The 72089-nt window shown below is 33.5% G+C and overlaps 6 protein-coding genes across 7 annotated transcripts; 4 read left to right on the forward strand and 2 right to left on the reverse strand.

Moving 5' to 3' along the window:
- Positions 1–3580: 3580 nt before the first annotated feature.
- LOC145953201 (protein FAR1-RELATED SEQUENCE 5-like) lies at positions 3581–6904 on the reverse strand. Its single transcript, XM_083067008.1, has one exon. It carries the CDS (start codon positions 5773–5775, stop codon positions 4240–4242), a length of 1536 nt encoding a protein of 511 aa, XP_082923134.1. The 5' UTR covers positions 5776–6904; the 3' UTR covers positions 3581–4239.
- A 13846-nt stretch (positions 6905–20750) lies between these two features.
- On the forward strand, positions 20751–23988 carry LOC109791044 (F-box protein At2g05970). The gene is made up of 2 exons (XM_020350294.3): positions 20751–20873; positions 22394–23988. Exon 2 carries the CDS (start codon positions 22395–22397, stop codon positions 23805–23807), a length of 1413 nt encoding a protein of 470 aa, XP_020205883.1. The 5' UTR covers positions 20751–20873; position 22394; the 3' UTR covers positions 23808–23988.
- Positions 23989–25696: 1708 nt separating this feature from the next.
- Positions 25697–30449, forward strand: LOC145953229 (uncharacterized). Its single transcript, XM_083067100.1, has 2 exons — positions 25697–27921; positions 28022–30449. Exon 2 carries the CDS (start codon positions 28096–28098, stop codon positions 28990–28992), a length of 897 nt encoding a protein of 298 aa, XP_082923226.1. The 5' UTR covers positions 25697–27921; positions 28022–28095; the 3' UTR covers positions 28993–30449.
- Positions 29889–31070, forward strand: LOC145953355 (uncharacterized). Its single transcript, XM_083067296.1, has one exon. It carries the CDS (start codon positions 29889–29891, stop codon positions 31068–31070), a length of 1182 nt encoding a protein of 393 aa, XP_082923422.1.
- Positions 31071–45441: 14371 nt separating this feature from the next.
- LOC145953356 (serine/threonine-protein phosphatase 7 long form homolog) lies at positions 45442–47527 on the reverse strand. The gene is made up of 4 exons (XM_083067297.1): positions 46704–47527; positions 46534–46612; positions 46038–46439; positions 45442–45930 (listed from the first exon to the last, which is right to left on the reverse strand). The coding sequence occupies exons 1-4, from the start codon at positions 47525–47527 to the stop codon at positions 45442–45444; spliced, it is 1794 nt and encodes a 597-aa protein (XP_082923423.1).
- Positions 47528–54700: 7173 nt separating this feature from the next.
- On the forward strand, positions 54701–58989 carry LOC109791045 (uncharacterized). 2 transcript variants are annotated; one of them, XM_029269782.2, is made up of 6 exons: positions 54701–55229; positions 56027–56238; positions 56973–57219; positions 57337–57422; positions 57503–57594; positions 58193–58989. In XM_029269782.2, the coding sequence occupies exons 1-6, from the start codon at positions 54990–54992 to the stop codon at positions 58426–58428; spliced, it is 1113 nt and encodes a 370-aa protein (XP_029125615.1). In that variant the 5' UTR covers positions 54701–54989; the 3' UTR covers positions 58429–58989. The 2 variants fall into 2 exon arrangements, with proteins under 2 accessions (XP_029125615.1, XP_020205885.1); XM_020350296.3 differs by having other exon boundaries at positions 54704–55229; positions 56928–57219; positions 58193–58988.
- Positions 58990–72089: the final 13100 nt, after the last annotated feature.

Below are 72089 nucleotides of genomic sequence, written 5' to 3' on the forward strand. Positions count from 1 at the left end.
AACTAAAATAATATAACATCATACTAATACAATCAAAATTAAAATTTCTACCTCTCATACAGGTACAATAACACACTTCAGTTAGTAATTCATAAACAGTTAATGTATCTTGTTTTAACAATCAGTAATAAGTTTCCAGGATTTTTTAGACCTTACATTATTATCTGTAATTTAATTTAATATTTAACATCATCTGTTAAACATATTATCAATTGGTATTTGAATACTATATGTTATATATTATATAATTTATATTAAAAATTTGTTGTATGCAATTTCAACGAAAAAGTTGATAAAAATAAAAAAATGGCTTATTTATGAAACGTAAAACGAGAGATAATGGAACGTAAAACGAGACAATCAGTACTCATGACTGTCATGACTCATCAACCGATTTGCCCCTTCACTTGCTTTCCATACATACACCTATGCATAATGCATTTAACAATACAAAAGCCCAACGCAGCATCCAACGATAATAATTACAACTACTGTAAATTCAAGTTTTTATTTATTTCATTTAACAAAACTCCAAATTCAAAATATCAAAAAATCAACCTTTTCATATTCTTCCTATTGCGTATCCGTAAACCCTAAAATCCATTCAACACAATCAGCCAACATCAGTCACTTTAATTTTCTCCAATTCCGACGAGGCAGAAACTGGGCAATACACACAGAAAGTGCCATCATTTCATCATTCTCTCAACCCTAAACAAATACAACACAACAACCCAGTTTCATCTTCTCCGAAGAATCATCTTCTCTGAAGAATCATCTTCTTGCCACAGTCATCTGAAAAACTTCGAAATCCTTGGTTAGTTAACTTCATCATCTTCATTATCGTTGTTTAGGCAAAAAATTATTTCTTTTAGGGCTTAATGTTTATGATACTTGACTTAATATAAAAACCAAAACTTTACCTGTTAAATTCGTCCATTACAGTGTTCTTCGTCTGTATTCTGTAATACAAAATAAAAAAGCACTGTTCTTCATTGCATGTATCCTTAATAATCATTTCATACATTGCATATATTATTTTTGTCAAAGGCTATTTTTATGTCTACGGTTTAGGGTTTATATTCGATTGTGGAATTGAACCCTTCAATTTACTTGTCTTTCTTCCTGTTGAAGACATATAATGGACATTTTTAACGACGCTGATCAGGAAAACCCACCAACACACTTCCGATCTGACGTCTACCCAAATAAGGTTAACTTATTTTATGTTAAATAAATTTAAATAACAAAATTCCATGGTATTTATAACTTATGTTCTTCCATATTTTTGTTTTGTTTTTCTTTAGGGTCGTATCTATTTAAATGCAAAATTTTACAAGTACTGGATTTGTAAAATTGAACCAGGTGAGTGTCTGATTACAGACCCACAAGGAAACTCCTTCAAGGTTTACCTCAAAAATTTATGTAAAACTGTTGGTATCTTTAACAAAGGGGTAAATGACATGATAGATTTTTATGGTATAAAAAACAAACATATTGCTGAGTTTTGGTACAAGGGGTCAAATGAATTTAACTTGCGTATCTTTACTGCTGCTGAAGAGGAAATATCCTATCCTAAAATTAAAAACGAAAGAGGCCAGACTTCTAAAAGGTACATATAATTGCAAACTATATTTCATTAACTTTAATTTATTCATTATTTTTTTATTTATTTATTAATCTGCACTTTTAATTTTCTCAGCAAGGTTAATGTCCCATTTCTCCACCCTAAGAATGAGATTATAGATTTAACAGAGGCTGATTCACCACCACCCGAAGAACAACTTTTACAACTACCTTTTCCAACAGATCATATGCCAAGACATCCTGTTCCTTGGTTTCACACTATAACAAAATCTGCGGCGACTGGAAGACAACCTTTGGTATGGAATTACATCATTGTTTTTAAATAAACAAAATATTTTATTTCTAAAATGAATATACATAATGATGTTAATAATTCACTTTCATTGTTATTTCCAGTATTTTCCGGTCAAATACGTTGATGTTTGGGGCATAGACAAATACAATTTTTGTGTCTTAATCAACCAAGATGGACAGATGGTTGCAGCTAACATTAAAAAAACATCAACACAGCGAAACAAAAGGGAGTTTTATGTTGGGAAGGAATGGGGGCAGCTTATTAAAGGCCAACGATACAATACAGGCATACGACTTAAGATTCAAACCAAGTTGATTTTTTTTAGAGTATTATTTTTTAATTTATATGATAATTGGTTGCTGATGTTTTTTAAAATATGTTTAGGCTTTTATATATGTTTAGGCTTTTATATCATCGTCATTTGAATGACACGTTGAGGTAGGTATTTTCATCATACGAATATAACAGGGTGCTACATTTGGACATTCCATGCTTTGCTTGCATAATTTTAAGGGATAAATACAATGATGTGCTTCACATTATTTTTCAATCTAGATTATGTAAATTATACTTACGAACCAGTGGTTTTCTCCCTTACTATTGGATTCTTTGTTTCAGTTTATAAGCAAATTGGACATCCTTCAGACTTTGTTGAATTAACATTCCTTATTGGTGTCTCTAAAGATTAATTTATGGTTCAACTTCAATAATTTTAGTAATTTAAAAAAAAAATTGTAAGAAATGTCATAAGGTGAGGGATAATTGTTGAGAGTGTATTTGGTAGTCGGGATATATAATAGGATATGATTTGAGAGTAAGATATGATAAGAGCATCATAAATTATAATGTTATTCAATGCTGGTGCAAACCATGTTAACAAATAAAATAACAATATTATATTATATGTTTTGTATTTAATATAAACTAACAACATATGATATAAATTATGTTTAAATAATAATTTGTATTTGATTAAAATTATATATAACTTTTTACAAAGTAATTTATAACTTTTTATTTAAAGAAATTTCAAAAAAAATTATTTTTAACTATATTATATAAAAAAATATTTATTTACGTACTTATTTTTCCAAGTGGTTAAGGTTTGAATTTCAAAAAAAAATTATTTGTTTAAATAATTTTTTTAACTATATAAAACAAAAATTAAATGTATATCAACGGCTGCATAAATTAAATAAACATTTGTACTCCACCAGACATCGGACGCAGGGAGTGCAGTGTTTCGAAACACAAGGGATGCAACTTGTAGTATACTAGTATGCATATGACTCAAAATATTTTAACTTATTAACAAATTATTAATATTAAATTATTTATTTATAATACATGGTACATTAAGATGAAATTTAAAATATATACAGAAAATTTAAACACATAACAAATTTCATAAACATAAATTATTAAAAACAATCAATTAAAAAAAAATAAAACAACTAATTACAATAAAATAAAATATATACATATATATACGACGTTTCCGGTAACCTATGGGAACGTTAAACAAAAGAAACAAAAACCCATGTCACCCTTCATTTTCTTTGCATAGATACACGTAAGCATTTAAAATTCCAACTACCAAATGCACGCACGATCGAAAGTTAATAATTTTGGTTTTAGAATATCATTTTTTCTTCCTCTTCCATCTGCGAAAATCGTAATATCCATTGAAGCGATTCACCCAATAATTTTAGCAATAAACCCCAATTTTGGGATTATACTTTCCACGTGCAAACAACATACGACAACACCAACCTCAATCGCAACCCAATTTTTAAAAATATTAAAAATATTTTGGTTTCAAATTAAAATATTTGTATTTTTAAATTATAGTAATATTCATCTATCATAATTTCATTACTGCATAATTTTTTCCAACTACAATTAAATACAATATAAAATAAAACTCCTCCATAAATAACAACAAAAGTCACATTCATCTAAATTTTCAATCCAAACTATGTCAATTCATGCATTTCCATTCTACTGCATCCGCCATCAATCGTTTAAAAAACCTGCAAATAAAATTTAATAACAATTATCAGCAATCGATTACTTGCAATATTACACATACACAAGTAAAATAATATAACATCATAGTAATACAATAAAAATTAACTTGCTACTTCTCATACACCTACAATAACACACTTGAGTTACTAATTCATAAACATTACCTGCATCACTGAATGCTGGAGATAACGACACTTCATAACTATATATTGATTCTGACTGTGAAACAGACATCTCAGCAACCCCATTATGAAATTCATCACATTTTTCAAACAAATCTTCAATGTATTCATCTTCCTACAATGACAACATTACACACATCACATCTAACTCTGTTTAACCAACAAATATATAATTTTAATATAAATTATATTCGTTACCTCTTCATTTTGGTAACCTACATAACTTTCTTCAAATTCAAAACTCATTCCACTTGTGTTTTGTTCCATATCATCCAAATTTTGTTGTCTTCCACATGTTCTCATGTTATGACCTATTTGTTTACACAAACTACACTTAATACTCTTTTTTGATTTCCTACCTTTGCGCCATGTACCTTCAACAACAGACCTTCCTTTACTTCTAGCAATGGCAGGATTTCTTATAACTACACTTAATTCATCACCCAATGCATTGCCTTCTTCGGATTCATCACATTTTTTAGCTCTTATTTCAACTAATTCATTTACAACTTTTTCCCTTTTATCAACATAATCATCGTATGTTTCACATGCCAAAGTACTGAGCTCTTTAAAATACTCCATTAATGACAAGTATCTAGCATCTTTCTCAGACTCCCACCTATGTCTACTAACATTGCCCTTCACTTCATCCTTTGCGACCTTTGTCCACCTTTTTAACACCAAACATTTTGGTAACTCTGATAAATTCAGATGAACCAACACTGCAAGTATATGATCACATGGAATGCCGACTGATTCCATTCTTAAGCACGAACACTTCAAATCACACGGTGTTGATTCATATGACACATGCCATTGTTTGTGACTGATTTCATATTTTCTCACTATGTATATACAACAACCAAATGTCTGCTTGCAACCAATCACCCTCATCAAAGATGAACTATGAAGCTGATCACGAAATAATTTGAATATTTCTTTCGTATAACACTTTGCCCCCGATAGCTCAAGGTTATGAAAATCTGTTTCTAGAATAGGATCACCATGAATTGATGCAAAGTCAGCTTCAACTTCCCTATAACGCATATAACTCACAAGACGATTAAATTGTTGAACAAACACTGTCAGATTAATCTTCGGATGAATATATTTTTTCAACTCAGAATGTAATCCTTCACACCGAGAAGTTGCCCTAAAACCACCAAAGAAAGCCCCTCTAATATAAGTTGTACACCACATCTTCCTCTTTTCAAATAAGTCTATAACCCAAGGATGATCATGCAACTCAAACTTGTTCAACATTTCAGACCACTTCTTTCGAAATTCACCAATTTCATACTCACCCAACATGCATTTTCTTAAATCCTTTGTAAATGCCGGCTTCTTAATGTTAGTTGTCGCATTCCTTAATAAGTGCCATGCACACAATCTATGGTGTGAATTAGGAAATACCTTTCTTATCGCATTTTTCATTGCAACATCACCATCAGTGATAATAGACATTGGTGACTTTCCTTTCATGGCTTCTACAAATTGCCCAAGTACCCAAATATATGTTTCTTCAGTTTCATTTGAAACAATAGCACTCCCAAATACTATCGTATGATTGTGATGATTAACACCAGAAAATACAACTACAGGACATAAATACTTATTTTTCCCATATGTTGCATCAAATGCTAACACATCACCAAAAACTTCATACTCCATTTGCATCATGCTATCACACCAGAACAAATGTTACAATCTGTTTTCGTCATCAACACTGTGACCAACATACATTAAAGGATCATTGCGTTTTAAACCATTCAAAAATTCCAAGGCACATTTAGAATCCAAACCTTGCAACCTTCTTTGCCTTCCAATTTGATTGTATATGTCCTTTTTACAAAAAGAAAGTCTCTCATACCCTCCAGGGTCATCTGCAAGTGACCCATAAATTTGAGGAGTACTAATGCCAACTTTTCTCATTTTATTCAACTGCATTATATCTAACTCACTCATATCTCTATGAGAAGCTAACATTCTACAATACTTATCTTCCAAAAAACAATGGTTGTGCTCATCCACAAAATATGTAATGTACCATAGTCCACATGTGCTATCAATATGCACTCTTAGTTTTGCTTCACATCCGCACCTTGTCTCCGGTTTTTGCTTTCGCTTTCGATTCTGTAGATTCAAACCACGCTTATCTCTAAATCCTTCCTTGAAACAAACAAATGTTTGTTGTAATTTTTCCCCCTTAATATTTCTCAAAATCTTGCTCTTTCTTGCGGCAAATCCATTAACTCTTGCAAACCAGTAATAAAATAAGTAAGCCATCTCAACACTTACAAATTGAACATTCTTAAGCTCATGGGGACTTAAATGCAGATCTAAATTAAAAATATCATCCAAACTATAAACTATCACCCCGTTTTCACTGTCAAAAACCTCAAATCTTCCTTCATTAACAACATTTTCCACTTCTTCACAAATTTCCTGTAAATCAATAACAAAATTCTCATCTTCCTCATTCTCATTTATATGATCTTCTCCTTCGTTTATTCCTTGAAAATTAAATACTCCTTCATTTATGCCTTCAAAATTATCTACTCCTTCATTTATGCCTTCAAAATTATCTACTCCTTCATTTATGCTTTCACAATTATCTACTGCCACCTAAAAAGTTTTAAGACCATCACAAACTTAAAAAGAATATCAACCTTCATCATCACAGTTATCACAAACATGACACAACGCAATATTAAACCACAGAACCCTAAACATGACACAAATGTCACTTACCTCTATACTTGAATTCTCAAACTCCATTCTACTCTCACGTTTAATAACAATAAATCAATCTATCAACCTCAAAGGACTTCCGCAGCAGTTAATCTCTATTAACTGTACACACCAGCAACAAATGTATCAACAAAATTGCACATACATATAAAATCAAATGCAAAATAAACAAAAAACGTTAACCTCCAAATCGGCTTCCTTTTGTACGCGACACTTTAGGTTTCAAAAATAAACAAAATTGATTGCTCACCTGTTAAACCTAACAAATCTTCGCACCGGTTGCGGACTACCACCAACCACAACGGACGGGCCGCCGGACGCCCACTTCGAAGATGCTCTCCGCCAAAGCCCGCCGCCACCAATCGTACCTGCTAATCAGAAATCATACAACCAAAACACCACAGTAACCGGATCGCAAATCAACTCATCATGGAAAACCCTAAACAACACAATGCACCATAACCCTTCATAAACCTACAAAACACGGACAAATATCAAAATTACAAGGACTACTCTGCAATTCTTAAATCTTAATCATTACGTGATAATCTCAACCGTTCAATATTTTAATATTATATCTACGGTCATCCTAAATCCTAAACATGCAGCACGGATGGACCACTTCTTAAACTTCCCCATCAGAGACTTCACCCACTTTCACACTCTTGTTCAGTCACCAATCCCAATACCCATCCAAGACTTGCACTTAGCCACCAACCCCACTTCACTTGCTGGCCACTTCTTAAGTATGGATTCCCATTTTAAAGATCACAACTTCGTCAAATGATGCCATTTTTTCTTGAATTTAAGTCATTCTAATAACTATGAAATACATTAGTCTCTCCTGGATGTATTTGTTTTATTTATTTTCGTGTATATTATGTAAAAAGAAAAAAAGAAAAAATAATAAAAATAATTGATGTTAAATATGTGTGAATAATTAAGTATGGAAGATTTTGAGTAGTTATGTAAAAGGTATGAGATGTTTTTTTTTTTTTATAATTCATAATTATAACACCTGAACCGATGTTTGAACTTAAGATTAGGGTATGAGATATTTAAAAAATAAATTTATGAAGTTGAAGAAAAAAATAAAAATTAAATAAAAAAAGTAAGTGACAAAATACATGTTTTAGAAATTAAAATGTGTGCACCAAAAAGATATATTATCTTTATTAATAACTAGTATAAAAAGAGTACTATGTGCTATTGTGTAGTTTCTAAAAAATATAAATAAAGTATTGTGTCATTGTGTAGTTAATTATAAATCTTTTTTAGTAGGTATAATAGTAAATGTAGGTTTTAAAAAATTGTGAAGAGAGAAAGAGTAGTTTGAAAAGTATAATTTGAGATATAGATAAAATTGTTCAAAAAATTAAAAATATATACAACAAATGAGGTCATCATTCTATTAATAGTATAGATATAAATTATTTGTTTTTATCATGTTATAAAAATAATATGATGTCGGTAAACTTAAATTTTAAACCTTAAATTTATACAATGAACATCAATGTTGATGTATGATTTATGGTTTATCTAAGGACAATACAGATCCTTGGGCAAGTTGAAAAGGATATTTATTAAGTTTATATGTGCCTTATACATGAGTAATTGTAACACATACTTGGAAGCATATATTATAGGTATTTTTGGCCAGTTTAAATAAAAAAATCTAAAATTACAATAAATAAATTATTTAAAAAATAATTTACTAAAATAAATAATTTTTATCACGTTGACAACTATACAAATAAAACCTTACTGGCCCAAACACTTTTTGTTGTAAAAAAAAAGAACAAAGAAAACATTGGAAGATCCAGACACTTTGTATTATTCTTTAAGTAGTACACAGTAAACGTTAAGACCCCCAAACAATTTGCGTTGAAAAGCTTACAACACAAAATGCTTGGAATCCAGACATTTTTGTGTATTTTCAAAATAACACAAAACACCTAAGGCAAAAGGTATTTTGTTTGTCCTGAAAAGCAAAATTAGGTATTTGGTTCCCATAGCTAAGTGAGAAAAAAAAAATGTCCTACAATTTTACAATGAGTGAGAAGAAAAGTATAAATGGTGGGAACAGGTGCAGTGGAAGATTTTGCTTTTTCAGGACACACAAAAAAGCTTGTCTAGGTGTGTTACTTTTAAAATACACAAAAAAAAAGTTTGAGTCCCAGCATCTCGTGTTGTAAGTTTTTCGACTCAAAAAGTAAAACAAAACCTCTAGGTGTGTGTTCGGTTTCTCATTTAAAAAACATTCAGTAAACTATTCAATAAACTTTTACACATTTCAATGCATAAAGAAATAACTCTTTGTCTCATTTGATCAAAAGTAAGTTAGGTTAAACCTAGTTTTTTCACAAGCACAACTTAAAACATCTTCAATGAAAATAATTCATTTGAGTTGTTTCATGCATTGAAAAATGAAAAAAATGATTCCTAGTGTGCCATGTCAGCATTAAGCAACTCAAACAGAAATTTACTCAAATAATAAGAAACTTTAAGAAATTCAACTTTTAAAATCTTTTTCTAATCATTTTTATTTTTCTATTTATTTTTTATTTTATTTATTTATTTTTATTTTTTATTTTTTATTTCTTTAACCCAACGTCTCTTTTTCTTTTGAGAGTGCTTTTTCCTTTTTCTTCACGCTTCTTTTTCTTCAACTCCTCCTTCGACGCGCCGCCGCATTCTCCGTTCCTCCATGACTGCCTAAACCCTTCTACCGCCGCTGCCTCCGCCGCGCGCACCAGGTCCAGGCCGAGGCTCGTATAGCTCAGGAAGCAGTTCGCGTCGTAGCAAGCCAGGTCCCGCGACAAAACGTCCACTACCGTCGACGACGGTCGGCTTCAACCCGTTTCGCTCTGATTAGGTCCCGCGGTAGAGCATCCAACTGCACGCCTCCAATGTCCAACCCCGCGCCTCCGCCATCTAACTACCGCCTCACCACCGCGCCTCCTTTCGTTCACAAAGGTAAGGAACGGTTGCTTCACTAAGCAACCCTCTCTCTTCTGCAAGAAACTCCTGCTGCCACGTCACATTCTTCCAATGATAAGAAACTGAGATTGGAGTTGCTTGATGGGCCAACCAACTCCCATTGGAGTTGGTCTTAGGTTTTTCAATGTTTTCTTTGAATTTTCATTTACAACAAAAAGCGACTAGAGCCAGTGACGTTTTATTTGTATGGTTTCCAATGTTGCAAAAATCATTCATTTTTGTAGATTATTTTTTAAATAATTTGTTTTTCTAATTTTAATTTATTTTATTCAGACCAGCAAAAAAGACTATTTTATATCATAGTTCAGTAGTTTAAGATTCTCATGTTTTCAATTTTAACGCGTCATTCGAGCCCATGAGCAATGGTTCTCAACTTTTCGACAACTTCATTGTATAGGGAGAGAAAAAAAGTGTTAATTTTTTGTTTGAACAGTGCCAATTATGGAGAAATAAATATTTAATGCAAGATACAGGACAAGATCAGTCATCACTTGTGAGTTGTTTGGAGTGACCCGACCTAGTGTTAGAAGAATATTGAATTCGGAGGATAAGAGGCAAAATGTAATAAAATTAAAGTCAGGGAGAATCAAACTTGAAACCTCTTAATTAGTTGTAATAAGTTTATTAAACTACTTTATCGTTTGAATTTAGCCATTGATATTTCAAAAAAGGGAAGAATCCATTTATTTTTAGGGTAAATTTTAATAGACTTATTTTACTTAATAATTTATATTTTACATCAAATTTTATTTATGTATTAAAATTTTTAATTCAATGGTTATATATATGTTTTAACTAGTGATCTATGTCCAAATTTTAAAACATTAAATATCATACTATTATTATCTTTTCACATTTACTCCTCATGCAAATTTTAAAACATTAGATATCGTACTATTATTATCTTTTCACATTTATTCCTCATGCAGTATGTGAAATAATTTTCATTTTGTTCTTATCAAATTTTTTCCTCTTCACAGACACTAATCCAAAATGAATTAGATATGATAAAGATTAAAATAAAAAAGGTTATGATGATTAAGCAAAATAATAAAGATCATAATATTTTTTATAATAATAATAATAATAAATATATTTTTAAAAAAATTGTTGGAACAAAAATAGAAAGACACAATAACAAGAACTAATAAGATACTTTTTTTTTTACAGAAGAAGTAATAAGATAGTTAAGCTTCACCATTTTAATTAAGGATTAAATAATAAATGGGTCAAATAAAGTAATTTATGGAAATAATTGTTATTTGATGAAAGTGACGGTTTTAAGGAATTACAAACATCTACTAATGTAAAATAAGATCCTCCCCTAGTAGAAAAGTATGATCTCTCAAAGTGTAGTCATCATAAAAGATATAGAGTAAAATGAAGAGTAAAAGGGAGTAAAATTTCGATTTCTCTCCTTTCGAGAAGATCAAAGTGCTATAAAGTTCAAAGTTCGCTATGGAGAAAACTACACACTTTCTTTGATATGAGAATTATTGATTTCAAAGGTTCTTTTAATTTTCTATAATTGGTAGTCTTAGAAGACTAAAACTTACATGTGATATTAGAGTATGTGTTATGAAATTATATCATTCCCCATGAATGATGTTTTTCTCCAATTATGTATTAACTCTAATTATGAAATTTAGAAATTCTTTTCCATTGCATATATATATATATATATATATATATATATATATGTGTGTGTGTAAATTTATAATATATACACAATACACTTAGTATGAAATAGAATAATTAATTATTTTATTTTATATCTATCTATCTATATGCATTTATTTCTACTTATTTAAGAAAAATAAATTAAAAATAAATAAAACCTCCACTTATAGTTTTTAAGACTTTGAATAAGTGTCGACAAACTTGAAAAGATGATAAATTCTTTCTAGGTGGGTATCAAACCAAGACTCTAGAAATGGTCTTAAGTGGATGTGATGGGAAAAGCACAATCATGAGAAAAAAATCGAGGAGGAATGAAATTTCAAGACATCTTTGGTCAGCCAACATGATGGTCAGCCAACTAAAGGATCATAACTAATCAAGTTGGAAAATGGAGTTAATATCAAGTCTATTCAACAACAGAGATACGAAAGTTGTGACACCCTCTAGCCCACATTTATGATTACACAATAAATAGGAATAATTAAAATCTTTCATAAATGAAACCAAATTCTCAAATATCTTACGTATAGAATTCACATTCATAAACTCATAAACAATATCTCCAATGCGGAAATTACAAAGGAAAGAAATTGAGGTTTTCAAAACAGTTCAATGGAAACAACATTCTAAACTAGTCCTAACTACGCCCCGATGTCACATATCCTATCAGAGCATGCCCAACTGAAGCCTAAGCTTCATCACCAACATCCTCATGTTGATGACCACCTGCAACACAATAAAATACACATAGAACTAAAGTTAGCGAAAAAACACACAAAAGGGGGGTTGAATGTGTGTGTGAACAAAGAAATTTTAAAACTATTTTCACAAAGATACCCTTTTTCGTCTAATAAAAATATTATTTTAAACACTTAAAAACTGTGCAAGATTAGCTCAACAAAAGATTTTGCGTCTGAGAGTTTATCGTCTGCACAAAAAAGTGTTTCTTAAAATAATAAGTTAAGCAAATGTATTTTCTGTCTGAAGATAGTTGAAGTAAAAGATAAGTAGTGGACAAAATTTTCAGTATGATATATTAATTAAACAAAATTGCGTCTGAGAAATAGATAAAAAAGTGCAAAGATTTTTATATTGGTTCACTCGACCTGAGTTACGTCCAGTCTCCTTCAACCGAAGGGTTCCACTAATCACAACGGATTACAAGTATTATCAACTACTTCTGGTTCGTCAACTTCACTCGTTAGCGCTAGTATTCTTAAACCACTTCTGGTTCCCCAAGTATTCTTTCAACTAGTCTCTTCAAGCTTTACAACAGATAGATGTTTTGAGTGTGTGTATAACTCTCACAAAGAGGATAGGATGGTTTCTACCCTCGCTAAGGTATGCAACCTTAGTTTTATAGAGATATGTGTTTTGAGTGTGTGTATAACTCTCACAAAGAGGATAGGGTGGTTTCTACACTCGCTAAGATACGCAACTTTAGTTTTACAAAGATGTGTGTTTTGAGTGTGTGTATAACTCTCACAGAGAGGATATGATAGTCTCAACACTCGCTAAGATAAGCTATCATAGATTTACACAAATATACAAGACTATACAGGAAGAGATGTAAGTTCGCTTTTTCTTATTGCTCGTTGCTTCTCTCCTTCTTCCTTCTCTTGTTAGGTATTGATATTTATAGCCTCGTGATAAATCTACCCGTTGTTTAACTTTGAAAGTGTCCATTGGAGTGAAGCTTCCCGTTGGTGCAGATAGTAGTTCGTTTATGGCCATATAGATCTTTCATTTAATGCATTTGATCTTGCATTAAATGTTTGTTTACTGAATCTGTGTTACGTGAAGTCTTTTGTGTAGTTCGTTCACTTCTATTTCTGACTTCAATCATAACCTAGGTATTTCTATTATCTTTCTGTCATTGTAGCTGTAGAGGCGTTGACTTTTTCTAAAAAGTAGGTGTACTTTCTTTGACACACGCATGCTTTGACTTATGGATACGCGCTTGTCTATCTTTCTTCTTTCTTCTCACTAATTTGATGACTTCGTGTTCTCTTCTATAAGTATAGATGATATTTGATATCTCTTGTTGTGAATAGTGGACTTCAGATGCTTTTTTAGTATTCTCCATCTGCGTCTGGTAATGTATCTCAAATTTGAGTCTTCGTATGAGAAGTAGACTTTGACTTTTCTTTTCGTCTGGTCACTTGTGAAGATGGAAGGCTTTAATTCTGTCTGGAACGTTTCTTCATCTTGTGTTATCCATCGTCTGATACTTTGTTGACCTTCGACTGGTAGTACGCCTTGTCTTGTATTTGTTGTATTTTCGTCTGGCTTTTGATCAGGCTTAGTCTTGATGCTTGATCAATAACGAACTCGTACAGTCAACTATTGTAGTGCAAACATCCCCTACACTAGACAACAATAGTATATCAACATCTAAGGCCACGAAAATACCTCAACCCTTCCAAACCTACTCCTTTCCACCTCAAACTCATATCCAAGCTTCCCACTACAATCCTAAACCAAAACAATTCACATATTCCACACAAAAGACTTAGAGCTGAAATAAAATCCACATGCAACCAAAACCATAAAAAGTCAACATGTAAGCATCAAAACTCAAGAAATCACCAACACTTTGGGCTTTCATCAAGAACACTCAAAACTCCAATTCTCAACATACAACCTCCTTGGATTCAATCGCTACAACTATAGATTTTGGAAACTCCATCAACCATAGAATCTTAATACCTTTGACATATTAATGTCTCAACCAATTCTAAGGTCCCAATAGTTTCTAGTTGATTAGCACCATATTTCGTCTACTACTATTTTCACATGTGCTCGCAACACGAGTGATACCACCCAACCACTACTTCTTACATAAGCAAGAAGTATCCAAAATGAATAAGCAATCATGAGAATGAAGAAAGTAATCATAAATAGTACCAACTAAGCTATATCATGTTTATCAGCCATATTTTGAGAAGAGAAACACTCAATTAAGAAAAACAACAACAACACAAAGAAAACATCATCATCATCACCATCATCATCACAAAGCAAGGCATCATCAAGGTACACAACAAGCAAAACACTGTCAGAGTACACAACAGAATCATGATAAGCACATAACACACAGGTCTGGTTTGAATCAACCTGACTCTAATACCACTAAATGTGACACCCTCTACCCCACATTCATGATTACACAATAAATAGGAATAATTAAAATCTTTCATAAATGAAACCAAATTCTCAAATATCTTACGTAGAGGATTCACATTCATAAACTCATAAAAAGTATTTGCAATGCAAAAATTACAATGGAAAGAAAATTGAAGTTTTCAAAACAGTTCAATGGAAACAACATTCTAAACTAGTCCTAACTACGCCCTAATGTCACATATCCTATCAAAACATGCCCAACTGAATCTTAAGCCTCATCACCAACATCCTCATGTTGATGACCACCTGCAACACAATAAAATACACATAAAACAACAAGGGAGTGAGAAATATCTCACTCGGTTCCAGGTGTAGAAATAACAGTTAGGCAACACACACAAATCATACAAGCGCAATCATAGCTACTCATTAATCAGGTGCAAATTCAAATTTACATATAACAGTAACACATACACAATCATTCATCATGCAATGATGTCATGGACTCGACTCATAGATGCATGCATGTGGTGCTAGTCACGTGTTTCATAATCATATATCACTGGTGTGCTGCCAAAACAACACACCTAAGGTAGTCTAAGAGTACATGTAGGGAGCTACTCATACACTGTCAACTAGAAGGATGTACTACTAGGGTCTGGTCGGGATAGCGAAGCTGCGCAAGTTACATCTCGTGCTCATAAACGGGCGGAATCAAGACATCCAAACCGCACTATCCCCTAGGACTCCCCCAAGATGTTACACAAGGAGGGCCTTCCCTAATGGTGTACTCCACATCGTACCCTTCACACAGATGCATATGATGCATGTCACACATTCACAAACTCATGGACTCATTACTTTACTTGTCACAGAATTTCATGTCTTATCTCATTTCATCATGTTTCACATTCTCATAGTCATAGTGCTCACAATAGCACGCCATTCACATCATGTCTCATGTCATTTTATCTCATAATTTCATATCACAGATCATATGTTCACTTTTCACATTTTCTCGTCATATTCACATAGTCTCATACAAGGAACTTCTCATAGTCATATATAAAATAATACATAACCATACCCAGAAATTATCCAAAACATGAATACATAATCAATTTTACATATAATGCGTCAAAATTCATCCAAAGATCATACCCCTAAGTTTACTTCATAGGATTTCCCACAAGAACACACAAAGCACTTTAATTCATATCAAAACTTATCTATTTTCAAAATTAATCACATATTCATACATCACATCCAACAAGGAACACAACAAAACAATCAGAAAGCAAAACAGAAAACTTTCATAAAGTGTCTGTTCCTATAGGCATACATCAAGCAAGGGATTGGGGGTCAATCCTGCTATCTAACAATTATTCCTACACTCCCGAGCGAGATTTCTCACTAGGGATGGCAAATATACCCGTATCCGCGAGTAATACCCGAACTCGTCCCGACTTTGACGGGAAATAACCAGTTTGACCGGGTACGGATACGTGTAAAACCCGATATATTAAATCGGGTACGGGTATGGGTATGAGTATGTACTTACCCGCCCGTACCCATACCCGTCCCCGTTCCCATTTTTAATTTAATACCCACTCTTAATTTAATTATATTAAAGAATTTTAATATTTTTTTATGTGTGATTATTTATTATAATATGAGATAGAGAAATAACCTAATTATAATTATAATATAATAAAAAAATAATTTAAAAATATTTTTTTTTACAAAAAATAAAAAAAATAAAAAAATTAACGGGTACGGGTACGGGTACGGGTACGAGTATACCCGATACCCAACGGGGATAGGGATGAGGATAAAAATCACATACCTGACGGGTACGGGTACGGGGATGAGTTTGACTTGCGGGAACGAGGACGGGTATCATGAAACCCGTACCCGACCCGCCCCGTTGCCATCCCTATTTCTCACTCCCTTCTTACCTGGATAAGCAGATGACGAGGCTAGAGCAGAATCTGGTTGATCTCCTTCTCTTGGTTCTCATTGGTCTTCAGAGAGTGTTTTCAGAAGCAGTGCCAGAGTCTGCTATTTATAGATGTCAGCAGTGGTCAGAATGACCCGTTTCAGATCCGGAACGACCCTTTTTGAATCCTTTCATCATGTGTTAAATTCGCATATAGAACGACCCGTTCTTAAACCAGAACGGCCCGTTCTAGAGTTGAGTTTAACTCATAACGACCATGTTTGAAATGACCCGTTCTTAAACCACAACGATCTGTTCCCAACTAGGGTTACAATCCTTTTTGTTGTTTGGAATGCCCAGTTCCAGTTTGGGAACGGCCCATTCTGGGCTACTAAATCATCCTTATTGGGTTTTGAGCCTTCATATAATCTGTGAAAATCAGGGTGTTATAAAAGCCATCCTAAACGTTCCAATCATTGATACACTTGTTGAGAACGTATGTATATGGAATCTAAGTAAGGACGGGATATACTTAGTGAAATTTGCTTACTTCCATATTACCGAATGCATGACTAAGAATGATGAGCTTGTGGAGAAAAAAACACTAAAAGGGAAATTGATTAGTATTAATAAAAAAAAATTCAACACTTTTGAAACAGTGAATTTGTATTAAGATCTTACAAGTGCAAACAGAGGTAATAGAAAAAAACATATAGTTTTTTATATTAGTTTGTCTTAATCACCGAGATTATGTCCAGTTCTAGATCAACCTGATTAAGTTTCACTATTTTTTTTCAGAGATATAAGTATTATTTCACAAGTCACTTTTGACTCTATCTAAGTATTATTTAATTTGTCTCTTCAAGTAACTATCTAAGTATTCTTTGAATGGAAAGCCTCTCCAGATTTCAATAGCAAAGTATTTTTTACCGTTAAGCCTTTTCAGACTCTAACAACCAATTATTATTTTGCAAACAAACTTTTTTAGGCTTAGAGAATAACACAAAGTTACTCTTTAAGAACTCTTAAAAGTTCAACTTCAAACGCAAACAAAAATAAAAAAATAAAACAATGAGGAAGTTAAAAGTAGATCAAGAAAGAGAGAAATAGGAAATTGAATACCAAAACGGAAATTGAATAAAACAATGCGGTGGATCAATGTTCTTCCTCATATATTTACCTGAGAAGCTAGGATCCAAAAAATGTAGATGATCAATCAAAACCATTGTATAAGAGTAATTTGAAATAAATTATATATTTGAAGGGTAAAATCGAAAAATAAAAGAAGTTAATTGAAAAAATATTCTCTTTATTTATTGGTATAGATTATATAGATTTTGGATATTTAAATTTAAATAAAATTTAAGTAATCATAATTTTAAAAAATAATTTTAACAATAATAATATTTCTACTCATTTTACTCAATTTGGTTCTCTACCTAGAAATAAAAAGGTTTTTATTATATGTTAACTAGTATTTTAGTCTATGCAATTTACAGACATGTTTATTATATATATAATTAAAATTTAAATTATATATAAAATAAATATTATTTTGAATATGTAAATTATACTTAAAATTTGTATAAATAAATATTTTTAAACATAAACTATATTTTAGATTTATGATAAATAATTTACATTGTAGCATAATTTTATTTATTGATGATTTATTTTAAATATTAATATTTAATTCATAAATAACTATGATAAATAAAAATTAAATTAGATAACAATTAAAAAAAGTATTTAAATAAAAATCCTTAAAACACTCTCGCATATATTAAATAATTAATATTTAATATATAAAAGTTGAATATAAGATTTTCTATTGCAATAATTTAAAATATTTTAAAAAATATAATATATTTTAATATTAAAATTATATTTTCAATATGCATTTATAATAACAAGTTTAAGATAGTAAAATAGTTTATTGCAATATCACGTCACAAACTAAAAGATCAAGCATTATGGATAGTGGTTGTATGGCCTATCCTATCCTAGGGCTTGGAGGTCAATGTAGTGCTCTCAGTTGCGTATGTGTTAAAATAGTGTTTGACTAATGAAAATCATGTTTTGTGAGTGTAAATTATTTTTTGATGATCAATTTTTGGGACATAACATGAACCATGTTTATAAAAAAATAATAGGCTAAATTATATTTTTTGTCTATCTATTTATTTTTAATATTTATTTTGGTTCTATTGTTTTTAAATAATTTAATTTAGTCCTCTAGCTTTTTCAAAATGTTCAATATTATCCTTTTGTCCAAATTGACACTAATGACATTATGGAGAAAATAAAGACACTAGAAAGGGGTTGAATAATGTTAATAAAAAATTCAACACTTTTTTGAAATAGTGAAATAGTATCAAAATCTTTAGAATGCAAATGAATAGTAAAGGGTAAACAACACAAAATATTTTTATATTAATTCATCTCAACTACCAAGATTATGTTCAATTCTTGATCAACCTAATCAAATTTCACTATCTCTCACAAAGATACAAGTAATCTTTCATAAGTTACTTCTACCTCAATCTAAGTATTATTTGACTTGCCTTTTTAAGCAACTATACAAGTATTATTTGAACAACGAAACCTTTCCAAGCTTTAATAACCAAGGATTCCTTACAACAAACCACCTTCAAGCTTTAAGCAAATAACACAAGTTAAAGTTAGGAAATCACTTGTTGTTTCATCTTACTAGAATGATTTCACAAAAAGAATGAAATGGATTTTTACAAAATGGTTGTTGTCTCTTGTTTCCGAGTCTTCAAGCTTCTTTACATTGGTGCTTTATAAAGATGTTCGTTGCAAATTCTTGAGCTTTTCTCATAGGCTTGCTTCGTTTTCCTTCCTTGTAAAGCGAAATGTCTGGTGTAATAAATGTGAGCATTAAATGCATTTTATCAAATTGTCATAATAACAAAGACTAATTATCACCTTTAAAGTATAAAATGGGAAGAACTATTGTGTGTGTCAATCAAAAATGACTTTATCTGAGATTTTGTACATTTTGAGATATCTACTTGTCTTTTCTCTAACGAAAAATATATTTTTGTTCTTTTTTTAAGTTCAAGAACCAAAGAATTTTTAATTCCATCCATTCATTAAGGAATGACATAAATAATGATGATTTAATTATCAAATATCATAAATGATATATATTTAGTGCATCTATCTTAAATAGACAAAGTGGTTAATCTAAAAAGGTACATGTCATTGTAACCAAAATGTCTATTTTAGTTCGTCTTTCTTTGTGATCTGACAAATATTTCTTTAACAAAAACGTTCAAGTTTATTAACATTAATGCTTATATTTTGAGGGATCCATGCTTGCCATTTGATTTAACAAGTGTTAATAAAATTAGATTGAAGGACAACATTGAGTACTATTTGAAAATTAGATGACCAAATTGAATCATTTAAACATAATGGGCATTGAGATTTTCATAAATAGATAGACTAAATTGATTAAAAATTTATCCATTTTTTTAAGATAAATTTGAATTTCCTTTTACCTTTTTAATAACATCTTTTATTAGATAACTGTTTCATTTTGTGATCATTTTTTTTAATCCCAAGTACTTAATTTGTTATGATTCGTGATCTTGTTAATATAAGTAAAAAAAATTAAATTTATCTAGACAAAAAAATGTTAGATAAATTCTTCTTTATTTTGGTCCTACTATTTTTAAAATATTAAATTTGATCTTATTATTTTTAAAATTTTTAATTTGGTCCTTTAATTAAAAAAAATTTAATGTTAGTCATTTCTTCTAATTTCATTAATGTCGGTAGCATCAATTTAGACAAAAAGATAACATTGAATATTTTTTTAAAATTAAAAGACTAAATTGAAGGTTTTTAAAAATAGTGAGCTTAAATTGAACCATAAAAATAAATAAAAAAATTAAAAGTATAATTTAATAAAAAAATAAAATAAAAATGAAACCATAACTGTTTGCTTTTAAGTTGAGCTTGGGAAATAAATATTTTTCTCAACGGTGAAATTCACCCTCGTGTCCAAAAATACTAATGGAGAGAAGCTTTGAGAAGGCACTTGCGTGTGAGGATCCGGATCCTTGGGCCCAACCTCAACTTGGGCTGCGTTTGTTCTAAGCCCACCCTCAATATCTAGGCCAGCTTAATTTTTATTTTAATATATATTTGTTGGTTCAGCTTCTTAGCATTTGGAACGTTTCTTTCTGGTTCTGCTTGGTGCTTACTAACTTCCCTAGTGAAGAGGAAAATAGTGTGAACTTGCATGTACCAGGTTAATCATCATTCAACTCTCTCACTGTGAATTTTATTCTTTTAGGGATAACTACGGTTTTTGGATTTTCGCCACTATTATTTGATTAGGATTTTAATCATATGAATGAATACTCCTGGGTTATAAATAATCTGTTTGATGCCCTAATTCGGTACGTGTTTCATAGTATTGTCAATCACTAAACATAATATTGTGATTTTTTTGCAAATCCTTGTAGTTTTTGGTTTGTTACAATGAGGGTCATGTTACTTTGTTTCTGAATTGCAATATGTACTATACACTTCTGTTACTTAGCCTAAGGATGCAAGTGTTGAATAGGTTTTCAACTTTCAAGGCTTCAATAAAACCTCGGCCAATGTCAGTTAGGAAATTCAAGCCCCTCTTCCATATGCAATTTGTGGCACATTAGAAATAATGTACCATGGTATTAACGATGGATGAATTGCACTGGCCAAGATTGTTTAATGATTTTTCCTTTCCTGTGGTCTGTGGTCTGTACTCTGTACAATTTTATGTTTTTTACAAGTTTAACACCCTAACTCTGAACCTTGAAAATTATTTATATTCAGCTGTTTTAAAACCAAAAAAAAAAAGGATGATATTTACGAAATGTGTCCCTTTTTTCTAGGACAAAGTGAATTTTAGTCTTATTAATGTGATTGGAGATATATTATACTTATTTGTTTTTTTTTTTGGCTTGATTATGCTCATATCAATTTTTTTCTTCTTCTTATATAGTCCCTCCCATTAAAAATCTAATAATTTTAAAATTATAATATATATATATATATATATATATATATATAAATTTCGAGGGACCAAAAATATATTTAAACCTTTTTTATTTATTTAAAAATATGCAATAACGTACTTGTACCCTAGATATTTGGAATATTTTGTATCCCATACCCTGTACTGGTACTGTACCTGCAATGTAGCTAATCACAATCCTAATTAATTTGGGAAACAAATCATGGTAAGATAAGAAAATCTAGTAGTCAATCATGTAATGTTATGAGATGATGAGGAATCAGAATAATCTAGCATATGATAATATATTTTTAGATATTTCCATATATTCTAACAATTTTACTGGTTTCTCTCACAAATATGTGCCCATGAGCGTACATATTTTATTATTTTGACTTGTTTCATACTTTGCAACAAGTCATCATGTGGGAGAAAGGAAAGGAATGAGTTTTATAAATTGACTTTCTGATTGTTATTGTGCTTCCTGCATCTTTATATGTTATCCTTGCTAAATGTAAAATTTTATTTACATATCTTATATGACATTGTATCCATTCTGACTGTTATGTGAGGATTTGTAGTGATGTATTAGCATGATCATTAATCTAATGGAAAAATAAATAGTTATAATTTGACCAAAGTCAAGTGTTTTCTTCAAACCCATTAAGCCTGGTACAAGCTTCCATCCAAAGAAAATTATTAAGGCTGACTAAATCTGATATTGATCTTTTCATTGTATATTTGATGTCTCACTCATAAACATCAAGCAGGATGCGTTCATTACTGTTGGAAGCTATCATCAAAAAAGTTGTTGCCAAAAGGATGAAAAGAAGAAATAAAAAAAGATACTTGAGAAAGTACTATGAAGATTGGTCAAGTATCCCTTCATTGCCTTTGAAAGCTTTCAGGGGAAGACTTGGTGCCAAATGCAGAAAAAAAATACACCGCAGAAAAAAAGAATTGGAAATTGCAGATTGGACTACTCTCCCTCAAGGTATACTTGAGACGGTTGCTGAAAAACTGACCTTAATCGATTGCTTATCTATCAGCAAAGTTTGTATGAGTTGGAATACTGTTCTTGGAGAACAACTTCCTAGTTGGAAAAGGCATGGATTTCCTTGGCTCTTGGTCTCAGGTCAGCAGAACAAAGAGATTAGAACTTGTATAAGTATATTGGAGAATCGTGTTTGGGAGTTGGAGTTATCAGAGGCACATGGAAATTATTGTTGGGGATCATTTCATGATTGGTTGATTATGGTAAAGAATATTGACAATTTCCATCTTGAAGTTAACTTGCTGAATCCATTTTCAAGAAGCCAAATTAGTCTCCCTTCGTTATGGAACTTTTACCACAAGATGGTGCTCTCAGGGCCTCCCTCTGAGAATAACTTCATTTGCATGCTTCTACACAGCCAGTGCTGTGAGCTGGCTTTTTGGGTTCCAGGAGAAAATTCATGGCATAAACTTAAACTAACAGGTGAGCCATTTGAGGATGCTGTATTTTGTAATGGAAGTTTTTATCTCCTGGCTGATGGATTTAATATTTGGCAAATTGATGTCAAAAGTATCTACTCGAGCATTGGCAAAGGTGATGATGATTTTGGAACACTGTCCCAGATACAAACCCAGATTCATGAAGTAAAATGGCCTGAGATATTTCAGTTACAAGAAGGGATAATATTACAAAGAAATCATCATGACTATAAAATTTTAAGATATTTAGTAGAGTCTTGTGGGGAGCTTTTGCTTGTTTGTAGATATTTTAGTACCAAACAAGCTGCAGTGCTTGATACCCAAAAATTAGAGATATATTCATTGGATTTTTGTCAGTTGTCTTGGAAGAAGGTTGAGGATTTGGGGGATCAAATGATATTTTTGGGTAAATGTTGCTCATCGTCTTTCTCTGCAAAGGAACTTGGAGTTGGAAATAGAAACAGCATTTATTTCTGCAATGATCCAACTGTTCCATGGTGGAATGAATGGGATTCTAATCATTTAAAAGGTATATTGACCCGTTTTGGCTTCAATAGGACTAATGTAAGCAATTGGGGCATTTTCAGGCTTGGAAATGAGGAGGGTGAGCGGTTTCGCTTCCATGGTGATATAGACAGTTGGACATACACATGGTTTACTGCACCTTCATGGTGGTGTTACAGAAATATTCCTCCAATAGGAAGCAGTTAATCTTGGTCACGTATGTTGCAAACTAGCAAATACATGTGTTCTGGACTAATTGTTTGTTTTGCATGTATATTGACCTATTTTGTGTTTAAGAATGCTCATAAAGTGTTGAAAGAGAGCATTTGGTTCAAAAGCTTTTGTTTAAGAATTAAAAAAAACAGAACACATGCACAACTTCTCTTCATCTGTAGACTTGACTTTTTTTTTCTTTTTTTTTTTTAATATATATATATATATATATATATATATATATATATATATATATATATATATATATACATCCTCTTGAGATATGTTTATCTTCGATTTTATATTAAACTGCAGAACAAGGCTTTAGTTATTCTTTTTAGAATCCCACTGTGCTTGTCTGCTAAGCATAGTGGGATTCATTGTTGGCTTATGGCTTTGTCCCTTTTCTGAAATTTAGGAATTTTTATGTATTATTTTCCTTTCTTATTCTTTTTTATCTCTTTCAAAGTGGAGATTTGACCTGTCTGACTTTAATTCATGGATTCAAATATCTTGGTCGATGCTAACTGCTTATTGATGCGCTGCCACCTGGAATACTTATGATGACAACATTTAGATTGCATAACAGTGACTTGTGAAATGGGAAATGTGAACTTGGGTAGGTAGCAGATGCTAGTTTTTTTATGCTTATTGTTGTTGGTATCGTAATTCGTAAGGCATTTCTTGGTTTCTTTATGCTTGTTAGGTAGGTTCTTCCACTATATATCTCTGCTTATATATTATGGTACAAAATTTGCTTAGTTTTTAAATGTATATATCTTTGGCACAAAAAGTCAACAGTTATTAAATTGAAAATGTGGACTCTCTTCATTATCTATCTCTTCTATCTCCAATTTGGTTAATACATAGGAACCTAGAAGAGTTTTAATTTTCAGAAGATCCAGAACTCAATTAATATCATGTCCGCATGATGCGGTAAACAACATCTACCTTAACATTTCTTAATTCGTAGTTTACAAACTGCAGCCTCTTTGTCCAACTAAGTGAGGGAATGCGATCCAAATCAGCAATTACACTTGCATTCAAGAATCGGTTGTTTGTGGGGTCAGTTTTTCATATGTTGTGTGTAGCTTGCAAAGACTTAGACTCTAAAACCAGCTCCTTGAAGAACATGTTTGTTACATGATTGATCCATTTTTAATTATTAACATTTTACTCTATTGAAGTTGGAGTAGCTGTCAATCTCGGATAGTAGAGCTAAGGGTGTTCATGACTCATTCGGTCCTACCAAACTGCCTTGAATTTAAAAAACTAGACGTGTTTGGGTTTAAAAAATTAGACTCGGTGTATTCCAAGGACATATTTGGGTTATACTTTGACATGTCCAAATTTCTCCTAATATTATATATTCTTTTATTATTTTTTTAAAAACAATTATGTATTAATAATATAATTTCTCGAATCATTTTAACTAATATGACAAAATAATATCATTTTTCTTAAAATATACATCGTAAAATATATCTTAATTGTATGTATATATTCATTTAATTTATATAATTTAAACATATATAATGTATAGATTAATATATTACGACAACAAATTAAGTAAGTTAAGTTTATAAATTTGATGTTATAAATTTTTTGGCTTGAGTAAGAACATAATAAATCGTATCAAAATTTTTTCATCTATGTTCTTTTTTGGGTGCACATATATGTAATATATCGATTTTTACATTTATTAATGAGTTGCAGAAAATATATTAAAGACATTTATATGTTTATACACTTATAATTAGTATTGTAAAACCGAAACAAGAATTAGTGATTACAGCAAACCAGTTTAATAATTTGATCAGGGAAGTAGTTGAACCGGATAAAATCAGTCGATTTTTTTTGCAAAAATCGATAACTTAATGAACCAATTTGGGTGTCTTAATTTTTTAAAATAAAAATAAAAAATGGCTAAATGCTAATTGATGTTTCAATTCTCATTGACTCCTAAAATTGAAAGAGAAGAAAAATAAACCTGAGTAGAGAGAGCATGAATTGTGAATCAAACATGAAAAGTAATCGAGATAGCAAGTGTGCATGAGAGGGAGAATCGTAAAAGAGCCCACGAGTGTGAGTAGAGATGGCAATGGGATCTCATGTGGGTGGGTAATAGTAAATTCAACCCCGTCTTGCTAGATGAAAATTGGCCTCATATCCACTCCATATCCGTGCGGGTATCAATGAATTTCTTGAATACTCATAGATATTCATGGATATTTATAATTTTTTTAAGAAATTAAAAATATTATATTACAAACAATTTTATGTTTAATGTTATTGAAATATTAAAAATAAAAATTCAATGTTAATTTTAAATTTGTATTTAACGTTAATTTTGTTGAAATAATAATAAAAATGCAAGATAATCATTAACTTAAAATACATCAATCTCACAAGTAAGTGAAAGTCTCATATCACAAAGATGAGAGAATGTAATTTTAAGATTATGTGGCACAAGGATAATTAGAATATTTAAGAAATATTATTAAACGGGTACTCGCGGGTATGAATATCATCATATCCGCCCTCGCCCCATTTATAAACGGGTAAAAAATTATCTGTCCCCATTATCTGCGGCTACCCAATTAACTTATCTATTTATTATCCGTAGCGGATTTTACCCGCAAATACCCGCAAGTGCGGGTATTTTTGCCATCTCCAAGTGTGAGAGAGCCGGTCGATAGTGCTGAGAGTCATGCGTGCACCGAGGTGCACGAGTGTTCATAGATGAAAGAGAAATTAAATTTTTTTTTTAAGAATTTCAAATTTTATTTTTAATGATGACAGAATTTAAAATTCTTTTAAAATAATTTATTTAAACAACACATTTTAGAGTGAAATATATTTATTTTTTAAAAGATGAATTACTTCATTAATTAAATTTTTTTATTGAATAATATATAAGTTTTATTTGAAAATATGAATAATATTATTACTGTTATGTTTAATACCCAAAGATTCTAAACTTATAAAATATAAACAACATTTATACTATTTATTATTAATGACTCAATTTTTAATTATTATTATTAACATAAATAAAGGGAATCACGTATAATTTTGAAATGTTATATCATTAATGGCATGGGAATGTAGACCGTCATCATAACAAGACAAAGTCTTGTTGTATTGCATAGTGATGAATGGACAGTTAGCATTTCATAGTGGTGGGAAGAATTCTGGCGTTGCAACAGTTGGATGGGTTGTTGTTTGAGACACTCAGGTCAGGGTGGAAAAAGAGTTTAATACTCGAACCTGATCTTCCTAAAAGATTTCTGTGGAGGTTTCTTGTTTGAGACATGGCGGGTAATTATTCTTGCCCATGGCCATGTTGGAAGGGAGACATTCTTGCCATAAAGATCCTGGAACCATCATATCTTGATGGATGGTAGAGTTAGAGTTATTCTTTCTAAAGGACAAATGCCATTCAAGATTGCAGATTTGAGAGCCAACCTTTCTCAGCTGTGGAATATGATTCAAGATTGGAAAGTCATTCCCTTAGGCAGAGGCGAATTTGCCTTTCAGAATAATCATGACTTAAGGAAAATTCTTGCTACAGCTTCTTGGACCTTGAATCCATTTGGAAACCAGATTTTAATCCAAGACTCCAAAGAAACACAATGGCTTGGGTTTGGTATTCTTGATCTGTCTCTTGAATATTGGTCCCCTAATATTTTGTTTACAATTGCCTCTGGAATTGGTGTGCCAATCTGCTACGCTAAATCTGTTATACGGTCATTTTGCAAGAATGCTTGTTGAAATCAATCTTGAAGACTACATTCCTAAGCAAACTCTGGTTGAGAGGGAAGGTTTTGCCTTTCTTGTTTTTTTAAATTTTGAAAATATGCCAGAATAAATTTTGTAGAAAATCTCAGAATAATGGAGATAAGGGGATCAAAATAAATTTTAAGGAACGTGGCGCAGGGATGTCAAGAATTCCGGTTCTAAACCTGGTCAGGGTGATCTACTCCCTGATGCAGATACAATCTTGGATGTTGCTGCTGTTCTAGGCGTTGATTCAGCTGTTTTCGATCCAAAGGTTGATCATGGTGCTCCTGCTGGTACAATCCATGCTGTTGGGATGGCTGATCAGGTTGCAGTCTCCACTGCTCCTATATCAGAAAATATTATTGCACCAGGATCATTAGGTTTGGATAGGCCAATTATTGCTGAAACAGCTCCTATTGCTGCAGGTTTTGAATTGGAATTGGCTACTGTTTCAAAGGTTGGTCCTGGTGATCCTGCTGGAGCAAACCAAGCTACTGGAATGGCTGGTTGTGTTGCAGGCCCTGATGGTCCTACAATTGAAGCTATTATCGAGACAAGTTTTCCAGGCCTGGCTAGACCAATTTTTTCTGCTGCAATAGCTCCTATACCTGCAGATATTACACCAGAATTGGCTGTTGTTTTTCCTTCTGGTGCAAGAAAAGGCTTGGAACATGCTGGACAGGCTGGAATTGATCCAGTCGGTGATGACTCCAGTCATGTGATGACTGTTCAAGTTAATGCTAGAAAAGCTGCTGTCCCTGGTGCATCTATGATATTTTCTGGTGGTGATTTTTCAGCTATGCAGGTGATGGATCGGATTCTGAAAGACCCCAAGACCACTCTAGAGAAGGAGAAGAATATTGATTCTTCTTTGGATGGTATGCCATCCTTGGAAGATATTTCGGATGAGAATAATCAGGCTTATTTTTATGGTCAGAATTGTTCTCCTGATACACGGACAGCAGCTACTGTGGATCTTGCGAATTCTGATAATTCTGCTATGGAACCGAGTTTAAAGGATCAAGCTGGATTGGACTGTGTGGTTTGTGACACGTTTGTGCCAGCCAAATCTAAAGGTGGAAATAAAGCGCATAAGAGATGGGATTTTGTTGCCATAGTGGAAGATGGTTCTGACTTCGAGGAGGAACAGAATTACATTGCTCCCATTGTGCCTGCAAAATCTTCAGCTACATGTTCGGTCAATATTCCTATTAGTTTTTCAGGTCAGAATGCCTGCTCAGAACAAAGCTTGAATGAGCTTGCTGATTCTTACCAAGTTCAACAGGATTTGTCAGATTTTCCTCCCTCTGTCCAGCAAGGCTTTGATATCCTTGCTGCTGGTGGGTTTGATTGGAAGGAAGTGTCTCAGTCCCCGCAAAAGGATAAGAATCAATAGTCCAAAAAGTCTTCATTGTCTAAGCCTAGAACCAGATCAAGGGAAGCTAAATCTTCCAAATTTTCGTGATTTGGGGCAGTTGGGAATGCTGTTCCAGCTTAGAGCATTCCGGTGCTAGATAAAATTTCTGCTGTTTGTAAAACTGACAAATTTCTGTTCTGTGTTACTCTAGGCTTTTAGCTTTGATGTTGTATAGTGACATTGGTCTTCTTTTTTCTTTGCCTAGTTTTTGTATTTTTTTTTGTGGGTTTTGGATTGGTCCCCCACTTGTATTTCACTTTCTTTTAATTTATTTCTTGTGATATGTTGCATATGATTGTTGTGAGGCAGGGTGCTAACCTAGTTAGGATCCTCCCTCCCATAGTGATGCTATCGCATACCCTTTTTCAAAAAAACTTATCTATCAGGTGGAGTGAACAAGTGGAACAAGATGGGACAACTACTCCATCTATTAAGGCAGTTGAATTTGATACTTTTGAACGAGTGGTGGTGCAACCCCAACATACTAGGGGTGGCAGACAAAATTTTGCTTAATGAAGATACTTTACCGGAATGTTCGGGGTCTTGCAAATGAGGAATCCTGAAGTGTTTTGTGTTTATTATGTGATACAAATAAGCCAGATTTGGTTTTTCTTGCTGAACCTTGGACTGAGTTTTGCAAAATTAAAGACTTATTTTGGTGTAAGATGTTGAGAGTTAGTTAATTCAGTTACTGGTGCAATTTGTAATGACTTAGTTTTTCTGTTGTATAAATAGCTTGCTGTCATCAATGAAATAATGAGTTTTCTCTTTCACCATTTGTCATCAATAAACTTTCTAATATTCAATTAAGTTCCAACATTTGGTATTCAGAGCTTGTACAATCTGGGACCTGCATTGTGACATTGCTGCGCATAATGGCTTCCTCGAATGGAAATTTTCCAGCAACCTTACCGGTTCTTGAAGGTGGCAAGAACTTTGATCAGTGGTGTGCTAAGATGAGAGTGATTTTTGGCTTTCAAGATGTGCTTGATATTGTCAAAGAAGGAGTACAAGAAATGGATAGTGGAGCAACAGAGGCTCAGAAAGCTGCGAACAAGGAGGCTAAGAAGAAGGATTGCAAAGCTTTATTCATCATCCATCAATGTGTGGACATGGGAAACTTTGAAAAAATTTCAAACGTCACTACAGCAAAAGAGGCGTGGGAGATTCTTGAGAGGGCACATGCAGGGAATGATAAATTGAAGAAGGTTCAACTGCAGACCTTGAGGAGACAGTACGAACTCTTACAGATGGAAGGAAATGAGGAAGTAGGAGCTTATTTCACTCGGGTATTATCTCTAACAAATTTGATGAAAAGTTATGGGGAAAGAATCTCAAGTCAAATGATTGTTGAGAAAGTGTTGAGATCATTGTCACCAAGATTTGATCACATTGTTGTTGCTATTGAAGAATCCAAGAATCTTGAAATCTTGAAGGTGGAGGATCTACAAGGCTCTTTGGAGGCTCATGAACAAAGAATGGTTGAAAGAAGTGCTGAGAAGACTGCTGAGCAAGCTTTACAAGTCCACAGTGTGAAGCCTGAAGGTGAAGCAAGCAGAAATAAGAGAGGCCGAGGCAAATGGAAGCACAATAGAGGAAGAGGTAATAACAACCATACTGGAGTCAGAGAACAACACGATCAAAGGTTTAACAATAATGAACCAAAAAGAGGTGGTGGTACAAACTTTAGAGGAAGAGGTGGCAGGAAGAAGGTGGACAAGAGACACATTCAGTGCTTCAATTGTCAAAGGTGGGGTCATTATGCAGAAGAATGTTACAGCAAGAAAGAACATAATAATGAGGCACAATTAGTCAAGGAAGATGACTCAGATTCAGATCAAGTTTTGCTGATGGTGACAACCAAGACTGTTGAAGATAGTGAGAATTTGTGGTATCTTGATACTGGATGTTCTTCCCACATGACTGGTAGAAAGGACTGGTTTGCAAAACTTGATGAATCTGTAAAAAGAAAAGTAAAATTTGCTGATCATAGAACTCTTGATGCTGAAGGAATTGGAGAAGTAGCAATAAGGTGCAAGAACGGCAGCGGTCATTGATTTCGAATGTATTGTATGTGCCTCACATGAAAATCAACCTCCTCAGCCTTGGACAATTGTTAGAGAGAGGCTTCAAAATGGTGATGGAAAATAATGGGATGACAGTATATGATAATAAGAAAAGGTTGATTCTTAGGGCACCCCTATCTAAGAATAGAACCTTTAGAGTTGAAATTCAGGTTTTGGAGCATCAATGCTTGGTTTCCACTGTGAATAGTGAAGAATGGCTTTGGCATTATAGGTTTGGACATCTAAATTTTAGAGATCTGAACCTCTTGAGTAGATACAACATGGTAACTGGTCTTCCTCATCTTCATCAGCCCAAAGAAATGTGCAGGGAATGTGTGGAGTGCAAACAGCCAAGAAACACCTTCAAGCATCATGTTCCTATTAGATCAAGATGCAAATTAGAAGTGGTATATTCTGACGTCTGTGGCCCTCTTCAAACTGAATCACTTGGAGGTAACAAATATTTTGTGACTTTCATTGATGACTTTAGTAGAAAGGTTTGGGTATACTTGATTAAGAACAAAGGAGATGTGTTCAGTACCTTTAAAAAATTTAAGTGCTTGGCTGAAAAACAATGTGATTGTTCTGTTAAAATTTTAAGAACTGATGGTGGTGGTGAGTATGTTTCAGCTAAATTCACAAGCTTTTGTGAAGATGAGGGCATTGTGCATGAGGTGACTCCACCTTATACACCTCAACACAATGGTACTGTTGAAAGGAAGAATAAAACCCTCATGAACATGGTGAGAAACATGCTGAAAAGCAAGGGGTTGCCAAAGTATTTGTGGGGAGAAGCAGTTTCTACAGCTGCCTACATTCTGAACAGAAGTCCAACCAAGAGATTGCAGGGTGTAACTCCTGAAGAAATCTGGTCTGGACACAAACCAGACACCAGTCACTTTAGGATTTTTGGCTCATTGTGTTACAGACATGTTCCTGATCAACTGAGAAGAAAATTGGAAGATAAGGGTCAACATATGATACTTGTTGGCTATCATGCTACTGGTGGCTACAAACTTCTTGATCCAAAGAGTAGGCAAATTGTAATCTGCAGGGATGTGATAATTGATGAGGCTAGTATGTGGAAGGATGAAACTGATTCAAAAGGGAAAACAGCCAGGATGCTTGTTGATTTTGAAAGTGAAACGATTGACTTACATCCAACAGCTACTATTGAACCAAGGAGATCGCAAAGAACCAGACAAATTCCTCAAAGACTACATGATTATGACATTTTCAATGAATCAGTAGTGAACTCAGAAGGTGATTTGGTGCACCTTGCATTGTTTTCAGAAATTGAACCAGTAAGTTTTGAAGAAGCAATGGATGATCCCAAATGGATTGAGGCTATGAAAGATGAGTTGAGATCAATTGAAAAAAACAAAACCTGGGAGTTAGTGTCTCTGCCACTTCAGAAAAAATCAATTGATGTGAAGTAGGTGTACAAAGTGAAAGAGAAGCCAAATGGAGAAGTGGCCAAGTATAAGGCTAGATTGGTGGCGAAAGGATTTCTACAGAAAGCTGGAATTGACTATGGTGATGTGTTTGCACCAGTGGCAAGAATTGAGACAGTAAGATTAGTGGTTGCTCTCGCAAGTTTGAAAGGCTGGCCCATGTATCAGTTATACGTAAAATCTGCATTTCTGAATGGAGAAATTGAAGAGGAGGTTTATGTAGCTCAACCACCAGGTTTTAAAATAAAAGGACAGGAAGAAAAGGTGTATAAATTGAGGAAAGCTCTATACGGTTTAAAATAGGCCCCGCGAGCTTGGAACAAAAGAATTGACAGTTTTTTGCATCAAATGAAGTTCATTAAGTGCACTTCTGAGCATGGAGTTTATGTTAAATCTGAGAATAATTCAGATTTGTTAATAGCCTGTCTTTATGTTGATGATTTGTTGGTTACAGGTAGTAATCAAGGTATGATTGTTGATTTTAAAAGAAGCATGATGGAGGAGTTTGAAATGACTGATTTGGGTCATTTTTCCTATTTTCTGGGAATTGAATTCAAGAAAATTGAGAAGGGAATTGTGATGCACCAATGCAAGTATGCTACGGATATTTTGAAAAAGTTTAATTTGTATGATTGCAATCCCTGTGCCACACCTGCTGAAACAGGGTTATTGCTTAAAAAAGATGGCCCTGAAGAACCTGTTGATGCCACGCAGTACAGACAAATGGTTGGATCTCTCAGATATTTGTGCAACTCAAGGCCTGACATTGCATATAGTGTGGGTTTAATCAGCAGATTCATGAACAAGCCTCGGGTGCCTCATTTGCAAGCTGCAAAAAGGATCCTTAGATATGTGAAGGGAACACTTGACTACGGAATTTTGTTTCAAAACAACGAGAGCAACACAATTGATGAAGTTTGTGGATATACTGACTCTGATTGGTGTGGTGACAAAGATGAAAGAAGAAGCACAGCTGGATATGTCTTCATGCTTGGTAAAGCACCATTCTCTTGGTGTTCAAAAAAGGAATCAATTGTGGCACTATCCTCATGTGAAGCTGAGTATGTGGCAGCATCAATGTGTGCCTGCCCAGCATTGTGGATTGATACATTGCTGCATGAACTGAAGGTGAGAGAACTAGGTAATATGAAGTTTATGATGGATAATAAGTCAGCAATAAACTTGGCCAAAAATCCAATAGCTCATGGGAGAAGTAAGCACATAGAAACCAAGTTTCATTTCATAAGGGATCAGGTGAACAAAGGAAGATTAAGATTGGAGTATTGCAGATCAGAGGCGCAGATTGCAGACATTTTCACTAAAGCGTTGAAGGGTGATAGATTCAAAAATTTAAGAGAGAAACTATCTGTTGTATCTTTGAGTGAACTGAATTAAAGGGGAAATGTTGAGAGTTAGTTAATTCAGTTACTGGTGCAATTTGTAATGACTTAATTTTTTTGTTGTATAAATAGCTTGCTGTCATCAATGAAATAATGAGTTTTCTCTTTCACCATTTGTCATCAATAAACTTTCTAATATTCAATTAAGTTCCAACATAAGCTTGGGTTAAAAAATTAGTTCCGGTTAGTGACAATCCGGGTTGCATTCCTTTGTTAAGGTGCCTTTGTTATATGTATTTGTCTCCTATTTTTCATGTCTCTTGTTAGATGTGGGATTGTCCATCATGGTTAATGCCTTAATGGTCAATCTTGTTTCGTGGCTGCAGTTTATGGTGCCACATCATATGTTAATAGGTGGCTAACAAAATTGATGGCTGAACGTGTGGGTCCTTGGCTCATGATGGGTGATTATAATGCTGTTTTGGATGCTCATGAAAAAAAGGGAGGTAACTTACTGAATCGGCTTTCATGTATGAGTTTCTGATTGGACTAATGCGAATAATTTGATTCATTTACAATCTTTGGGGGCGATTTTACTTGGTGCAATGGTAGATTAAGGCCTAATTGTATTGATATGCACTTGGATTGTGCCATTTGTAACATGGCTATTGGGAGCAACTTTATTGTCGTCTTTTGGTGAGAAGTAAATCAGGCCATCATCCAATTCTGGTTTCACTTTCTAGGGGCTTGAGTGCTCGGTCTTATTCTTCTTTTGCTTTGTTGGATATTTGGAGAGATCACAAGGACTGTCATAGACTGGTGGCTGATATTTGGAGTTCACAGGTGCATGGGTGTCCTATGTACATCCTAAAACGCAAACTTTAATTGGTTAAGGAGGCATTAAAAAGTTGGAATCAGGAGGTATTTGGGAATGTTCATGAGAGAGTCACAAAAGCTTCTTGTGCTTTGGTGGCAATTCAAGGGTTGGATATGTATGATGTCAATTTGGAGCGAGCTGCTTAATTCAAATTACAACAGGCTTTATTGGTTGAGGAGTCTTATTTGATAGAAAAGACACGAATTAATTGGCATTCACAAGGAGATTGTAACGCTAAGTTTTTTCACAAGTTGGTGCAGTATAGATGGTCAGTCAGAAGAATTCATCAGCTTCAATCTAATAATGGTTTTATTGAATCGCAGGATGACATCTGTAATCATGTGATTCAATATTTCTCAAGTCTGTATGCTCAAGAAAATTCCAGGGTTATGAATAATTTGGTGTAACAGGTGATGCCATCTTTGGTTTCAGAACAGGATAATATTAAGCTCACAAATGTTCCTATTTTATAAGAGGCTAAGTCAACAGTTTTTTCCATGCCTAGCACAAGTGCCCCTGGTCCCGATGGGTTTGGTGGAAGTTCTTATTATGCTTATTGGAATATCATTGCTTTTGATGTTCATTCTTTTGCTTTACAATTTTTTAAACATAATTGGATTTTCCTGAGTTTAAATTCTAATCGTGTGGTTCTTATTTTGAAAATTTTTGGTGCTGATAAGATTGAGGTTTTTCGGCCTATTGCTTTAGCAAACTTTCAACTTAAAATAATTACTACAGTTCTTACAGACAGGTTTTCTAGTATTACTCCACGTATTATTTCTTTGCAACAAAGAGGATTTATTAAAGGTAGGCATATTATGGATTGTATTTCTATTCCTTCTGAAGTTCTAACATGTTGGATAAGAAAGCTTTTTGTGGTAATTTAATGCTCAAATTTGACATTCGGAAGGCTTTTGATACTCTAGATTGGAATTTTTTATTGACTGTGTCAGATGCATTTTGATTTGATAAGATCTTTTTCCGCTAGATCAAAAGCATTCTCCTTTTTGCTAGAGTCTCCTTTGGGTCAATGGTGAGGTTGTGGGATACATGGATTGTAAAAAGGAGGTTGCGCCAAGGGGATCCATTATCGCCTTTGTTATTTTGCTTGGCAGAAGATGTTTTAAGTAGGGACTTGTTGTATCTATTTAAGCACAATTTGCTTCTTTCAATGGCTAGTCCCAAGGGATTTAACATGCTATCTCATTCCTTCTATGCAGATGATATAATGATTTTTTGTCAAGGCATTAATAGCAATCTGAAGAGTTTATTGGATTTATTTAAATATTATGGGGACATTTCTGGTCAAAATTTCCATCCCTCCAAGTATTGTGTCTTTGATGGATCTTTATCCTTGTCAAAAAGGTTAGTAATTCAAGAATGATTGGGTTTTTCATTTGGTAGTTTGCCTTTAGTATATTTGAGTGTCCCCATTTTTATGGGTAAACGTAAGACTTGATTCCTTCAAGGAACTTTTGATAAAATAGTTGTTAAATTAGCTTCGTGGAAAGGATATTTGTTACCCATCATGGGCAGAGTTCAGCTTGTTAACTCTGTCATTCACAGCTCCCTTGTTTATGGTTGTCGAGTTTACTCTTGGCCCAAGCTCATGTTAAAGAAGCTAGAGAATCATATTTGAAATTTTATGGTCTAGTAATCCCGTTCTGAGGAAATATGTCATTGTGGCATGGAAAAAAGTTTGCTGGCCTCTAATTGAAGGTGGTCTTGGGCTAAGATCAATCCGTAACATCAACTATGCAGCCTCTCATAAACAAGCTTCGGGTTTTATTTTGAGGATGATTGGGCTAAGCTTATGCAAACTCGATTTTTGTGTGAGGATCGCCTTTTGGTTAGCTACAAGTCTTCATCCATTGGACTTCAATTCGAGATCATTGGTGTTGTATTAAAGAAAATATCAGATGGGTATTAGATAATGGACACAATATTAATTTTTGGCTTGATAAATGGTGTATGGAGGATTCATTAGTTAATCTTATTAATATTGTTGATTCTGAACAAGTGCAACTTACCGCTACTGTTGTAGACGTAGTGATGAATGGGCGCTGGTGATGCCTATGCCTTGGTTTGCTAGCTCTTCTATCGGATCTTAAGGACAAGATGGATACGCTTTGCATTCCTTTTACATGAAGATCATCCTGTTTGGAAGCACTCTAATAATGGGAATCACTTTATTCAGACATTGGAGGTTTGTAATATAGAAATGCACTATTTGCAGCACTTTGCACTAAAAATATTGTATGTTATGATTTAAACTTGTAGTCTCAAATGAAAATTATTTTGAAAAATTTATCAATTAGAATGGAATTTAATTTCATTGTTTTTATGACATAGACAAAGGTAATGGAAGTGTTTTAAAAGGTGGTCCATTAGGGAGGCTGTTTATTATGCTGTCTTCTCACCACAAGATACTTCTGTCAAAAGTGGTTCACTTTGCTCCAGATCTTGGTTTCCCTCCTAATTTTAGAGCCCGATTGTGCAATGACCATCCAGACAAATTCAAGATTGTTGACACACCCTATGGCTTGTATCTTGGGATGTCAACTTGGCAAAGCCTTTGCTGCCTCCTACATCCTATTCTCTCGATTTAATAGTTGAGCGTCCTTTGAGGTTAAAGCAATTGAGACTTAGACAGGGGCTCAATTTAAAGAGACGTCACTAGGGTTTCTTGCTAAAATTTCATGAAATGCCAGAAGTGTGCCCTTATAAGAACCTTACTGAGGCTTTGGCCAAGGAATCATTGTTGGCAGAAAAGACATCATGTGCATTAGTAAGGAGTTTAATAGACCACTTGACCTATTTCAGAAAGGAGTTTGGCCTCCCAAACAAGTTGAGAGGGATGATAATAAGGCACCCAAAATTATTTTATGTGAATTTGGAAGGGCAACGACAGTTAGTTTTCTTGGTGGAGGGGTTTGGCGAGAAGGGTGACTTATTGGAGAAGGATGAGGTTTTATTCTTGCAAGATAAATGGATGGATTTGGCCAGGGAATCCAAGAGAATGAGCAAGAGAGAAGGAAGGGTAGGATTGAGAAAGATAATGACAGCTTAAATGACACTGATCAAAATAATTATGACAGTGATCATGATTATAATGACAATATTGAGATCGATAATTTTAAAGATGGCTATGATGATGGTTTTAAGGATATATTTGAAGATTTGGATTTTGAGGATGAGGATGATGATCATAGAAACAAGTTTTATGCCGAAAATAACAATGGAGTTTTTTGGATTGCAGGACCTTTTCCTATTCAACATGGTTTGGATGGAGAGCAGACACAACCTTGGTAGTTTTCAATTTGAAGAACGAATTTTAACCTACAGATGTAAAGGGATGGAGATAGTTCCAGACTACATGTACTCAAGTGGTAAATGATAGTTCCAGACTCTGTGTACCATACTGTTATGGAGGTACTGCTCTATGCTTGACTATTGACTACAGTTGAAAGATCATTCGATGTAAGATTGTGTACATTAGATAATATTTAAGTAAAGTATAGAAATTCATAGGCCTCTTTCTGTGCGAAAGATTTCACCACTCTTTTGTTGTGTCTTTAGTATATGTTAAGATATTCTATGATATTCTAAGATATAATTTAGATATATTAGTTTATCTTCTCCTTATTTAGAGTTTATCTTAATCCCTAAACTTTAGGGATTAAGATAAACTCTAAATAAAGAGAAGATAAATTAATATATCTAAACTATATCTTAGAGTATCATAGAATATCTTAACACTCGCCATTTTTTTTTTCACTTGGCTTTCTTTTTCTTTATTGTCTTAACTCAACATATCTAGGAATAAAGATTCTATAAACAAGTTGTAACTGGATTTAGGGGTTATTTACTTTAATCCGTTCCTCCTAATGGTTTTGAGTTGCTGTTTTTCTATCCCTAGAATGATCTTGGCAAATAATTTATATTTTATGCCTTCTATTGTTAGGTCATTGTCTATTTTCAAACATGTGGTGGGTTAAGGTTCATGATAGACCTATGGGTTTGGCATAAGTAGTTGACACAGGAGCAACAATTTGTGGTTGGTCCATAAAACCTACAGATTGAAATTTCTGATCATTAAAAACATGAACAAAATTAAACTCTTAGGGTGTGACAAATGTTATTCCAAAGGACTTCTATGTAGATTCTCATGCAAGTCTCTAGGACACAAGAAGAATGTCCCGCTCTAGTCGGGACACATCTATTACTTAAAAGAAGGTTTTTGACTCCTACATGTCAATCTCCTGTTCCGAATTCCCGCCCAAAAACCTCATTCTTTTTTGTACATTTCTGCTTAACTTTTAAAGAACATAATATAAAACAAATAATAAAAAGACTACACTCTGCTCTTACCTACAGTATTGTCAAATAATCTTTCTTTTCATGTTCCTCTTATTGCTTTGTCTATTGGTTGCTTGAAAAATACATGTTGCTATCTTCTTCTTTTCCCTTCCGTCAGTTCTCTTCCCTTGCGATTTTGTTTTATTCTTTTTCAACAAATCCTAACGGTGTCTTGTGGGAAGCGCCTTAATCCAGTGTGGAGTGGGTAAGCTCCGATACTCACACTTCATTTTTTAATTTGTTTTTCCATCTTTATGATAATACATTGTGTTTTAGTTTCTTTCATTTGTCATCTTCAGAATCAAGAAGCCTATTGCATAAGTGGGCGATTCTGTGATAATATTGTCCTGCTACTGCATTTGAGTGTTTCATAGCCTATGAAGGATTCCTCCTATGACCTTGGGCCTTGTCCCCCAGTGACCACCAGGCAAAGCCAACGATTCACTACCTGCAACCAGCTGCCAACCATGACCAAACCGGAAAGCTAAAGAAGGCTTTCCTTGACCCCTTGACTGTCTTGATATATTAGTATTAAAACAGAAACCTGCTGTCCAAACCAAAAGGCAAGAAACCCCTTCTGTGCTTTTTTAGTTTTTGTCTTTCTCAATAATTAGGATTTCAGGTGGAAAATGGTGCAGTAGTGACATGGCAAATGACGTGGCAGCTCCTCTTGAAGTCCAAAAGTTAATTCCAAGTCCAAATAATTATTAAACTGCCCTGAAAATAAAATTTGGAATAATTAGATTAAAAAAATTCAAATTAGTTAAAATATGAATTACCGGTCCAATTAAAGCCCAAATAGAAAATAGTGCAGAATATAAACAATTAAGCACAAATCAGAGATTAAAATAAGTACAGAAAGGTAAGAAAATAAGGGAAAATAATGACTCATCAGCGTTCTTGCACTATCACTGCACTGATGGCATCATCTGCTACGACCAAGTAGAGCAGGAGGTCGGAATGATAGTCCGGCCTTTATAGGATTGGTAGGGTGGAAAGGAAGCTTTTGAAGCTTTTGAAAGCTTCTTCACACTAGTCAGTCCACACGAAGTTCTTTGGCTTCTGTAGTAGGGTGAAGATGGGTCCCGCCTTTTCTGCCAACCTGGGTATGAAACGTGAGAGGGAGACTATCATAAACTTTTGTGTCCTAAACTTTTGTGTGAATCCGTGTTGTTCTCTTCCTTTTTTTTGTCATAAAACATGTTTGCTGAATGGATCTAGTTCTTTTAAACATTTTGATGGATCCTTATGTCTCATATTGTTAATTGATTCATATGTTTGCTTGTTTCCTAATTCCTTGAATCAATTTGTGTTGTGCGCCTAGGTTTCTTGTGCTTGTGCTTTTATTTTTGCTTGAGTCTCTCTATTCCTATAACATGAGTCCGTGATTGGACATTGATAATGCTTATTGTATGTTTTTTGTTTTTGAATCATATGTTTTGTCTAGAGTCATGTGTAGTCCTTTGAATGTCATTGAATCCTTGACTAGCTTGTTGAACCTTAATTTTTGTGTTGTTTTGTGTCTATTAATTGGTGCGGATCTGAACCTACCTAAATGTGCTTTTGCTTTACATGATTGAGTTCTTAATTTCCTATTAGTCCTAGAAAATTTCCTAGAGTTAGGTTTCCTTTAATGTTTTGCTAAAAAGTTTGTCAAAAAATTACTAAACATTATTCCTATTAGGTTTCCTTGAGTTTTGTTTTGTGGCTGAAACTTGTATCATTTTTTAAGTCCTGAAAACATAGGCAAAACAGAGGTATTAGTGTTCCAAAAGCATTGGAAAAACAAAAGAAAAGAGTTCTTGAAAATTAACCTAAAAATTGTACAAATTAGAAGCACTAGAAAAACATTCACTAAAATACCTCTTGTTTTGTGGAAAATTTTGGCACCAGTTTTACTTCTTTAAATATGATATTAATACATGTTTAAAAGGCATTAAAATCCTGAATAAAAAGAAAAATAAAAAGTGTAAAAGAAGTTACAAAAAGAATCATAAAGAAAGAGTTCAAGAAAAAGCCAAGGAGTATAAAATTTGTGTGTAAGTTGCTCTCGGATTTTGATTTGCTTTGTTTGTGTGAAATCTGTCCAACCACATATCAATTGATTTTGAGTCTTATTTTGTTTTGTAATCTTAGCTTTTATTTTGTAATATACTCTAGTGTCATTGTTAGGGTTTCCATTTGTGTGCTAGCCTTTCTTTGGTGCCTTAATTTTTGCATGTCATTATTTGGAACTCTTTCTAGTCTTGTCTCTTTAATTCTACCATTTGGTGTAACCTTTTATGATTTTTCTTTTTCAGTTTTTCCTATATAATTCCAACAACTTAAGGTGTGTTGAGTGCCGGCTTAAGAACCAGAATAAAAAAAAAAAAACAAAATTTCTAAAATAAATTAATAAAAAAACTATTTACCAAAATAAATAATTTTGGACACGTAGGATGAAGAAAGCGTCAAGATGAGTGACGATTTGTGGAAAGCGTCGACGTGAGTGGCGAGTTTGTACTGTTCACTACACTGTTCACGTGGGAAAAAACAACTAAAAACGTCACTGGTAGTGACGTTTTCAGTTGGGCAAAAAATTACACTGAAAACGTCAGGGGTATTGACGTTTTCAGTTGTTTTTAAAAACAACTGAAAACGTCAATACCCCTGACGTTTTCAGTGTAATTTTTTGACTCAACTGAAAACGTCACTGGTACTGACGTTTTTAGTTGCCCTCTCTGAACCTACCCTCTCTGAACCTATCTGAACCTAATGTGCCTCTCTCTGAACCAGCAGGGACTGTTTCATTGACCATGAAAACATCATCAGAGATAACGTTTATCATTCAGAAATTTTGTTATATATAGATGAATGAGTTGCTAGCTTCGACCATTATGCATTCTATAAGTCTTCTGATGTTATTATAGTTCTGCTACTCTTCTCTTTATTATCATCATATTCGTATATTGATTTTGCATATTTTTATTTTAATTTTGAAAATGTCTTTCATTTGCTTATTATATTATAATGGTAGTAGAATTAACAACGAGCAAGGTTGTATTTTTACAGGTGACACGAAAACAATTCGTGTAAATCGTGGATTGGATTTTGAATCTTTGAAGAAAAAAATTCATGTGAAGTTGAAATTGCATCATAACCAAATTGTTTCCAGCATTACTTACAGATATTTGCATTGTGTGAATCCTGTTTTTTATCTAGCTGTAGAAATTGGTGACGATGAAGATGTTGCATGCATGTTTGATAATTTTCAACAGCAAAGTCATATGAGTATGATAGAATTATATATTGTTGTTGATATTGTTGGCACATCTTCTTTTTCCTTACAAGAAATAACTACAGCAGAAGAAGCATGTCAACCTCCAGTTTTGACACAGTCAAATATAATGAGTAGTGAGCATGAGTTTGAGCAAACAATTTCGCCACCAACAAATCATCCTGATTCAAACGTTGATTTTGCAACAAACTTAAGTGACGATGATGATATGAATGTTGAAGAAGATGATGAAATTGCACATGATAGCTCATCTGACGAAGGTAACATTGAGCCTCCCATAATGAACGAATCAGGTAATTATAAATATTTTTTGTAGTTTGATTTTGATTTAGTAATATTTATTATTCATATTGTGCCTGTTGTAACCGTATAGGTCCATCACAACCTCCATTTTGGAGCAATACTCCACATTATAGTTACATCGATTGGTCTCATCCAGATCAAGAAATGTGGTATGGTGGATTAGATGTTCCCAATTCTTGGCGTGTTGGAGATAAGTTGTATGTTGGGCTACGTTTTCATACAAAAGCTGATGTCCAAATGGCTGTTAAACACTACTCTATGAATGCTCATCAGACATTTGTAGTTCTTGAGTCTGGATTGAAGGTTTTGTCTGTACGATGCCCTAATAGTAATGAAGGTTGCCCTTGGAAACTAAGGGCTAGTATGTCCACAAAGTACAATAACAAGTGGGTCATAAAGAAATGGGGTGGTCGACACACATGTATTAATGCAATATTGTCTCAAGATCACAACAAATTGGACTCAGAATTCATTTGCTCTTGCATATTAGGTAAGTTTATTTATACATACTTTTCAAAAAAATTTAAATAAAGGTATTGTTCATAATAATGTTAGTATTGTTGTTAACATTTCATTTCAGGAATGGTTAGGGAAGATGCTTCCGTGTCAACATCCTTAATTCAAGAAAGAATAAGTGGACAATTTAATTATAAGGTTTCCTACAGAAAGGCCTGGAAAGCAAAACAAAAAGCCATTTCAAGAGTTTTTGGTGATTGGGAAGATTCATACGACCTTTTGCCAAGGTGGTTGGATAGAATGCTAGAATGTTGTCCTGGTTCTGCTTATAGACTTGAGACAACATATTATGTTTCAAATAATGTCGTCGACGCACGTTTTCGCAAGTTTCGCCGTGTGTTTTGGACATTCAAACCTGCTTGTGATGCATTCAACTACACAAAACCCATCATACAAATTGATGGAACATTTTTATATGGAAAATATCGCGGAACTCTATTAATCGCTACAACACAAGATGGTAATGCTCGCGTTTTACCAATTGCTTTTTCTATAGTCGAAGGTGAAACATTAAGTGATTGGTCATGGTTCTTGTCAAACATTCGTCGTTACATAACTACAAAGCAAGACATTTGTTTAATATCAGATCGACACCAAAGCATCAAATCAGCTGTGGCAAATGAAAATAATGGTTGGCAACCACCGTATGGGTATCATGTGTATTGTATTCGTCACATTGCAAGCAATTTCAACCACCGGTTCAAAAATGTCAAACTCAAACAAGAGCTGATTCACATGGGTAAAATATTATTTCCTTTTTACATTCTATATTTTTATAGTACATAATATGTTATGCTAAACCCTAATGTTAATATTTGGACAGGCTACACAACTTGCAAACATAACTTTACTAGGAGGCTTGAACAATTTCATGAGATAAGCCCAGAAATTCGTCGATGGATTGATGGGATTTCGTTAGAAAAATGGAGTCTCGCCCATGATGACCAAGGTCGCAGATACGACCACATGACTACAAACTTGTCTGAGGCTGTCAACAAGATCTTAAAGGGTGCCCGTAACCTACCAATAACAGCTCTTGTAAAGTGTACATATGGTAGGTTAGTTGAGTATTTTGTGCAAAGGTTAGGTCAAGCAAATGCAGAGCTTGCTGTTGGTCAACGATATTGTACAAAGTTAATGGATGCTATGCGGAACAACCAAGAGGAGGCAACATCTCATTTTGTTCGAAGATATGACTATGAGGCCACCAGATTCGTAGTGGAAGAAGATTTTAATTCAGTTACACAAAGAGGTGGTCATACTTGGACAGTACTTCTTAATGAATGAAAATGTGAGTGTGGAGCTTTTCAAGCTTACAGATATCCATGTTCACATGCCATTGCCGCATGTGCTTATGTTCGCATAGATCCGTTGACCTATGTTGATGCTGCCTATTCAAATGCATATATCAAAGAGGCATATTCTGGCCAATGGTACCCGCTTGGCAATGATGACAACATTCGTCCTACCAACGGACCTCACATTGTCCCTGACCAAAGTATGTTGCGTGGTAAACGCCGTCCGAAATCAACGCGTATAAGAAATGAAATGGATTGGACAGAGTCACAACGAACACAACGTTGTGGACATTGTAGGGTTGAAGGTCATAATAGAACAAATTGTCCGCAACTAGCATCAAATATCATTGATGACCTAAATCATTAATGTCTATATGGAGTTTTCATAATGTAATATTCAGTTATGTGTGATATTTTAAGTAATTTTTTTTTCTAATTAAGTATGAATTATTTTAAATCATTGGTGCATGATTATTAAACACAATAATGACTAAACATGGATTAAAAATTATAATTCATTACATAATTCAAAGTCCTAAAATAACAAAAATATATGATAAACAAATTAATCATCTCCTATGCCTCCATCGTGGATCTGTCGGATCATGAGGTGACAAAATACATTGACGACCACGATGCTTAGCACCCCAATCTGGGTTCCTTCTTACAGGGTCCTCCTCTTCTACCTCTTCTGTAACAGGCGTCGGTTGTCCAAAACCTTGTTGTTGAAAACCAGACTGTCCAAAAGAAGTAGATTGTCCAAAACCTGGTTGTTCAAAAACAGACTGTCCAACAGAAGTAGGTTGTCCAAATCCAGACTGTCCAAAAACCAGACTGTCCAATAGAAGTACCTTGTCGAACAGAAGATCCTCCAAAAGAAGTACCATGCATATCATCCCCGCCATATCTAAATGGATAATAAGGTGTTGACGGGGTCATCATGTTGCTCGTATAAGGATCTGGAGTCTGTGTTGATTGAGAAGGAACATAGGTACCAGATGAAGGTGGTAATGTGTATCAAATGGAGATGAAACATAAGTAGCAGAAGTTGGACTTTCTCCAGTAGTATCACCTGAAGTATAAACATACTGACTATAACCCCCTGATGGTGTCATTGGATAAGCATAATAACTACCTGCAGGGGGGTCATGTGATGGCACAGATATATCTACAGGCTGGTGATCTACACGCCTGCGTCGACGTCCAAGGCCACGACCCTCTTGTCGCCCTGCACCAATATCTTCCACAACAATTGGTTCGACCTCCTCTTGTGATGGTGGTGGAGCACCTGTAGAGGGATACTGAAGTCGGTGGAATTCACCGTATACCTCTAAACAGTTAGCAAGATTATCAGTCAATTCTTGCATTGAAAAACTGCTTTTAGGTTGTATTTTAGCCTTATGATACATTTCCTCTATAGTGTCCTCCTGTAAATCAAAATATTGTTATTTGTACATGTTCAACTTAATATAAACACAAATATAAATAACCGAAACAAATAATTATAAAATGTTTATTGTTATATGTTACTTACCACATAACCGTGTTTTGCAGTAATAGGCCCAATCCAACGTCTGGTGTGTCTTTTATACCACACCATGTACTCTGAATTACTACTTAAACGTGTAGTAGTACAAGCTTCTTGTGTCCAAACACGATCTAACCTTGTTTCCCACTCGTGTAGAAAGACAACATGCTGAACTCGCCAATCAATGTCATCTTTGCCGCGTAGAGTTAGATCATGCAAATTATCTGGTTGACGTGGAGGACGAGGAATGTGTTGTACCATGCCAAACTGGCGCATCACACGGTCAGCATGGTGATACTCAATAATATGAAAGTCAATTAATGGTACTATCGCCCTCCAAATATTTGTGTTCTCTACACAATATGGTGGTAGAGAATGAAAATATGGAAGGTATGGCTGCCAAACAAACTGCAAACAAAAAACACAAAAAGTCATAAATGAATGAATACTAATTTGAAGATATCCACTTTTAATTTGTAATGAATAACAACTCTTAATGTACATCTTTATCTTTCATCTTATCTAACGCATCGCGAATCTGAACAACACTTCTTTGTGTCACCTGCAAGGCACTATTCCACCTAAAAATATCAAAAATTAACAAGTTAATTAAAATTATTTGTCTCATGTTAAATCTAATATTTAATAACGCAATTTAAATTAAAATATTACCTTGCACCTAAAGGAACACCAAAAATATTTCGTGGTGCCGTGAAGGGTGCAAAATACGGCATCCGATACCATGCCCACAATTGTAGTAAAATGCATGCCCCGCTAATTTCTTTATTGTCATAATTAGTGGCAACACACAGTTCTCTATATAAATGAGCAAGTAAGGCTGATCCCCAACTAAGTTTCCCACATTGGTCTAAATCAATTAACATTACCAAATATCTCATCAGGACTAAAGTTGAAGACTTGTCACAGAAAAGCATACCTCCAAGCAACCGCAAAATATAAGCTCGGGTGTATTGTTCCATTTGTTCAATGCTATGCACATGCATCGAAATATCAAAAAAATGTTCATCAACCCAGCTCATCTTCAGCCTTCTACCTTTAATTGCATTTGCTGGTGGTGTTATTCCAAACAAATCTTGAACAAGTGGGACCCAATTATATGTCGAACAACCAGTAATTGGGTCTCCATGTACCTTTAGACCTAACAAAAATGAAACATCTTCCAATGTAATTGTACACTCTCCAAATGTCATATGAAAAGTGTGTGTCTCTGGCCTCCATCTCTCAACTAATGCTGAAATTAACTGGTGATCAATAGGAAAGTATGAGATTTCAACCACTCCAAGCATCCCTGCTCGTGCAAGATATGGTCTTAATTCTTCGAGAATTGACCCATCTCGATGACCACTTTTGGTAGCTCTTCTAATACGAAGAACTCTATCAGCCTCACCATTCCATACGTGCTCAGACACGTGAATTGATTGCATAGTCAATAAAGAATCATCAATGGGTCCCGAATTAACTCTTTTACGAGACATTATGAAAATATACACAATCAACAAATACGTACATAGAATTTAAATAATAAATACCGTTTACCCCTAAATAACGAATAATCAATTAAATCCTAAACAAAATAATCTTATACTACTACATCAATATTATATAATTAAAATCACATAAACATAAATTATTACACTTAATTTCTGCCATGAACAGTGCGTTTTATTCTGATTCCCTGAGCCACTGAAACTGTGCATTTGAAAAAGGATGAACAGTTAAAAAACGTCACCCAGTGCGACGCCTTCCCCACTTACATTTTCCAGCACGGATCCTGCATGCACAGTGTAAGAAAAACGTCAACCACTTTGACGTTTTCACACTCTTCTCTCTCCTACGTGTCCAAAATTATTTATTTCGGTAAATAGTTTTTTTTAAATTTTTTTTTTAATTTTATTTTATTTTTTATTTATAGTGGTTAAAATGCCGTTGAGTGCCTCTTTGAAGGTGTGGAAAGCCAAGTACAAGGGTAGCATTTTGAAGTGTTTGTGGAAGCCTAGAAGATTGCTATTCTCTTTGGTGGAAAGCTCTTGGTGGAAGACTAAACACCTAGGAATAACCAACATCAAGGTTATTCCTAAGAAAGGAGAGATACACTTGGGTAAGCTAGTCAAAAGAAATCAACATACATATATATAACAATATGAATGGTAAACAACTACAGCTATCAGCACATCAATCAGCTTATACTACACCACAACATTCGACAATATCAGCACCGCAAAGCGGCAATATCAGCACTGCATAACAGCAATAACAGCACCACTCTAGTGGCTATAACAACACCACTTAGCGACAATAATAACATCGACTTAGCGGCTATAACAACACCACTTAGTGGCAAAACATCACACAGCACAGCTTAACAGCCCAACTAACACAACTCATAGCATAACACAACACAATAAATTAGCATACAGCACAGCTAAGTAGTATTCAGCACAGCTTACTACCCACAACTCAACTCAATAGTCTATAGTACAGCGATATTATAATTCAACATTTAAAAATCATCAATAACAGCCCATCTCAGCACGGAAATATGCATCTATTTTAGCTTAACGTCATCATTCAGCATTATCATCCAGTCAGCACGGCATATTCATCACTTTCAGCTTAGTTCAGCATAAAAGCAACATCTATCATCAATTTTAGCATATACTTCAACAACTATCATCATATAAGTCAACATCATCTTACGCGCCCGGCGTACTCATGGTCGCGCCCAGCGCGGCTCAACCAGAGAGCACCAGGGGCCATCGCTCCTGGCGCAAAAATGCTCGTGCCCGGCGTGAACTTGCCAGAGAGCCCAAGGCTCTCACGCGCCTGATGCAATACAAATTGCGTCCAGCGCATGCTCAGGCAGAGACTCCAAAGAGTCTCATGCGCCTGGCGTGCCCAAACCCGCGCCCAGCGCGGGGAAGGCAGAGACCTCCCACGGTCTCGTGCCCAGCGCAATTCCAATTGCGCCTGGCGCTCCCATGGCAGAGACACCCAAGGAGTCTCCACGCCCAGCGCAACAAGGGTCGCGCTCAGCGCAGAACCAAAAACCCAAAACATGTCACAGCTGGTATCGCGCCCAGCGGAGTCCAAGTCACACCCGGCGAGGGCCAGCCAGAGACTCCCATTCTCAAGCTCGCCCGGCGCACACATCATTGCGCCCAGCGGGCTTGCCCAAATAGGGTCCCCTGGTGGTCACGCGCCCGACGCGAAGAACAGCTCCCAGCGCGAAGCTCAGCAGCAGCTTCACCAAGTTCGAAAATTTCACCCAACCCTACAAAACAACCAGAAACCAACATGCAATCCATCCAAAAGCCCACATTTTCAACCAATAGCTCAAAAACATCATCTTTTTACACATGCAATCAGAAACAATGAGATTCCCAAAATTTCCACACAAACCACAAAAAACCCGAAAGCCCCATCTTCAGCAATCTCAGCCAAAAACCATCAATCATCAGCAATCAAATGAGTTCCTAGACCCATTTTCAGCCAAAAACGCAGCAAAAACTAACTTCCCTTACCTCGGTACAAAGAATCCGAGCTTCGGGACAGCGAGAAGAGAAGAATTGGAGAAGAAGACAAGATGACTCCGGTTCAGCTAGCTCCGCCTACTCTATGATCAACACCTTCCACCACATGTTCACCACAATGAATGATTTGAGAAAATCAGAAGGGAACCAAGAGAGTAATAGTGAAAGAGTGAGAGTTGAGAGTGAAAGGAATGTGAAGGGAGGAGTGAGTAGGGTTCAGCGGGAGAGAGAAAAAAAGAATAGGATCTCACATTGATTAAACAAATGTTCACAAATCCCCTTGGTAGAGGTATCACATATCATGCTTTACCCGTTTTTAAATTTTCTATTAAGGTTTGTTAACTTCTGTTACAAAAAAAAAAGTTATTACCAAAATATCTTTTATACTAATATCCTCTCAAAGATGTAACCCTCCCTTCTTGTGTTAAAGTAAACACTTTCCTCCCTAAACAAATACAAATGTTACACTTTTACCAATTTATTTATTAAGTTACATATTTAATTATTATTTAAAAAATTCTTATGAATTTTGTTAAACTTAATTATATATTTAAAAATAGTTTTGGAGTTAATAAAAGTAATATATATATATAAGTATAATAAAAATTAATAAAAATATTAAGATATTTTTAATAATGTGGTTAATGTAATATTTTTATAGATAATATTAATTATATATATTTAAGACGATGTAAAAGTAATAAGGTATTATTTAAAGGAAGTTATTAATAAAGTAATATAATAAATATCTAAATAAATTGTGTAATTTTTGATAAAGTATTATTTATCATATTTAATAAATATAATGTTAAAATATGTCTATTAAACTTGCATTTTAAAATTGATATATTTTAACTAAAATTTTATAATTAAATAAAATATAATTATTACAAAATTTAATACTTTTATTTGTATATACATAAACATAAATGTGTGTGTTAATTTATATATTATATATATAAATATACCCATATAATTTATTTTATAATTGTATTTATTTATTATTTTAATAAATTATTTTAAATTTAATTATATTTTACAAATTTTTATCAAGTAAATGAAGGACAATGAATTAAAATTATTTTATCATATATTTTAATTAAAAGTATATTTTAACATGTATAAAATAATTAATAAAAAGCTTTACACGATTATTTTAATGTATATAAAAATATTAAATATTAAAGAAAGAGAAATTACCTGATAAAAAGAAATACACGAAAATTTATATTGACCAATTACGATTTTGTTTTATGCACATATCTTATTATGTAGTTATAACTGTTTTCTAAAAGATAATTATTCAATAATTAAATACTAGTAATAAATGTAAGCCTAAAAACATAATTTCTTTTAATTTATAGGCAATGTTGCTTAAAACATTTTCAATGGGAGATGCTTGTTGAACCATTTTAGTTGTTTGAAGCAACTCTTCCATTTGAGTAATCCTAAGTAGTAATGAAAGTTATTTATTTTTTTCAATTCCTTCAATAAGTAGTTGATTTAAAAAAAAAATAATATTTTGGATCTAATGAGGACCACTAAATATCTGTTACATAATCAAGTCAAAATTTTAAAATATTAAATTATGAATTTTTTGAAGTTTTTTAGAATTTTTTTCATTTGGAACAAAATTAGATATGAGTTACTTAGCGTGTGTTTGGTTTTGATTTATGAACGTAAGATTTCTTTCTCTCTCCACGTTTACAATCAAATTTACGTGGAAGCTTGAATCTTTTGCTTCCTGTAATGAATTTTCACGTCCAAAATTCGAAGCAAACACATGCTTAGTGATGATATGACATAATAGATATTTCTAAACAACTCATGTTATCACACTCTATTGCGAGTTATTAATAAACACAATTGCTTATTGGTAAAATATATCATAAATTTTCCATTAGATATACTCTAAATTAACTTACATTAGTGAAACATAGTTGTGAAAATCATATTGAATTGGCTGGTCGGACTAAAAATTGATCCAAAATTGGTTTGGTTTGTCAAGGAAATCATTTTATAGTGAACTAGTCAAAGACTAATATAATCGATTCAAAACTAGTTTGGTTCGTTTAGAGAACCATCTTGTAATGAATTGGTCAAAAATCGATAGAATCGGTCAAAAACTAATAGAAATCTATAAAATAAACCAATTTAAACTAGTCCAATTAAAAAAATAATTTTTAAATTTTTAAAATTTAATTTAAAATATTTTTAATTAAAATAATATTTAATAAAAAATTATAAATTAGAATAACTAATTTTTAATATTTCTCTCATAAATATAATTTAATAACTTATGTTAATTTATAACTTTTAATATCTTGATTTTTATAAATTATATTATATTAATTTGATAGTTTTTATTCTAAATATAAACTTTTTATTAGTGAACATTGTTATATTTTATTAAAATAAAAATAAAAATATTATATTATATATAATTTAAAATTTATATATAATAAAATGTTAAGAATCTATAAACAATATTTTATTTTAATATTTAGTTATATTATATTTATTCTGATATTATATTATTATATTTATTTAATATTATTTTTATTTTGATAATAATAATAATAATTATTTTATTTATACCTATTATAAAAAAAATATATGTAACCACTTTTAGGGGGGTGTATTGGTTTAGGATTTCGTAGGATTTTAAAAGACTTTTTTTGAGTAAAAAGTCCATTGGTATTCAATTAAGATTTTATGTCACTTAAAAACAATCCAGTGGTATTCAATCTGGATTTTCAAGATTTTTTAAAGAGTCCATTAAAATTCACTGGTATTCATTTGAGATTTTTTACAACTTAAAAACAATCCATTGGTATTCAAAAATATAAATATTTTAAAGGATTGTTGTATGAGAGGGATTTTGAAGGACTTTCTAGTGTTATCTATAAATACCAGATTCATAAAACAATCACATCCAAACCCATCGGATTTTGAAGGATTGTTTGAAGTGACTTTTCAAGTGTTTCAAGAATTTTCAAGTGAATTTTTCATATTTTTTTTCTATGCTCCTGTCTTCTCCATTTTTTTCTCTACTAATAATACTACACTATTATTCATTGTTCATATATAATATTGTAGTACTGTTCTCATCTCATTCCCCTATTTTGTGAAACTCTGATATGTAAATGATAGTGTCATTGACTTGTTATATTTTTCTGTTAGTTCTCTTTAATTGACTTGCTTTATTTTATTCTATGTAGTTGAATTTGTTCCTTTATATAACACAAAAAAACGATTGAAAATTTAACTTTCAAGTGATAATTTTTTTTATAACACACGTCAAGAAAAGAAAAAGGTGAAAGATGAAATTGATATCATAATCTCTACAATATATATATATATAAGATGAATTTGTTAGGGTTTCCGTGAGTAGAATGAGATGAAAATGGATCTTAATTAGGAGAAGAACCCTCTCAGCATAAAAATTGCGATCTCTCTCCTTCCCTTAATTTGTTACTCTTATCCTTCCTCATTTTATGACTCAACAATTATTTTATTTTTTTTACTATGAATTTTTCTTTTTATTTTTATATTGTAAAATTAGGATTTTTTTTATATTTTAAAAAAAGAAAATTAACATAAGACATTGTAGTATCTAATTTTTTAGGGTTTAGGATTTATGCCTTCATTAGCTTATTTTTAAAAAAAAAAGGAAATATTGTTAAAATATTTGTTAGAATAATTTACATTTATAAATATCGTTAAAAATTATCATATAATATATAACTAAAATTATATATATATATATATATATATATATATATATATATTCTCTATATCTAAATACTTTTGTTTATATAAAAAAATTATATATCTAAATATTTTCCCAGTATCAAATATACTGATTTTTTTTATATAAAAAATTATCTTATGTTTCTATATTTCTGTTTTTGCATGTTTTTTTTTTAATGGCTGAGGTATTTGATCTATTGGGATAGCCAAGATATATTTGATCTTGTATGATTGGTGTGCTTCTAAAGATAATAATATAATTTTATTGATTTTGTCTCTTATCCATAATTATTTATATAACTAGTTTTCAACATATATTGTTTTAGTAATTCAAATGGGAGATTTACAAGGAAATAATAAAGGAAAAGGAAAAGAGAAAAAAATATGAAGCTTGGAATAAAAAGGATTCCGATGAATTGTTACAATTGATAGTAGATGTTATAAAAAGAGGATAGGATATTATGGACAATTATTATTATTATTATTATTATTTATCTAGACATTATTTTTTTTATATTATTTTTGTCTTTGACTCTTTTTAAATTTGAATGTATGAATTTTTTTTTAAAATCTTATCAAATGTCAAAACTCCACAAAAATTCTACAAAATCCACAAAATCCCACATAATCCATTAAAATCCTGATTTAAAAGTCTTGCAGAATCCATTAAAATCCTGATTTTAAGTCTTATAGAATCCTGCAAAATCTTAAAAGTCATGAAAATCCTGCAAAGTCTTTTAAAATCCGCAGGATTTTTTTTAACTAAAAAAGTCTTTTAAAATCCTAATCCAATACACCCCCTTTAATTTTCACTTTTTAGTAGATCATTATACCACTTGAATGTAACACAAAAATTTCTTATATTCTTTCTAAATAATTATACTATCTGTATACAAGTATTACATATACAGAATATTTCAATTTCTCTAAGTAATATAAATTTAATTCCAATTCGACGATTAAATTATTAAATTTTAAATTAGTATATAAATCGGTTCCGATCAAATTTTAAAAATATTAGGTGAAACTAACCGTGAAATTTTTATTTTTTGAAATGGTTTGCGAATACGGTTGAAAGTGGGACGTTATGTATAAAAAGAAAAAAAATAAAAATAAAAAAGTATTCAAACGTTATTATTTGGACATGTTTTCCCCCCTTTTTTTCTGGCGCAAACTCTTCAAACTTGAAAGAAACGTTAAAACATTTAATTTTACCCCTTTCATTTATGAATTAACATTAAGAGAAAAATTAATCATTAATTATCATTGAAAATTAATAACATAAATTTCTGCTCATTAATTATTTTATACAAAATCATGAATTACACTTTCTAACCTTCACTACTATTTAAGAACAAGAATTTTGTTACTAAAATCTCAAAATAAAAAAAAATAAAATAAAATTGGTGTGTTCTTTGTTCATCATTCATGAATCATAATCTCCCTCATTCCCTTTCCTCCATAGATTGATTCGTCAAAATTACAATTTGACCCTTACCCTCAACCCAGATCCATTCATTCCCTTTCCTCTCTGATTGCACCATCGAAAAACCCAAACCCCACAATCCTCATTGCTCCAATCAATTCCTTGACCACGTTCAGGGTTTATCAGATTCCGTTCAAAACCGTAATTCCCTTCGTTTCGATTCTAGGAATGTTGGGTACTACCTTTGCTCGTGGACGCCGAGAGAACCGCTTCTGCAATCCGGTTCACCTTAACCGGTCCGCGCTAAATGTTCGCAGCGACCCACAAAATTCGGTTCCCGAGAACCGGACTGGGCTTTTCGAACCGGAAGCTGTGTCTTCCTGCGAACCGGTTTTGAACCGGTTGAGTAACCTCGAGCGGTTCTTGCAGGCGATCACGCCTTCAGTGCCGGCTCAGTATTTATCTAAGGTTTTTTTTTTTTTTTTTTTTTTTTGGTTTACTAAAGAGTATTATTGTTGATGAAGGATTTGCATTTTCTAGTTTGTTTTAGTTTTTATTTTTAATTTTTAATTATATAAAAAATGTCACTGTTTTAACTTTGTCTTTTGCAAGTTTCACTTAGAAAGAGAAAAAGTTTTATGGAAAAAAATATACTGAAAATAATCCGTTTCCTTTTGTTTTTTGTTTTCGCTTTTTCTATGCAAACAAACGTAAAAGAAGAAAGTTTTCTCGAACCGCTTTAATGGTGTAGCCTTAAACATTTGGTTTATTAAATTTTACTTATATTTTAACAAAGTTTTGGCATAATTGGTAGAGTTGAGTTTCTTGAAAATGCTTGTTTGTTTTGGGAAAGCCTACTTGGTGATTTCTATTTTCAAAAGTTGCTTTTAGTTTGAAGGAAAAACAAAGGAAACACGTGTTCACACCCTTTAGTAATGACCATAACATAGAAGAGGTTCATAAAATGTTTCTCAGCCTTTTGTAGGGTACCCTTATTTGGTTATTTTTTGGGATAGGGTGTGTTTGGATTAAAGTATTTGGAGCAAAGGGGAAGGGGAAAAAATTGTTTCTGTGTTGATGGATTTATAAAAAAATTATAAAAATTAACTAGTGATGGTTGGAGGGTTGCATGATAATCTCTTGCTTTATTCCTTTCTTATTTGTGGTGTTACTTCAGGGTGGTTATTATTATTTTTAGAGAATAAAAGGAAAATGTTGAGAGCTATGTGTTTCCTTTGATCTTGATAGTGAATTGAATATTGCAGAGGACCACGAGAGGATTTCGGTCGGGTGATGTGGAGAGTCAGCCATACTTTCTTCTGGACGACCTTTGGGAGTCCTTCAAAGAGTGGAGTGCATATGGTGCAGGAGTGCCACTCGTGCTGAATGACAATGATAGTGTTGTTCAATATTATGTCCCCTATCTTTCTGGAATTCAAATTTATTCTGCAACTGTGAAACCATCTATACAGTCAAGGTATTGTGGTTGTGTGTGTGGTAATGGTAAAGCAATTTCGTTGCTTTCCTATCTGAAAAGTTATTATGGTATTGACTAGTTTTAGAGCTTAACATGTAGTGCTATCGAATGCTAAAGACAGTTTTTCTAGATAAGAACTGTGCATTTGTTTGGGCAACTTTGTTGCACTTCTATATTGTATACTGCTGTAATCATTTGTTTACCGAGGATGTCATTTGAATACTTCATTATGCTTGCAATTTCTTTGAAACTGCTCTCATGATTGCATATGATGTGATTTATTTCTTTCTCTGGAAATGTTAAATATCAATTTATTGTTGTTTGTGTCGATTGCTTAAAACTTACGTCTTTGAGGTATTTACTATCTTTGTATATTTGAAAAGGTGTGAATCTAAATGCAATGCAAACTAATAGGGAAGCATTCAATAGTCAGTTTATATTTGGGTTGCGAGTTGATTATGAATTTCAGATTCAGCATGTGGCAGAATTTATTTAATGCTTGTTCTTTTGTATCATGTGAAATTCAGATCATGATGTTATTACTATTTGCATTGCATAGGCATTTACGGATAGCAATAATACAGTTAGGTATTCTTTATTTTAAATTTGCAATTTGCAAAGTGGTGTTTATGCTTCAACACTGCTACGTTCTCGTATTTGTTTGTAACAATATTGTTGTCTTTTGATAGGCAACTAGGTGAGGACAGTGACACTGATTTCAGGGATTCATGCAGTGATGGTAGCAGTGATTGTGAACCTGAAAGAAGATTTAAATGCTCAAGGGAGCATAGAAGTCTGCTCCAGTTGTCAGATGAGGTACGTGACTGGATGGGCAGATTATCTTTGGGAGGAGACCACCTTGATGTTCCTCTAGATGGCTTTTCTAGTGATGATGGCGAATCTTTCAAATCTCAAGGCTACTTGCTTTTTGAGTATTTTGAAAAGGATCCTCCTTTTAGCCGTGAGCCTTTGGCTGATAAAGTGCGCTCCCTGTTTCATTATCGACTCATTCTTACCTTTCTCACTTTTACCAGAACATTGTCCTTGCCATTTCTTGTTTAGCCTTTTTATTATATTTTCTGGTGTGTGGGTGGACAGATATTGGACCTTGCATTTGGATTTCCTCAACTGGCGACACTTAGAAGTTGTGATATTCTACCATCTAGTTGGCTATCCGTAGCATGGTATTTTTCTTTAATTTTGACCTTTGATTCTGGGTTTTTAGGATTATATAGGACTGATATTTTCTTTGCTTTGCTTGTAGGTATCCTATTTATAGAATACCAACAGGTCCAACATTGAAAGATCTTGATGCTTGCTTTTTGACATACCACTCCCTTTATACCCCCGTTGGAGGTAGGATGATGGGTTGTTACTTCATTTCTGCTGTACTTGGATTTGTTTTCTAATGAATTTTGAGAAAGACAGCGGTGTGATATTATTTTGAAGAAAATGATTAGTCACATTGTTAGGCTGTTAACAGTAATCCCTTAACTAGTTCATGATATGTTATTTGTAGTCTTTATGTAAATGTGGAATCATTTTAGAATATCTTATTTCCTCTCAATGCATATAGGTGGTATACGTGGTATTCATATTGTATTTGGGTTCTTCAACCATCCTTGCTTCAAAATCATGTTAGTAAATGGTTATTTTAATACCTTGGCACCTGATAATTGGTGATCTTTCTTTCTCTGGTTCTTGAGTTGCATGAATGATTATATTTATTCCTAAAAATATTTGTAATCCATGAATGTTACATTTATTTCTAAAAAAGTTGTAAAATGTATTCTATCTCTGCATTTAAAATTCATTATAAGCCACATTGATCAGTGGGGTTTTTATATTGGGCAAATTTAAGCATACATGGCCCATTTTATATGCATATCAATGATTTCGAGAGATTAATAATTGTGAGATGCATTTGGCTTTAATGAGGCATTACTCCTTTCAGGTTCACAAGGAGTGCAGAGTCCTGCAGTGTCACATCCTATTGAGATGGATGGTGTCCCTAAAATGCCCTTACCGGTGTTGGGTCTTGCTTCATACAAGTTCAAAGGATCTATGTGGACTCCTAATGTTGGACGTGAGCACCAACTAGCTAGCTCTCTTGTGCAGGCTGCTGACAGTTGGTTAAGGCTGCTTCGGGTCGATCACCCAGATTTTGTGTTTTTCAACCGTAGGAGGTGATATATGATGCAAAAGTGATTATGATTGGTTTTCTTTTGGCCATTATGTATTTCGTGTAGCTATTTGTTGTCAGTGGCCCATGTTTTAAATGTCAACGTAGAAACTAGAGTTACTCATCTACTTGGCAAAAGAAAATTGAAAAAAGCAAATAGAAGAGGAAGCCCTTGCGATTCCCTGCTATAATATAAGCACTGAAGCTCTGGATAAACATCATTATTAAAGCTTGTCCAGAATGTGTGCATGGTGGATGTATAGCTTAAGATAAGCTTGCTGTATGTTTCCATTCATTAGGTAGGTGGTTTTGCTAGCTAACATCAGTTTCAAGTCCTACACCAGGTGTTGCTAAGGTTATGCTACATAGAACAGTGTCCTGATGTTTACTTTTTACACCTGGCTTTTAAATTATGGTGGAATTTGTTAGAAATGGTGTTGGGGCTAATCATGTTTGAATTGCCCAAATATTTATCGAAATTTAGCAGTAGTTTCTTAGCTGCATCAAGTGTACAACTCTTTTGTTTTGGAATTTTGATACCAATGAAAATGTTTGTTGGATAAACTTTTTGGATTTTTACTTCATTCCCTTACTAATGGTAATAGTTGATTCTAGTGACATTCAGTGGTCGGACATTTGCTTCTAATTTTTTTATGAAGCATATATGTATCCATAGAGAGGAACCCTAAAATGGAGTAATACTAGGATTTATTTTGTCGGTTTTAAACTAGAGGTTTTTGTGTTACTTGTGTTCCTCACATGCTTTGAAAATGTTGGTAGTCTTAAAAAGGTTTTCGGATAAAATCTACCGTTAATTTATTAAAAATGTAAAATATCATTTGTTCTAATGAAGAGAATTATGAGGTGACAAAAATATTAATAAGACTAATTTAGTAACATTTTTTTTATTATTTAGTGACAATTTTTAGAGGATTGAAGTGAGGTTAAAACAATATTTTAGAGACTAATTTAGGAATTTAATTTTTGAAAACATAGTGTGATGATTCAAATAATCTAAGGGTTGTAATTGAGGGTTATGTCAATGTTGAAATATTGGTTATTATTATGCAATGGGTTGGTGAAGTGGGAAAGCGAGTTGAGTTGTAATAATTTATTCCTACTTAAAGCTTAACACAATAAGAAAATGAGTTTACTTTTCTTGATTTTAGTTTGTCTTAAAGTCAATGTTGAGATGTAAATAAGTTTCACATCAATAAAATAAAAGAAGAAATAATAACTTGTACATATAAATTTTAATGATTGAGAGATCTTTTGGATGACAACCAAAAATAAAATAGTGAGGATTTAAGTTTAAAACGGACAATATAATTGTGAGACCCCAAACTAATAGATTGATTTGGTACTAAAGTAATATTTAGCTAGCGAAAATCACATTCTGTAAACACAAATTAAGATGTGTTTGAAAATCCATTTAAAATTTATGAAATGTAAAATTTTCCATTTTAAAGCAACAAATGTGAAAGGAAGGGAAGAAGTGAATTGACATTTCGCTCATGGTGTGTTTGGATGAGAAATTTTACAAAATCAAGAAATTTTAATTTTTTTTATTTGAATTACTTTAATTTTAATTTCTATTATTTTTAAAATATTTTGTTTGGATAAATTAATTCAAATTTCTTAAATTTTAAATTGTTAGGTTGGATATGATAATTTGATTCTACTATGATAAAATTAATTTTAAAAATATATTTATATGTTGAGATTTTTAAATTAAATTTTATAAAAATAAATATTAGCTAATTTTTAAATATTTAATAATTAAAAAATTAATATTAGCTAATATTTAATAATTTTAACAATATTTTTAAATATTTAATAATTATAAACATGAAGAGATAAAAGATAAAATAAAATATATAAGTGAAATAAGAATATATATATATATATATATATAATTTCAAATTCTTACTTTTTTTGGAGAATTTGAAATTCTTCTATTTCAAGGAATTTTACAAATATTTGAATTTCAAATTCTTTATAAATTCCTCATCTAAACAAGGTATTTCACTTTAAAGAATTTGAAATTCTTTAAACAAATGAATTATTCTATTTAAATTCCTCATCCAAACACACTATCAACGAAATCAAAATCGAAACATGCACTTAATTAATTGTCAGTTTTAAAAATAAAATATGTTTATCGAGAAAAAAGAGCTAATAAGCTTTAATGTAATCAAAAGTTCTTAAAACAATGTAATTATACATATTTTTAGTCACACAAAACCTTTGAAGGACATTTGTTGGGATAAAGTTAATATTAAATGGAGACTTACGTATTTAATTCTCATAAAAGACACATAGTTCGTACTAATATAAAAGTATTATCTTCCTTTACCAAAAAAAAAAAAAAAGACTTTACCAAAATAAAAGTATTATCTTCAGAATAATTTTAAATTTTATTTATTTAGAGCATATTTTAACTTCAATATATTATTGAAAAGTACTCACCTAATTATTTATCAACAACCACGTTTTAAAACTTTTTTTTTATTTTTTTTATTTCTGTTGTAAAAAAAAACTTCTTTTTCCCTTTATATAAGTTTCTTAACAAATTTCATGAAGCACTAAATATTGTTTCAAGTCTATTTTTAATGTCCAATTGTATCATATTAATTAATTGTTCTATATTTTCTTATATATATTACTTTTACAATAATTGAAGTTCCTTTTCATTTATTTGTATATTCACAGAATTGTTTGCAAATTCAGAAATTGTATCAAGAGGTGTTTTGTATAGTATTCTAGGCAAAGATTTAGGTTTGAGTTTGAAATTATTAAATATCAAATTCAAACTTGTACATCAATCACACCACAAGGTTGGAGTTTGCAATTATTACATAACAAACTTAGACATAAAGCTAAAAACTACTGGACCATATATTATGGGCTTGGACTAATGTAAATTAAATGTTTAAAATTTGTCAATGAATCTCAATATGTTAATTAATCTTCATTATGCTAATTAATTATTAATATGTCAATTAAATCTTGTAGTCCTCATCAAAGATATCCTATATATAGACTCAACGCAATGAGAATGGACAAAACATAACAATGATTCAGATAGTGTTAAACTTTGGGACCAACTTACTTCTTAGAGTTTGACATTGCCTTGAAAATTTAGTTCCTGCATAGGGCTTGGTGAAATTTTTCGGACATTTTTGTAAGCCTTACTCCATGGTAATGACTTAAGTTTTTATTTATTTATTTATTTATTTATTATTATTATTATTATTATTATTATTCAACTTTGACGAAAACAAGGAAATAAGAATATAACCATAATGAAAAGAAATAAATTCATAATGAAAAACTTACAAAGAGAAATATAGCAAGAAGATTTGGAAGATCAGATTCTGAAAGTAGCAAGACAAAGCTTTTACTATCTCAAAACTCTCGATGCCTATTGCAAACATCATAGAGTTCTTATAAAGAAGGAACATACATATGAAAATTACATATAAGAGCATTTACAATTCTCACTTATTAGGGGCATTGACAGAAAAGAAAATAAAGTACATTCATTATTACAAAAGATAACGTATTCTAGAGCTACAAGTGAGAAGGTAGCAAGAGCATCTTTGAAATTTCTGCACATTTTATCTAAAATGAATCTTATCTTGAACAGAGAATATTATCTTCTAAAGAATATTGAATAATTTTGTCTGGGCATCTTATCTTGTCAGAGCATCTTATCTTTGATGTACTTATCTCTTATCTCTTGAGAATCTTGAAATCGTATCTTGTCAGAACATCTTATCTTTAAGGTACAACTTATCTCTTATCTTTTGAGAATCTTGAAATCTTTAATCAAACATATTGTTAGGATTAGTGGAGACAGAGTCAGGTGATCCAGTTTTTTCCTTTTGTGAAGGATCTTGCATTGCTTGAATTAACTTTAATCTTTCTTCAAACTCATCTTGAGAGGTGGCTGACACCAATTCTGCCATAATCTTGCTTTTTTCGACTAAAAATTTAGTTTCTTCATCTAAATCCTTTTTGATGGAAGAGCATGGGCTAAAGGCCCAACCACTAGAGCAATGGCCAGGAGGTTACTTGAAGATTTGACTACTTCAGAGCTTAGTGGGCCCAATGGGCTTGGTGGGCCTAGGGTGCTTTTCACTTGGGCTTTGATTGATTAAACACCATGATTAATTGTATTTTCTTAGTATAGGAATTTACTTTGATGTTGGTCTTGTATTTTGACCATAGATTAGGGTTTAGGTGTCTTGGGCTTAATTTTGAGCTTCTTGGGCTTTGGGCTTTTGATACCCAATATTGGGCTCATTCTTCTCCTTGTATTTTTTCCTATTCATTGTATTCATTAGACCATTGTATTTTGGTCATTAGATTAGGGTTTAAGGAGGTTTAGTAGTTCATTTGAATTAGGACAAATTAGGTTAAATTTAGGATGGATTTAAGTTGCATTTAGGTCACACTTTTGGCACCACCTTGGCTACACAAGTGTGACACCGAAATGAAACCCTAAATACATACTAAATTCAGCCTAATTCACATTTAGCTCTACATGACCGGTTATGCACATGTGACACAAGGTTTGAATTCAAATTTGAATTTGAATTCAAATCTTGGCGCCAACATGTGACCTATCATGTGGCGCCAAGTGTCTCCTCCTATTTTCGGTGCATTATATGTTCCCTCCTAACACATTTTGTATTCACTTTTGATCATAATAGAAATTTGTGAGCCATTGGCCGAATTTCCTCTCTCAAAAGTCCCTTAGAGTTCATCTTCAAAACCTTAGGATTTCACCTTAGAATCCTTCTCTTTGAAGTGTGCTCTCCATTGATGCTTGAGCTTGGATGCTTCCCTCCTAGTTCAAAGTTGAGTTCATCCGTGAGTTCTTAGCTTATAAGTGTTCTTGAGTTGAAGAATCAAGTCTCCATTGAAGAAGATCCGGCCTAAGCAAATCCGTGGAGAAGATCATCCATCACTCCTCCTAAGTTTGCTATCACTTTTGTTCTTTGGAAGTAATGGATGATGAACTTATTTTAACCCATTCATCAATCCTCTTAAGACTTAACATTTTGATGTCGAATTTCTTCCACCATTTCACTTTAATAGATCTTGTCAAAAGTAACAAACTATTATTAGAGTAACACTGCCGATATATATAATCCCACAACATGATCCAAGTAATATATTTTGAAGTTATGAAGGATATAAACTTATACCCCGTTAAAAAGGTTGTCTTTTGTTTAAAATAATTGAATATCTCAGAAACTTCATCAGGAAAGATTTCTCTAATAGGTCCAAATTTGATAAACCATTCGAGAAACCATTTGGTGAATTTTAAAGAAATCCCTCTACGAAACTAGATAAACCAGGAATGGGTTTTTTGTTGAAGGTAGAGAAAATTAGTCTAGGCATCTATATAATCATAATAGGAATATTGTTGGGGCTCAAAGGTTCTTGAGAAATTATTGGTTTTATGAAGAGGTTGGTTCCATTCATTAAGGGTAATAATCCTGAGAATTTTTATTTTTGAAAAATGGATTTTTTCCTAATCATCTATGATATGAGTTAACTCTATTGAATCGGTGTCTATTAAGATAAATTCATAAAAAATTCTAGATTTATAAGTGGGAAGGTAATGATAATTTTCTAGAAATATTATGGAGGCTAAGGTGGTTAGAGTTAATTTTTTTTCCAGTTAGGTTCTATTGGTAAGATATCAATATTTTCATCTTTAGTAATGTATTCTTCTTCATAGGATTTTGAGCCTGAAGGAGTAGATATTGGAGGTGTAATATGGGGTAATTGTTTGGAAGGTGTAGGTATTGAATTTGGAGTGGGACTTTGATATCGATCTAGAAAAGATAATATTTTTTCAGTTAGGTTCTATTGGTAAGATATCAATATTTTCATCTTTAGTAATGTATTCTTATTCATAAGATTTTGAGCCTGAAGGAGTAGATATTGGAGGTGTAATATGGGGTAATTGTTTGGAAGGTGTAGGTATTGAATTTGGAGTGGGACTTTGATATCGGTCTAGAAAAGATAATAGTGAATATTTATTGGAAGAAGTAATCTAGGGTTCAGTTTTGATGGTAGCTAAAAGTGTTGGCCTTTGTGGAGAATTTGGAACTAATGGTCTGATAGGAGTATTGCCATTAGTTGTTTTAGGGGCCAATGACCTATTGGAAGTATTGCTTGATGACTGATTAGGGGTTCTCAGTGGAGAACCCTATTGATCTTTTGAACTTTTGCTCATTTTCTTGCAAAAATTCTCTCGTTAAAAAATCTGGTAATACATTTTTCTCTCCCTTAATATGTTCTATCTCAAAATTGAAACAAGATAATAATGTTTGCCATCTTGCAAAAATATGTTTTGAAACAAGGTTTTTAACATCTTTTTGAAGAACATTGGGAGCAGTTTTGCAGTCAGTTCTAATTAAATATTTTTTGCTAAAAAGGTCATCTTGGAACTTTTGAAGACACAAAACTATTGAAAGAATTTCTTTTTGACTGTTGAATATTTTTGTTGAGCTTGATGTCAGATACCCGAATGGTATCTGATCACTTGTTCTTTAGGAGAGAGTTTTTTTTAGAATTCCCCCATATCCTAACTCTGAGGCATCGACTTCTACTATTAATGAGGCTTGTGGATCGGGGATACCTAAACACGAGAATATTTTGACTATTTTTCTAATCTCTATTACTACTTGACTTATCTCATTATTCCAAGGTATTGGATTTTTTCTTAATCTTGAATATAATGGGGCACATATAATCCTAATATTAGGAATGAAATCTACTATGTAATTAACACATCCTAAGAATCTTTGAAGTTGGTTTTTGTCTTTTATCTCATTAGGAAACTTGTCAGTGAATTCTAAAGATCTTTGTATAGGAATTATAGTACATTGAAAAATCTCATAACCTAAAAATCTAGTCTTGGTTTGAAAGATTTTTTTATCTTTTTTGCTGATACTACTAAACCATTATCTTTAGTAATATTTATAAATTTATTATGATGTTTTATGTGTTGATTTACAAATTTTGGAAAAACTAATACATCATCTAGATATACTTTGGTAAAATTCATATAATTATAAAAAAATATCATTCATGTAGACACCCAATTTCGTCTAGGGGGCATACAAACAACAAGATAGGACATCAGAGGGCCCAAAAGCCCAAATCAACTATTTTTAGTGGCCCGGAACGGGCCGTTCCAAAATCGGAACGGGTCGTTCCCAAGTCCGGAACGGGTCGTTCTCGAATTGGAACGGGCCGTTCCGAGGCTTCTAAAAGGCCTAAAAATTGTAGGTTAGAACGGGCCAATCTAGACTAGAACGGGCCGTTCCAAACCAAACAAATGGCCTAAAATCTGTACCCCGGAACGGGCCGTTCTGATTTCAGAACGGGCCGTTCTAGGGTATAAAATAATACGTAACGTTCGGATTCGGAACGGGCCGTTCCGAATCCAGAACGGTCCGTTCCGGCCCACATCTGATGCCTATAAATAGAAATCTCGGCCACAGTTTTGAGGACCCCAAGAATTTCATCCAGCACTCCTTAAAGCTCGAAATTTCTCTCTCTCTCCTATTGTATTTCTTGAGTTTTGTGAGGCTTATTGTAGTGTGAAAGGTTGCCACAAAGCACCTAAATCTCCATATTTGAAGATTAATAGAGCTCGTTCAAGAGGTATTTCAGTTAATTTTCTTCTCTCTCTTTTATTTCTTATCTTTGATAAATATTGTTTATAATAAAAGCAATCATGTAGACATTTTTGGGTCAATTGTATAATTTAAATTTTAAGCATGTAAATAGTTATTAATAAAAAGGGGATTTAATATTTATATTATTATTTTTTTATAACGCTAACTTCATCATAGGGTACCAATTGAGGGCGTTGTAGGGGTGCTTAATACCTTCTCTACACGTAATCGACCCCCGAACCCAATTCTCGTTATCGAGGCCATTATTGGATTTTTAAAATCCTTTTCTTTTTCCAATGTTTTGAGTAAAACATTGGTGGCGACTCCATGAACTCATTTTTCAAAACCATTAATTAAGGATTAGTCTGGTGTCCGGGAATTCCTTAATTGATGAGATCTTTAAAAGGATGTCTAAATCATAGGTCGCAGGATCGAAAATTTTCGGGTTGCGACAGATGGCGACTCCACTAGGGACGTTTAAAGAGGGTCAGGCCCATTTAATTGATGAATTTAATAAAATAAAAAATAATAATTTAAATATTTTTCCTCTTTATTTTATTTGTTTTATTTGTTTGGCTTTAATATCTGTTTGTTTGTTTATTTAAATTCTGCACCTGTTTGAATAAAACTGTACACAATCCTTTGCACACAACAGTTCCTCCTACACCCGGGGGCATGAGGGTAACAAACATAGGGAGTGGTTGACGTACGACCGGCCCAAGTTTGGCCTTGGAGCCTGCGAGCCTTGTTGGAAATCACACTCAAGGTGATAATCGGTTACTCTAGCCCGAAATACTGCGACAAACCTTAGAGTTTGCCAGGTGACGACGACAGAGATACTGGGTCCCTATAACGGGGGCACCTTGGGGGCCTTAAGACTAGTGAGATTAGAACTGTCCTATACAATGCACTTTTCTTGCAGGGACCACAGACCAAGGATTTAAACGTGACTGTTCGCGGGTGTACATTTGTTTGAGCATATGTGTGTTGCATTTGTTTGTGTTTATTTATTTCAAATGGATAAGAATTACAAACAAATAGATATTAATAAAAAATATGATAAAAATTTTAACTCCCTTCTGTATATCCTAACTCTAAAGCATCATATAGGGTAGTTTATTTAAAAAAAAAAAAACAAAAAAAATATAGCAAAAAAAATCATACATCATAACCTTTAGTCAAAAACATGATAAAATTTAGGTAGAAAACAAATATTATGCATCTTTTAGTTTAGCATATACATTCATTAGAAATGGAAGACACATAGTATGCAAAGATTTTTGAGAAAGGAGAACATTCTAAAGTACAAGAATCGTGTGCCCTTATACTAAGGAGGCCTACTAGACTTTGAACTCTCGTCATCCTTTCAAAAGAAGGCAAAGTCTACATCTTCTCAGACTTCTTCCAATCTAGAAAGATGTCATTCCTCATTTCAAATAGGAGATTATTTGAAATTTTGAAAAGGAAGCACGCAAAAAAAAAAAGAAAATTGAAGCAAAAAATAAAAATAAAAAAAAAGAAAAAGAATTTGCTTCAAAAGAACATAGTTTGATAATAAGCACCCTTACACCTCCAATTCATTATCAAATCACTCCAAACCGCATCTTTCTTCTCTGACTCATCAAACTCGTCAATAAAGATGAAAAGTTTGGCAATCACCAAAATAGTGGAGAACCCAAAGATTCTATTGACAGTTATTTCTGATCGGAATAGCAAGAAGAGAATCTGAGAAGAAACGAAGATTAATTGCAAATCAACGAACGAGCAAGCATGTCTATAGGGATATCATTCAAGCATGAGCTTCTGTAGCCTGCAACAACATCATCAAAGTGCACCGAAAGATCTTGTACAAAAAATGTTCTCTAAACAAACAAATCAATGAGAATGATATTTGTTGAATTTCTCAATCATCTTTGCATCCTATTTTGCACTTCATATAGATAACATGTCTTCCTGGTAAATAATAAATAAGAACAAAAAGGGAAACCTAACCTGTGCATGTTAATCGAATAATGAGATCACTGGTAATTAAGTGCAAACTCGATACATCAAATTGGAAGCACTTAAAAAACCAGTAATTATGCAAGAAGACTAGGGGGCATAACACGCCCAAATTGATGATTCAAACATCGAGAGTTTCCCATGCGAAAATGACAGCTGTTGGGATAAGAGGAACGATCAAGAATGGATGAATCGTTGCTTCTAGGGAATTACAAGACAAAACCCAATTGAAGAATAAAAGACATTGCACGACAAAAATCCCGATAGGATACATCCTATGCAAAATTAGGGATACAAAAAAAAAAGCAACGCTTGCTCGAGTTGAAAACTGAAAGGCAGCTTGAGTATTCCCTTTAGAAAGCAAGAATTCATAAAGATTTTACTCCGAAGTCGAAACACCCACATTCCAGCAAGTGGGAATGCGTTCCTAACGTAGTTCAACCAATCGTCAACCATGCCTCTCTAGGGTGCAGCCTCGGTTAATCTCTCTGTGTATGAATCACGAACTCGGGGCATGCCCGGGCTTTCGAGCTTTGTTAAAGGGGCACGTGTAAATTGAAAGTACTGTTTTAAATGCCATAGCACTCTTTCGTTTCTCTTCTCCCTTTAAATATTCACTCTAGGCCTCATCCATTAACCCTTAATAAACAAGATGTATTTGCGACAAAGATGTTACTCAATAATAACATGGAAAGGATAACAAAGGAACAATCAGGAGTCCAAACATGACTGGGCGTCTCATACAAACGTTGCAAAAATGAAAGCCAGGTAGAAACCCACTAAGGGGGCTACGCAAAATTAGGGCAAGATCCGTTAGGGGCTCACATTCGAAAAGGGCAACCTAGGAAAAAGTAAAGATCAAAAGAAAAATGTATGTTAGGAAACACATCCAAAGTGACCTAGGAAAAAGTTAGGACATTAAAGCAACGACCTGAGTTGAAAACCGAAAGGCGGCTCAGGAGGGATCATTTAATCAGAGCACGACCCCAAGTCATCACTCCCCTTTCCAAAAAAAGGCTAAAACACAATGATAGCTTCTTTGTAGCAAATATGCTTTGTTTAATAACCCTAAACACCAAAGCTCACCTTGGCCAGCCATTCTTCTAAAAAACCCTTTTGGAAAAAGCATCCATTCTAACAACCCTTCTAAAAAAAATACAAACATCCATTCTTCTAAAAAACCCTTTTGGGAAAAACATCCATTCTAACAACCCTTCTGAAAAAAATACAAACATCCCTTCTGTCTTTTCTCTTGACCCTTATGGCATTAAAATGGTACCGAAAATATACACGGAGAATGCACAGTGAATACTCACAGAGGAAAGATTGAGATGTCCCCGAACGGAGTTGGGAGACGCTTGACTACACATCGACTAGATAATCAAGGAGCCACTGAAACCTTGAGTTCAAAAAAATATATCCCGGCGATAATCACAAACGACATGGATAAAAAGGAATCGTCAACATTAACCTTAACACGTACAGGTTAATTTCATGACAAAAAAATTGAATTGCATATTTAGGAACAAACACATGAGCATAAACTAAATCGCATGCATAAGGTAGGGGCATATGGAAGGGCGTTACACAAAAAAATGGAATAAATAAAAGAATCATTTCTGTCTTGCATTTTCATTGCATCCATGCATCCATGCATTCTACTTGTTATGGGTCAGAGGGAGCCATCAGGACAAAGCACTTGTCAAAGCAAAATAGCCGAGCATGAGCCAAGCAGTGGCAAACGACAACACCAAGTGATTCTACGTGCCCACTAAGCAAAGACATATCAACAGTGGAATAGGATAGAATCGACCAAACAAGAAAGTCTATAAGCATGAAGAGGCCATCGTGCCTTACTCCTCAACTAAATGAAGGATGATCCAAAAAATGCCAAGAGCAGGAATGACTTCCTAACCAAAGGCAGGAGTGGCTTCCAAAATAATACTCATCAATAAATATTCAGCAAATAACATCATCGTGAGAATAGATCCCTCCATCAATGATGACAAAAAAAAAGCAAAAACAACATGAGAAAAAGGCGAGTTTCGTAAATGTTGAAAAAGCCGAAGGATTTAGAAAAATAGCAAAAAAAGGCAAGCTTTAAACATGAAAAAGCCGAAGCTAAAAAATGAAATTAAAAAAAACCCTACCACAAGCAGACGCCTGAAGAGGCATCACAATACTCACCTTGACAAGAACAACACCAAACTCTTACCAGCCATCTCATAATAAAGGCGCATGGAGAGGCATCACAATACTCAAGTGGCAAGGGCAACACTGGAATCCCTGCCAGCCATCCACTTCTCTGCCCACCAACACAGGGGCACAACAAACATCTCTTGCCCATCCACCTAGGGGTAGTCTTTCATTCCACAACCATCCATCAACAATCAAACAATCAGTCATCAATGAATCAAAAGGACTCAACATTGCGCCTGGAGAGGCATCACCATACTCACATGGCAGGGGCAACACTAGAATCCCTGTCACCCATCAACTCCTTTGCCCACCATCACAAGGGCACCACCTACCAGCAATCCTCGTCTTCATTAGACGTCCTCCCAAAAGGGACAATCACAATGTCAACAGACGACCTGGAGAGGCCGGCATAATAATACTCACAATATCAGCAGGCAGCCTAGAGAGGCCGGCACAACAATACTCACAATGTCAGCAGGCGGCCTGGAGAGGCCGGCATAACAATACTCACAATGTCAGCAGGCAGCCTGGAGAGGCCGGCACAATAATACTCACAATGTCAGTAGGCAGCCTGGAGAGGCCAGCATAATAATACTCACAATATCAGCAGACGACCTGGAGAGGTCGGCACAATAATACTCACAGCATCAACAGACGGCCTGGGGAGGTCGCCACAACAATACTCACAACATCAGCAGGCGGCCTGGAGAGGCCAGCACAATAATACTCACAATGTCAGCAGGCGACCTGAGGAGGCCGACATAATAATACTCACAATATCAGCAGGCGGCATGGAGAGGCCGGCACAACAATACTCACAACATCAGCAAGCGGCCTAGGGAGGCCGACACAACAATACTCAACATCAGCAGGTTGAAGAACCAGATCTCCACCTCACTATCACAAGAGAAACAATGGAGCTTCTACTCGAAGACTGAAGATCAGGTGTACAATTTGTCAACCTTGTTACCCAATAGAGTACGCAATCAGTGCTCAACTGCTCTAAAGGGTGAGGATACGAGTAAATACACCTGTCCAACGGAAGCAACGTAGAAGCATCAACACAGAGATGAGAAGAAGACCCGAACGAAATGTCTACGTCTTTACTTGCCTTTGGAAAAACAACACAGCTATTCCAAAGGACAAGTAAAGAGGGGCAGCTGTAGACACCCAATTTCATCCGGGGGGCATACAAACAACAAGATAGGACATCAGAGGGCCCAAAAGCCCAAATCAACTATTTTTAGTGGCCTGGAACGGGCCGTTCCAAAATCGGAACGGGCCGTTCCAAAATCGGAACGGGCCGTTCCCAAGTCCGGAACGGGCCGTTCTCGAATTGGAACGGGCCATTCCGAGGCTTCTATAAGGCCTAAAAATTATAAGTTGGAATGGGCCATTCTAGACTAGAACAGGCCGTTTCAAACCAAACAAATGGCCTAAAATCTGTACCCCGGAACGGGCCGTTCTGATTTCAGAACGGGCCGTTCTAGGGTACAAAATAATACATAACGTTCGGATTCGGAACGGGCCATTTCGAATCCATAACGGTCCGTTCCGGCCCACATCTGATGCCTATAAATAGAAATCTCGGCCACAGTTCTGAGGACCCCAAAAATTTCATCCAGCACTCCTTAGAGCACGAAATTTATCTCTCTCTCTCTCCTATTGTATTTCTTGAGTTTTGTGAGGCTTATTGTAGTGTGAAAGGTTGCCACAAAGCACCTAAATCTCCATATTTTAAGATTAATAGAGCTCGTTCAAGA

Source organism: Cajanus cajan, chromosome 11, assembly GCF_000230855.2.
Source record: "Cajanus cajan strain Asha chromosome 11, NIPB_CcT2T_4, whole genome shotgun sequence".
NCBI classification, from domain to species: domain Eukaryota; kingdom Viridiplantae; phylum Streptophyta; class Magnoliopsida; order Fabales; family Fabaceae; genus Cajanus; species Cajanus cajan.

Excerpts from the sequence above, each read along its gene's own strand:
- LOC145953201 (XM_083067008.1), bottom strand. The coding sequence starts at position 5,775 with ATGATGCAAATGGAGTATGAAGTTTTTGGTGATGTGTTAGCATTTGAT.
- LOC145953355 (XM_083067296.1), top strand. The coding sequence starts at position 29,889 with ATGGCTTCCTCGAATGGAAATTTTCCAGCAACCTTACCGGTTCTTGAA.
- LOC109791044 (XM_020350294.3), top strand. The coding sequence starts at position 22,395 with ATGCGTTCATTACTGTTGGAAGCTATCATCAAAAAAGTTGTTGCCAAA.
- LOC145953356 (XM_083067297.1), bottom strand. The coding sequence starts at position 47,527 with ATGTCTCGTAAAAGAGTTAATTCGGGACCCATTGATGATTCTTTATTG. Across the intron at positions 46,613-46,703 it reads GGTGTTCCTTTAGGTGCAAG|GTGGAATAGTGCCTTGCAGG; the intron begins GTAATATTTTAA and ends TGATATTTTTAG. Across the intron at positions 45,931-46,037 it reads CTGCAAAACACGGTTATGTG|GAGGACACTATAGAGGAAAT; the intron begins GTAAGTAACATA and ends TTTGATTTACAG.
- LOC145953229 (XM_083067100.1), top strand. The coding sequence starts at position 28,096 with ATGGCTGGTTGTGTTGCAGGCCCTGATGGTCCTACAATTGAAGCTATT.
- LOC109791045 (XM_020350296.3), top strand. The coding sequence starts at position 54,990 with ATGTTGGGTACTACCTTTGCTCGTGGACGCCGAGAGAACCGCTTCTGC. Across the intron at positions 57,220-57,336 it reads GTGAGCCTTTGGCTGATAAA|ATATTGGACCTTGCATTTGG; the intron begins GTGCGCTCCCTG and ends GTGGGTGGACAG. Across the intron at positions 57,595-58,192 it reads CCTTTATACCCCCGTTGGAG|GTTCACAAGGAGTGCAGAGT; the intron begins GTAGGATGATGG and ends TACTCCTTTCAG.